The following is a 72,089-nucleotide window of genomic DNA, read 5'->3' as shown; positions in this document are numbered from 1 at the left end:
TCCAACCAGGATTATAGGTTTTGGAGTATGGGTCATGGTTCTGCCTAGGTGGATTTCCAATGTAGTTGGCTTGTTCCTGATCACCCTCTGCTTCTTCATTCACTCCTTCTTGAGCTGCTGTTGAGGCGGTGATTACTGCTACTTGATTCCTCTCCATCTTCTTGGTAAGGTCAGCCAGCTGCTTGGTGATCATCTTATTTTGAGCTAGCAGTGCATCCACGTTGTTCAGCTCCATCACTCCTCTAGTGTTGCCTCTTTCAGAAGCATAGAAGTAGTCATTCTCAGCTACAGTCTCAATGACATCTATGGCTTCTTCAATGGTCTTTTTCTTGTTCAGAGATCCCCCGGATGAGTGGTCTACTGCCTTCTTTGATTCATAAGAAAGACCTTCATAGAAAATATATAACTGCACCCATTCATTGAACATATCTGGCGGGCACCTTCTTGTCAAGTCTTTAAATCTCTCCCATGCTTCGTAGAGAGTCTCACCATCCTGTTTTCTGAAAGTTTGAACTTCAGCTCTCAACCTGTTGATTCTTTGAGGAGGATAGAATCTCGCTAAGAACTTGTTCACCACATCTTCCCAGGTTGTTAAGCTCTCCTTCGGGAAGGATTCCAGCCATTTAGATGCCTTGTCCTTGAGTGAGAAAGGGAATAGAAGCAGTCTGTAGGTGTCAGGATGAACACCATTAGACTTCACAGTATCACATATCCTCAGGAAGGTGGTTAGATGTTGATTGGGATCTTCTTGAACACTTACTCCGAATGAACAGTTGTTCTGAACAAGGGTGATGAGCTGTGGTTTAGTTCAAAGTTGTTGGCATGTATGGTTGGCTTTTGGATGCTACTTCTACAGTTTCCTAGGTTTGGATTGATGTAAGATTCCAGAACTCTTCTCTCTTGCCCAGCATGATGCACTGGGCCTTCTCCGATTCATGATGGTTTTCCATATTCTCATCCATGTCTGGTTCAAAATACTCCTCCTCTTCCTCAGCACTAACGACTCTCTTTCCTCTTGCTTCCCTCCTCAATCTAAGGAAGGTCCTCTCAGGTTCAGAATCAAAGGAAGTTGAAGCCCTGCTTCTTCTACCTGTCATACAACCCACAAGTCACAAGCAAAAAAGATAGATGTAGACAGTATTCTCTGCAGAAATACTTTTAGTGTGAGTGATGCAATATATCAAATAGTTAGTGGGTCAGTGAACTAAATAGTAAAAAAATGCAGATAACACCAAAAACGGGTAAGGGGTAAAAGGAAGAAAATAACTAAGACTGAAAATAAATTACTCAAATGAAATTAAATCAAACAAAAGAAAAAAATGCTCAATCTAGTTATCCACCAATTTAATCATTGTTGATGCAAAATCAATCCCCGGCAACGGCGCCATAAACTTGATGCACGGAAACTTGTCTCTCAACAGATTTCCCTCGGCAAGTATACCGAATTGTCGTCAAGTAAAAACTCACAATAGAGTGAGGTCGAATCCCACAGGGATTGATTGGTCAAGCAACTTTAATTGGAGGAATATTCTAGTTGAGCTAAGCAGAATTTGATTTGAGAATTACAGGAAATTAAATGGCGGGAAAATAAATGGCAGAAAATGTAAATGCTGGAAATAAAGAGCTGAATATAAATGACGGAAAGTAAATTGCAGAATCATAAATGGGGAATGGGGAATTTAGCATGAAAGTAAATGGCAGAAAGTAAAGAAAATGGGTAAGATTAGAAATGGGGGATTCATTGGGCTTAGGAGATGTTGCATTCTCCGGATTAAGTTCATTTTCATCTCTTCCTCAATCAATGCATTCATTGATCTCCTTGGCAATCTTAAGAGATTGAATTCCAATTCCTTGGTAATTCAATCTCTCAAATCTTGATCAATAGCCAATTCCTTGGTCTAATTGCTCATGAGAAGAGATGAAGTATGGTCACTGATTGTACCACATGTATTTCCAAATCAAAGTATTGGGAGAATTATATGTCACCATATCCGCCCAACTCCCAATTTGGTCTAACATGAGAAAGCATTTCTAACATGATCCCTTCATTCCTCTTCTAAGGTTCCGAAGAGATCCAAGTATGAATAGCTTCTTTTCCAAGACAACTACCCAATTGGATGAAGATTGAAAGCTTTCTAGTAAAATCAAGAGAAAAGAAAGAAGAAGAATAATGAAAACTATTATTGATCCATCAAATTACAACAGAGATCCCTAACCCAATGAAAGGGGTTTAGTTGTTCATGGCTCTGGGAATGGAAAACAAAGATGGAGAATGCATTCTGAAAGTAAAACTAGAATTTACAGAGAAAGTAAAATTATACAGAGAGTAGTTCTCTCAATCCAAAAGCCTTTCTCTAGTTAAAAATTACTCCTATTTATACTACTCTTCTGATCTTCTAGTTGGCCCTTCAAGTCTTGGATATGGGCCTTTGGATCTTGAGTTGAGGCAGTTATCATCTTTAGTGGGCTCAGCTTCACTTGCAGAGAAAATGTGCAGTAGGCATGGACTTTAGCTTAGGGCGTTAGTGGTGTTAAAGAACGTTAGTGACAATCACCTTTTTCACTAACATTCCTAACCCAAAACGGTCCACGTTAACTTCAACGTTAGTGGCACTAACGTGACCACTAACGTTGCCACTTGGCCCTTTGCAAACGTTACTGGGGTTTACCTTTCCCAATAACGTTGAGAGTACCCCTTTCTCCTTACGTTAGAGTTCACGTTAGTATAGTTAACGTGACCTTTAACGTAGGCTTGCCAAATCTTCGAGAACGTTAGTGACACCTACCTTTTTCACTAACGCTCCAAAATGCCCCTTTCCCACGTTAGTGCCTCACGTTAATTACATTAACGTGACCACTAACGTGGTGTTGATTGCCATCTCCAACGTTAGTGACAAAGGTGAGTGTTACTAACGTTGGCTCATCATCCCTTTCCTCCACGTTAGCTTCCACGTTAATGTAGTTAACGTGGTAACTAACGTGGCTCATAGTGGCTTAGTCCAACGTTAGTGACAAAGGTGAATGTCACTAACGTTGGCGATTCCTTGCTCCTTCCACGTTAGAGTTCACGTTAACTAAGTTAACGTGGCTCTTAAGTTAGCCAATATGGGCTTAGTCCAACGTTAGTGACAAAGGTGAGTATCACTAACGTTGGCATTATCTTCCTCTTCCACATTAGGGTTCACGTTAACTGAGTTAACGTGACTCTTAACGTGGCCAATTGCCCTTTTGGAGCGTTAGTGGCACTCACTTTTACCACTAACGCTTGGAGCTTCCTTTTCCACCACGTTAACTACCACGTTAATGTAGTTAACGTGGTAATTAACGTGGGCTATGATGGCTTCGAAGACGTTATTGGCAATCACTTTTCTCATTAATGTTGCAAGCTAGCTCCCATTCCACGTTAGTGGTCACATTAGTTAGACTAACGTGGCTACTAACGTGGCTACTAACGTTGGTTTTCCTTGTTTCCTTTATCCTAAAATCAAGCAAATAAAGTGCATCACAGCTCTAATCCAAGTTATGAGTCATGCATCATCCAATTTGTATTAAATTCATGCATAATTCTCATGAAATCATATAAAATTCACAATGTTTGCTTCAATCAAGATGTAAGTGAAATTCTACCCAAAACTTGCTTATTTCCTAAGAAAATGCATGAAACTACCCTAAAACAGTAAAGAAAAGGTTAGTGAAACTGGCTGAAATGCCCTGGCATCACTTGTATGCATTGAAAATTGTCTTAGAGAATAACAGAGTCACATTCGCAACGTTTGAAGATTAATTGGAGGCAATTGAAACTTCATAAATTAAATTGAGGCTCACATGTAAGTTTAAGAACCAAGTTGAGTATTATCTTAAAGTTCATTACAATTAAGAGTTCAGTTACTAAGTTGACACTTGGCACTGGGTTTATATGTTTGTATTTATAAAAGATTTAATTTTCATGCATTCTTAGTATAAAAGAATTTTATACAAATAATTAATCGAATGTTATTGCATTAGTAAAAATAACTTATCTTTAAAAAAGTTTAATACAAATAATTAATCATCTTTATCCTAAGAAGGTGACGCTAAAATTCAAAGCTGGTACAAAGTATGTTGCCAAGAAATAATCAAAGAAATTTACTCAATAGAGATTTCAGATTATGCACTGGTTTCTTCGTTTTTGGCCTCCACGGATGCATGTTTCTAGAGTAATATGTTTTGTTCTGAATTTTTCCTCCTTTAGTTATGTCAAGGTCAATATGTTCAAGCAATAATGGAACACCTTCAAGATACAAGGTATTTCAGCTCACTACAATATTTTTGAGCTATTGCAACATATGATGTAAACAACATTTGAAAAATATTGTTTAAAATAGTAAAAAACAACACTTAAAATTTATTGCAAAAAAATAAGATTATTACAACTCTTTGTTAATAAGTGTTCTCTTTGATCAATTTAAAAAATATATAAAAAATATTGCTTTAGTAAATTAAAAAAACAACATTTATAATATTCATATATTACACTTTATAAGGGTTACTTTTAAATATATAATAAACTTCTGGTGGTAAACGTTGCTTAAATCTTTTTAATCAAAATTTTAATTCCCTCCAAATATTTTAATAGAACTTTCTTTCCCTCCAAAACCAAAAACAGCAAAGGAAACACAAGTGATGACCGGAATTCACTCCCTATAAAAATGAATCCGTTCTTTGGCAAGCGCACCAAATATCGTCAAGTAATAACCCACTAGGAGTGGGGTAGAATCCCATAGAGATTAACGGATTAAGGCAAATAATAGTTAATTGATTACCCTAGTTAAACGATTCAATTTTGAGAGATAAGCAACAAGAAAAGTAAATGACAAGAAAGTAAAGGAAAGCAATAAAGTGCAAAAAAGTAAATGGCAAGGAAAGTAAAGTACAAGAAAGTAAAGTGCTGGAAATATAAAGTGCAGAAAATGTAAATAACCATAAAGTAAATAAAAGAAAGAAAGATAAAATAAATATTGGAATCAAGAGATATTGCATCCTCCAGATTAATTGACTGCATCTCATCTTCAATCATGCAACTCATTGACCTCTTGGCAATCATGATTGATTGAGCCCCAATTTCTTGGTGACTCAATCTTTCAAATCTTTATCAATAGCCAATTCCTTAGTCTAATTGCTCATGAGAAGAGATGAAGCTTGTTCCCTGATTATACCAGACATTTTCTTAGACCCAAATAATGGAGATATTTCATGTCATCGTATCCCTTCCAAAACCCAAATCTATTCAAGTGTGAGAAAGAAGTTCAAGCACGATTTTATGTTTCCTCTTCTAAGGTTCCCATAAAACCCAATTACCTTTTTCACCTCTAGTTGTAACGTCCACCCTAAAGTGTTATATATCGTTAGAAAGCTCTTGATGTTAGCTTTCCAATGCTACCAAAAACAGATCATTTGGACCTCGACAACTCAAGTTATGTTCCTTTGAAGATGAAGAGGTCAGGCTGGTAACTCTGCAGTGACGTATTTTTCTCCTTGTGTTTTTGGGGTCAATATCTTTCTAAATTCCAGTGACCATAATACAGTTTTATATATGGTTGGAATACCCTGGATGTCTACCTTTTAATGGAACTAGAATCACCTCATTTGGAGTTGTGTAGCTCAAGATAACTTCATTTGAATGAGAGCGGTTCAGGCTGGCATATGTCTCGGCGTGCCACGCCCAATGCTTGGCGTGCCACGCCCATAGTGGGGATCAAAATCACTCCTCTGCAACTTAAGCCTGGCATGCCACACCCAAAACACCAAGTGGCACGCCCTCTTTGAGATCTAGGCTTCACAAACTTAGTGTGCTACGACCATAGCACCAAGTGGCCCGCCCATGTTAGAACTGCATTCTTTCAAGCTTGGCGTGCCACGCCTGGAACCCAAGTGGCACACCCAAGTCACAATTAAGGTTGGCACGCCATGCCTTCAACATCAAGTGGCACGCCCATGTTGAACTCTTCAATATCCCTTGTTGGAATATTGGCCTGGCGTGCCACGCCTAGAGCACCAAGTGGCACGCCCATTGTTGAGAGTTGGTTCAAAAGCTTGGCGTGCCACACCCAGAGCTTCAAGTGGCACGCCCAGCTTCACACGCCTAGCTTTATTTGTTATTTCCTTCCCCTTTTGTTGCTTTTTTTCACCTAAAATTCAGCACAAACCTAAAGCAATGTACCATAATATATATCATTTGGTTCATGAAATTGCATTGATTTAATGAGATTATGCTCTTTTTAAGTCCCTTTTAGATAAGAAAAAGAGGTCGATGATTCAACTCATCACAATACCAAACTTAAACTTTGCTTGTCCTCAAGCAAACAAAGAATCATGCAATAGATTTTGGCAAACCAAGGTGAGAAGAGTAGCAATTTTTATGTTCATGGTTGGCTAGTTTCTTATGCATGCTACAATCACAAAAGACATTCAAATGATTGACACTTCTATCTAGCTCATTTTATGAAATCTTTTTCTTTATGTTCCTTCCTTGAAACAAGCTTTTCATTCTTTTCTTAGCTTACGTTTTGGGTGCTTTGCACCATGTGTTGAAAGCTATGACTCTAAATACTTTGTTTTCAAGTATTACCACTTGATACATAAGCACCATAAGCATTTAATTAGTGGACTCTTTAAGCTCATTTGTTTCTTTTCGTTACTCTCTAATCATTGATGATCAGAGCCTTGATCTTTGAGGGAGTGCTTTTGCACTTGAGCCTAGCCTTGACTCTAAATATTTTGTTTTCAAACTTTTTGCTTGATACATAAACATCACAAGTAGTTAACAAATGAATTGTCATTGGTACTCAGAGCCTTCAGCTTTCTCATTCTTTCCCTTTTCTTTTCTTGCCTTATTTGCATTTGGTTCTTCAAGGTTTTCATGATTTCAAAAATTTCATAAAATGTCCAAGTTGAAAACTTCAATTAAATAAATTCAAATGCAATTGAGCAACAATAGTCATGCTAGCTTCCCAATATTCATAAGCTTAAGCTAACTTCTTCTTTAATTACCTTGTTTGTTTATGATCATGATTCTTAATTACTTTGAACTCACAAAACTCAAGATGGTAGTCATAATGTCATAGCACATGTTAAAATTCACCAATCAAGCTATGCTTATTCACAAGAAATAATCATACATGCATACAAAAAAATAGAAGACAATCATGCAATTTAAATGTACTGAAAACAAATAAGAGGAAAAAGGAATGTTACCACCTTGTAGTTCATCTTCATTGTTGTTGTCCTTTTCCTCTTATTCTTCCCCTTCCCACACCAAACTTAGAATAATTGCTTGTCCTCAAGCAACAAATAAAACAGTGGTGATGGGGTCTATGATAGGCCATGAATGTCTTAAATAATAGAATGTGAGAAATGCATGTGCTTAGGCAAGCCAAATTAAAGATACAATAAAAGCACAAGAGCTAAAAACAGAGACAATGTGATTGCATTAAAAAGAAAGGAAGAAAAATGTCTAATCTAGGTAATCAACTAACCGGTAGTTTGTTAATCAAAATTAATCCCCGGCAATGGCTCCATAAAACTTGATGACTGGAATCCACTCCCCATAAAAATGAATCCGTTCTTTGGCAAGCGCACCAAATATCGTCAAGTAATAACCCACTAGGAGTGGGGTAGAATCCCACAGAGATTAACAGATTAAGGCAAACAATAGTTAATTGATTATCCTAGTTAAACGATTCAATTTTGAGTGATAAGCAACAAGAAACAAGAAAGTAAAGGAAAGCAATAAAGTGCAAGAAAGTAAATGGCAAGGAAAGTAAAGTACAAGAAAGTAAAGTGCTGGAAATATAAAGTGCAGAAAATGTAAATAACTATAAAGTGAATAAAAGAAAGAAAGATAAAATAAACATTGGGGTCAAGAGATATTACATCCTCCAGATTAATTGACTTCATCTCATCTTCAATCATGCAACTCATTAACCTCTTGAAAATCATGATTGATTGAGCCTCAATTCCTTGGTGACTCAATCTCTCAAATCTTCATCAATAGCTAATTCCTTGGTCTAATTGCTCATGAGAAGAGATGAAGCTTGTTCCCTGATTATACCACACACTTTCCTAGACCCAAATAATGGAGAGATTTCATGTCACCGTATCTCTTCCAAAACCCAAATATATTCAAGTGTGAGAAAGAAATTCAAGTATAGTTTTTTGTTTCCTCTTCCAAGGTTCCCATAAAATCCAATTGCATTCAATCTATTTTCCAAGATAATTGAATGCTAGAATGAAAAACGAAATTCTTTCTAGTAAATCAAAGAGAGATGAATAGACGAAGAAGAAGAATAAAAATAATCAATCCATCAAATAGCAAAAGAGCTCTCTTTCCTGATGGAAAGAGTTAGTAATTCATAACTAAAATATTTACAAAGTAAGAAAGAAAAGGAAAGAGGAGAGAAATGTAGAGAGAAGGTCCGAAGACCCCTCTAAAATGTCTCTAGAATAATAGATGATCCCCATCATTCTATGAAACTAAGGCCTTTATATAGGCTCTCCTAAATTACAAACTTAAATGAAATTGAAAGTAAATTACAATGAAATGAAAATGAACTATTCTAGATGCTTCTTGTGGCCTTGATTGGTTGACAATTGTGGCTTGAATGAGGGTTGGAGTGGACTTGGTTGAAGGTTGGGAGTTACAGGGGGAAGTTGGCGTGTGGTTTCAAGTGCCACTCTCACTTGACTTTCCTCTTTGAATTGTGACCCATTTGACACGTTAAAAAGATGGAGTTGTTTGGGCCTCAAATTGAATGTCCACCATAAAGTATTATATATTTTTGGAAAGCTCTAGATGTTAGCTTTCCAACGCCGCTAAAATCAACTCATTCGGATCTTCGTAGCTCATGTTATTCCCATTTGAAGGTTGATAGGTTAGTTTGTCAAGTAGCCCGGCGTGCCACGCCCACTTCTTGGTATGCCACGCCCATATGTTATGAAACTGGCATGCCACGCCCACTCTTTGGCGTGCCACACCTTCAATGATGCACAAAATCTTCCTCTCCGGCCATTAGAACTGGCGTGCCATGCCCAGAACCTGGCGTGCCACGCCCATTATGAAAATAGAGCTGGCGTGCCACGCCTTCGATATCAAGTGGCACGCCCAGGTTTTGCAATGCTGAAATAATGGCCTTTTTCACCTCTAGTTTTAATGTCCACCCAAGAGTGTTATATTTTCTTGGAAAGCTCTTGATGTCAGCTTTCCAACGCTACCAAAAACAGATCATCTGGACCTCTACAACTCAAGTTATGTTCTTTTGAAGATGAAGAGGTTAGGCTGGTAACTCTGCAGTGACGTGTTTTTCTCCTTGTACTTTCGGGGTCAATATCTTTCTCAATTTCAGTGTCCATAATATAGTTTTATATATGGTTAGAAAGCCGTGGATGTCTACGTTCTAATGGCATTGGAATCACCTCATTTGTAGTTGTGTAGCTCAAGATATCTTCTTCATTTGAATGAGAGGAGGTCAGGCTGGCATATGCCCCGGCGTGCCACGCCCAATGCTTGGCGTGCCACGCCCATAATGGGGCTCAAAATTACTTCTCTGGAACTTAACCCTGGCGTGCCACGCCCATAGCACCAAGTGGCACACCCATGTTGGAACTGCATTCTTTCAAGCTTGGTGTGCCACACCTAGAACCCACGTGGCACGCCCAAGTCGCAATTAAGGTTAACGTGCCACGCCTTCGACATCAAGTGGCACGCCCATGTTGGAACTGCATTCTTTCAAGCTTGGGGTGCCACGCCTAGAACCTAAGTGGCACGCCCAAGTCACAATTAAGGTTGGCGTGCCACGCCTTCGACATCAAGTGGCACGCCCATGTTGAACTCTTCAATCTCCCTTGCTGGAATGTTGGCCTGGCGTGCCACGCCTAGAGCACCAAGTGGCACGCCCATTGTTGAGAGTTTGTTCAAAAGCTTGGCGTGCCACGCCCAGAGCTTCAAGTGGCACGCCCAGCTTCACACGCCCAGCTTTACTTGTTATTTCCTTCCCCTTTTGTTGCTCTTTTCACCTTAAATTCAGCACAAACCCATTTCAAAGCAATGTACCATAATATATATCATTTGGTTCATGAAATTGCATTGATTCAATGAGATTATGCTCTTTTTATAGCCCTTTTAGATAAGAAAAAGAGGTCGATGATTTAACTCATCACAACACCAAACTTAAACTTTGCTTGTCCTCAAGCAAACAAAGAATCATGCAATATATTTAGGCAAACCAAGGTGAGAAGAGTAGCAATTTTTATGTTCATGGTTGGCTAGTTTCTTATGCATGCTACAATCATAAAAGACATTCAAATGATTGATGCTTCTATCTAGCTCATTTTATGAAATCTTTTTCTTTATGTTCCTTCCTTGAAACAAGCTTTTCATTCTTTTCTTAGCTTACTTTTTGGGTGCTTTGCACCATGTGTTGAAAGCTATGATTCTAAATGCTTTGTTTTCAAGTATTACTACTTGATACATAAGCACCATAAGCATTTAATTAGAGGACTCTTTAAGCTCATTTGTTTCTGTTCTTTACTCTCTAATCATTGATGCTCAGAGCCTTGAACTTTGAGGGAGTGCTTTTGCACTTGAGCCTAGCCTTGACTCTAAATGTTTTGTTTTCAAGCTTTTTGCTTGATACATAAATACCACAAGTACTTAACAAATGAATTGTCATTGGTACTTAGAGCCTTCAGCTTTCTCATTCTTTTCCTTTTCTTTTCTTGCCTTATTTGCATTTGGTTCTTCAAGGTTTTCATGATTTCAAAAATTTCATAAAATGTCCTAGATAAAAACTTCAATTAAACAAATTTAAATACAATTGAGCAACAATAGTCATGCTAGCTTCCCAATACTTATAAGCTCATGCTAACTTCTTCTTTAATTACCTTGTTTGTTTATGATCATGATTCTTAATTACTTTGAACTCACAAAACTCAAGATGGTAGTCATAATGTCATAGAACATGTTACAATTCAGCAATCAAGCTATGCTTATTCACAACAAGTAATCACACATGCATACAAAAAAATAGAAGACAATCATGCAATTTAAATGTACTGGAAACAAATAAGAGGAAAAAGGAATGTTACCACCTTGTAGTTCATCATCATTGTTGTTGTCCTTTTCCTCTTATTCTTCCCCTTCTCACACCAAACTTAGAATGATTGCTTGTCCATAAGCAACAAATAAAACAGTGGTGATGTGGTCTATGATGGGCCATGAATGTCTTAAATAATAGAATGTGAGTAATGCATGTGCTTAGGCAAGCCAAATTAAAGATACAATAAAGGCACAAGAGCTAAAAGCAGAGACAATGTGATTTCATTAATAAATGGTGTGTGATAAACCCCGATTTTGTGGTTTATCTTGTGCTTATTTTGGGAGATTTTATCAATATTTCTCACACTTATTCGCAAGAAATGCATAGTTTTGTGTTCACTTCTCAATATTGCTCCATGATAAAAAACATGCTTAATTTGCCTTAAAATTACCATATTTTAATCCTCTTCTATTGCCATTCGATGCCGTGATGTATTTGTTGAGTAATTTCAGGAATTATAGGGTAGGAATGACTTAGAAGAGAGGGAGAAAGCATATGCAAAAAGTGAGGAACATGAAGAACTGAAATCTTGGGAGAAGCAGCATCGACGCGCCCGCGCACTCCACGCGCACGCGTGGATGAGGTTGGCTGGAAGCGACACGCAAGGATAGATGTATCCACGCGGATCAGAAGATTCATATCGACGCGCACGCGCACTTGGCGCGCACGCGTGGATCGCAAACGCAATCGGCGTGCGCGCATGCATGGCGCGCACGCGTGGGAAGCTGCATGTGACCTCATTAAAGGAAATCGTGCCTGGCGATTTCTGAGGCTCATCAGGCCCAATTTCAAGCTCTTTCTGCATGGAAAAGACCCAAGGATGCTAGGGGAAAAGGGGGGGGATCAATCATTTTTACACTAAGACACAATTTTAGAGTTTTTTTGGTTCTTTGGTTATTCTAGAGAGAGAAACCCTTGTTCCTCTCTAGATCTAGTTTTAATTTGATCTTCCCTTGTTGGATTGTGAATTGAATCTTGTTAATTACTAGTTTTAATTGTTCAATTTGAATTCCTTGTTACAATTTTGCTTATATCTAGTGATAGTTTTATGAATCCTTGTTAATTGTCATTTTATACCCATTTCATGAATGTTGTGAATCTTGACTTGTTGATGTTACATTGATGATTTCTATGTTTAGCTTTGTTGTTTGGATGATTGTATGTTGATAATTGTTAGTGGGTACTTGTAGATTTCAATTTAATTGCTATTTGAACATGTCTTTTGTTAATGCTTACCATGTATTTTATGAATTGTTTACTTTGATTATGGAGTAGTCTTCTTTACTCTTGGCCTAGGTCAAGGGAATTGGGTAAACTTGAGTCATTGGGTCTAATGGATTTGATGATTTTGGAGCCCTTGGTGGTCAATTTGATACTCATTGACGCCAACCCACTACTAATCTAATTAGTAGGTAGGTTGGGACTTATGGGTTGATGTGATCAAAGCCATTTGACGTACTTCATGTCTAGGGTAGATATTACATACTTAAGACTTTTGGAAGTAGACTTAATGAGCTTGGTTCCTCATAATTGTCAAGATATGGTTGTTAGACAAGGATGGTGACCCCAATTCCCATGCCTAGCCAAGAGTTGCTTTTATTATTCATATTTGAAAACCAAATTTCTCAACTATTTGCCTTAGTTACAGTTACTTGTTTGGTTCATAATAGAATTAAGTGGAATGTTACTTGTTCATTGGAATTGCTCATGTTTTGCTTAGTTAATTGAATTGATTTGTTGCAATTTAAGATTACTTGCTTGTTAAGATTTCCATTTATTTTCATGCTCATAACTCACAACCCCGGATTTCTAATCAATGTTGAAGCACATGTTTGCCCATTCCTTGTGAGACGACCCGAGGTTTGAATACTTCGGTTATTTCTATTCGGGTTGAACTTGTTACAACCAAATCCCTCTTCTAAATTTGACACCCGAGGATTGTTGTTGGTAGAGCTATACTTGCAACGCGATCTTATTGAAAAAAAATCTTTACCAATACACCCTTGGGGGAATTCGGTCAGTGTGCATGGTACATAGCATGAAAGATAAAGATAAGTGGCAACACAAAACTTAGTGTGACACTTTCATTTTAGAATGATATAAGTACCTAGTGAAGATTGAAAATTAAATTGTTGTAAGGCAACACCAAACTTAGAATGCAATCATATGTCAAGTTATTGAAAGTAAACTAAGTAAAGAAAGAAAATGTTACCTACGGTTGGGTTGCCTCCCAACAAGCGCTCTTTTAATGTCATTAGCTTGACATGTTGTTCTCAATTTTCTTCCTCTTCTTCCAATTGATTAATAGAAATGACCTCAGAGGAGCAGAGGAGAAGCTTGATGCCCCCTGTTTTGAGTGCCTCCCAGCAAGCTTTCTTTTGTTGTTAGCTTGAGTGAACTTGCTTGTTGGAGTAGGGTGATAAACCGCTATTTTACAGTGTATCTTGTGCTTAATTTAGTGAATTTTATCCATTATTCTCACACTTATTCATTGAATTCGCATGTTTACATTTTCCTTCCTAATTTTGTGCTATGATTGAAAACATGCTTCTTTGACCCTAAATTTGCTAATTTTAATCCTCTCTTATTACCATTCGATGCCTTGATATGTGTGTTAAGTGATTTTAAGTTTTATAGGGCAGGAATGGCTTAGAGGATGGAAAGGAAGCATGCAAAAGTGGAAGGGATACAAGAAATTCAAGGAATCGCTAAGCTGTCAACCCTGACCTCTTCGTACTAAATCGACCATAAATTGAGCTACAGAGGTCTAAATGAGGCAGTTCTAGTTGTGATGGAAAGCTAACATCTGGCACCTCAAAATGATATGCAATTTGCCATAGTTGCCATGTAGTTAGGTGACGCGCACACGTGGATCACGCGTACGCGTGACCTTGCGAAAGTTCAGCGACGCGTATGCGTAGACGACGCATACGCGTAACATAGCCATGTACTGGACATATCAGGAATCACTAGGGGCGATTTCTAGGCTGTTTTTGGCCCAGTTCTAAGCCCGAAAGAACAGAATAGAAGCTACAGAGTGGGGAAATCACTGATAGGACTTCCAGTTATCAATCCTTGCTAGGGCTTTTTCTTAATTGTTAGTTTATTTCTGTGTCATTTAAATTCCTTGTTCAACATTTAAAAACCCAAAAAGATACTTTTCCATAACCAATAATAACTACACTTCCCTGAAATTCCTTGAGAGACGACCCAAGGTTTATATACTTCGGTTTATTTTTATTGGGTTTGTTTTAGTGACAAACAAATTAAATTTGATTCAGGTTTAATTGTCAGTTTAGATCTATACTTGCAACGCGACTACTTTTGTGAAATTCTTTACCGACGATTTTTCCCCCATCATAGGGCTTGGATTGTTCTTTGACCTTTTCTTCTTCATGGATATTCTCCTTCTTTTCCTGGTCACCATCCTTTGTTTAGTGCTTTTGTTGATTGTCTTCACTTCTTTGATCTCAAGAGTTAGGTGTTGTGTGATGATTGGAGTGTCTTCTTCATCAAGAGCTTCTTGAATTGGTGGTTCAATGAACTCACCCTTTATGCAACTCTCTGTTTCAGTGGAGTGTGAACTCCCTTGATTGACTTCCTCCTTTTCTTCTGCATGATTTTGTGTTGCTTCCTTTACGAGTGAGTTTGCATGTTCTTTTGTCACCTTTAGTAGCCTCTGTGGGTATGGAGCCTTGGGCTTATATACTCTTATAACCTCCTCCTTCTTCCTAGGAATCTCACTTGGTATGGGTGCCTTTTTTTTTTGTGTTTCCAATTCCTCCTTTGCACCTATCATTTGGTCTAAATGCATTCCAATGTTTTTGAGAGAGGTTTCTTGTTCTCTAAAAGAATTCCTAGACTATTGGGTGAACTCCTCTATTCTTTCCATACTCTTCCCTCCCTCAATAATGCTTTCCATATCCTTCAAAGATTTTTCAACCATAGATACAAGTTTTGAGAGTCTTTGGTCAAATGTTACCTCAAGAGATAGAGGTTGAGAATGATTTTGTGGATATGTGGGTGTTGTGTTGAAGTCATTGTGAGGAGTATGGAAGGAGTTTTGTGAGTTGTGAAATGAATTTTGTGAATTTTGAAATGAGTTTTGTGTATAGTGAAATGAGTTTTATGGTTGATGAATTGAATTGTATGGATTTTGGAAGGAATTGTGTTGAGGCAAACTCAAGTGGTGAAGAATTTTGATATGAAAAACTAGAAGGTGAGGTTGGATAATTAAGATGTGATGGCTCTTGATGAATGGGGTATGAATGAGTGAAATCTCTTTGGTTTTGATCTTTCCAGCCACAACATGAGTAGTGATTACACTCATAAAAATATGGACCATTTTGTGGCCCTGGAAAGTACCCCATTTCATGTTCTTGATACTCCCACCCACCATGAGTATAATAACGTGGATTACTTTGTGGTGGTGGAAAATTTCCCATGAAATTTGATTGATCATTTTGTCTCATTCCTTGGTGATATTCCCAGCCACCATTAGGATAATGACTTGAATCATTTTGTGGTGGTGGGCAATATCTCATATGATATGATTGATTCAAATGTGAGGTAAACTCCATTTAAATTTTGTAAAACACAAACACCAAGAAAAATTGAAATTCCTTATATCAGAGATAATGAGTCCTTATTGAGGTAATACCACAAACACCTTAGTAGCAAGAGAAAATTAAAAGAAATTAAATGACAAAATAGAAAAATGTCTAATCTAGGTAATCACTACAACAAATATGGCCTTTAGCAATGCCAAATTTTGCAACAGCTTAAAACCGTTCTCTTAGATAGTTTTAGACAACGGTTTTTTCTAGTGTTATTGTTGAATTCAATTTTTCCTTATTTTATAGCAACAAATTAAAATCGTTCTCTTTGACTATTTTAAAGAACGGTTTTATAACCGTTACCATGATTTATTTTTAAGCAACGGTTTTTTTGTTGTTTAAAGAATTGGACAAAACGCATTAAAACCGTTGCTGAAATGCAACACTTTAAAATCGTTCTATTAGATGGTCTTACGCAATGATTTTTACAGTGGTGCTGTTGAAGTTCATTTTTTTATTACGCTATAGTAACAAAATAAAACCGTTCTCTTTGACTATTTTAAAGAACGATTTTACAACCATTACAACAATTGTTTATGAAACAACCATTATGTAATATTATTTAAATAATTATACAAATTAAACAATACCAATAAAAATAATTTCAGATAATTATATAAATTTAAACTATTTTTCTATAAATACTGAATTTATAAAATACTCAAAACCTATTGTTATAAATAAATAACAAATATTATTTTTAAAAATAAAATTAAAATAAATTTATAATAAATATTATATATTATTATAAATATATAAAAAATATTATATTTTGAAAATATAAAGTTAAAATAAATTTATAATAAATATTATTTATTTTTATTATAAATAAATAACAAATATTAACATAAAAAAATAAAATTAAAACAATTTTAGAATAAATATATTATATATCTATTATATTGTTTATTAATTATTTGTCACTAATAGCATAGCAAATAAGCTAAGAACCTTCAGAATCAGAAACGCGCGCTCGTCCTTTTCTACTCTTCGAAACCAAAGGGCGAAGAACGCTCTTCCTCCCTCCACCGTACCATCAAACCTAACCCACGCCTTAAGAATCCGAGACGTTATTGAACCGTAGCTCACCAAGAAGCCAGAAATCACACCATCATCGCAAGTCACCAGGAAGCCCTAAATCGCAACTCACTATCGTCGCACATTATCATCGCTGCGTCCTTCCCGAAATTGTCACTGCCTCCTCCTTCCCGGTGTCGCTGAGTCTCTCCTCTCCGCGGCGTCGCTGCTTATCCCCTCTTTGTGGCTTCAGTGCTTCTCCGTTCTCCGCGGCGTCCTTGCGTCTTCTACTTCGCTGCTTCTCCCCTGTTCTGCTTCATTGGGTTGTGCTTCGCTGCTTCTGCTTTGCTGCTGCTGCTTCACTGCATCGGCGATTTAAGGGTTGTCATCTGTGGTAAGTGTTTTTCTTATCTAATTTGCTGTTACTTATTTAGGGATTTATTGGCTGTTGGGACTTGGGTATTTTTGTTGGATTTAAGAAGAAGAAAGGAAAGTGGTAATGTTTGTGAACATGATCAAGATGAGTGTTGAATGTTGACTGAGTTTCTGTTCTGGTTTGAATTCGGACTGCATAATTGTGAACTAAGAATTTTATTTTTTATCCTTTTCTACTTCCCTGGTATATTCCATTTATTAAAGTTGCAGCAATTCCTTGTTCATAGTTTAGTTAAAACTCAACAAGCTAGCACTGTGTAAGCACTTATTTTACATTAGCTTTTAAAAATTCATATGCAGGTATGGGGATAACACTCATTTAAAATGAGGTACACAAATAGCAGACCTATTTTTTTATCGCACTTGATGATTTTCATAATAATTCAAGTAAGTTAATAAGTTAATTCAACGTTATTAGCAATCTTCCATTCCGTTTGGAATATTCTAAATTTGTCTTATACACATGTACGATATAATAATAATAATTCATTAATAATTTATAAGTGAAGAATATAGTATGAAAATAAAGTCCTTTTCTTTGTTAGGGAATTGTAAACAAAGACTGAACAATGAGGCATAAGTTTCTGGAAACAGTGGGTTCTTAAGAGGAATTATAAATATAAATGTGAATGAAGCGAAGAAGAAAATGCAATGGGTAATGAGTGTGTTACTTTGCACAATTGGGCAACAAAATAGGATTTGCAACATAGCAATGTATAAAGCTGAATACGCTATTGCTGAGTTGTTTTCCTCTATTGAGTCTTTAATTAGAACTGTCTTCTCTTGATTTGGTAATTATCCTTTTGCCCGCTTTTGTAAAATATTTTATTTCTTCCTTTAACTTACTCACTTTTTAGTTCTTCCTCTTATCTCAAAAATCGGTGGAGGAATCTACTAAACAAACTGCCTAAATTCACACACATTTTATGATTTTTTGATAATACTTGTCTCTTGTTATGTAGAAATTGTCTGCGTAGAATAAGAAAAATAGGGCACAACAGAAATTTAGGCATCGAAAGGGACCAATAAATTTTGCAAGAATACGTGCAAGATTGGTACAATTTTTAATTCTTTGTGAATTTGTATGTGTATGTGTGGTGTGCCTTTTAACTCTATATAAATGCTATTTGAATTGGACTTATAGGCTGCTTTTAAGGAAAATAATGAACCACCTACTCAAGCAGAAATGCTTGTTGAGACTCGCCAAAGCACAAAGGGAAAATCATTGGATGAAGACACTCTGGATGTTATTGTAAGTATTAGGAGTTAATTTGGTTAAAATAGGTTATGGATTTCTTGTGTCTTGGCAATTTGTCCATCACTTGTGGTTACTTTTATGCTTGCGTTGAGTTAAAAAATCTTGACATTATTCTTAATCTCTATTATTTGTTTCGTTGTTGTCAAATGATATATGCTTTTAGTCTAATTGTGTATTTACTCTTATTTTATTACTATTATTTTTTTTCACATTAATATAGGCACACTTGCAAACTAAGAATAAAAAGTCTAAAGAATCAGCAATTAGAGCTTTCCAATCCATATTTGGGAAAGAGAAGGCAGGGAGAGTGCGATGTCACAAAAGAGTTACCACACCAACTTTGTTGAAGAAAAATGAAGACATTGCCACCCTTAAGCAGCAACATGCAACTGAGAAAGCAACATTAGAGAATAAGGTTGATGTTATGCAAAAAGAAGTAGATGAACTAAAATCGCTTGTTAAGATGATGCTGCAACAAAAAAGCTCAGGAGTGGACCTTGACATGTTAGCCGCTCAATTAGGAAGCACTTTAGGCAATCCGAACAATGATGCACATGAAGAGGTATTATTTGTTGTTAAAGTTTCTATATGTTATCATATCTTAAATAATGGTTGATTTTGATGATGTTGATTCAATTGTTTTGTGTATCTAAATAGAAGAATGTTATGATATATATGCTTGTTCTCTCTCTCTCTCAAACATTTTTATTTAACATTATTAGTATTAAAGATGTGTAGTTTTATATTTGATTTTTTTTTGTTTACAGGAAAACTATGTTAAAGGGGAAATCGAACTTGATTAAGGTCAAATTTTTAAAAGCAAATGTTACAGAGTACAAGTCATGAACATGTGGACATGATGACTATTTGCTACTTAGCTATTTCAACTCTCTTTTGTTATTATATTTTTTGCAAACTTAGATGATATTGTGGATCTTACAACAATTTTTATAAGTTAAATTTGATGGGAAATGTTCAATTATTTTTGTTTAGTGACTTGATTCAAATACTTTAGATTATTTATTGACACTAAATAATTTTAAAAAACTGAAATTAATTTCATTTATGAGAAAACTATTGTAAATAAAAAATTATATATTACAAAAAAATCATTGTTAATAGTTACAAAAGACAACAGTGTTAAAACGGTTGTCAAAGATGACTACATAATAAAACCGTTGCCAAAACATGACTCCAACGGTAATGCTTTAAAATCGTTGTCTTAGATGACTATAAAATGGCAATGGTATTAAAACCGTTGCCGAAAAACGACATCAACGGTAACGCTTTAAAACCATTGTCCTAGATGGCTATAAACTGGCAATGGTTTTAAAACCGTTGCCGAAACCTGGCACCAACGGTAACGGTTTAAAATCGTCGGCTATGTGAATAATAAAACCACAACAGTTTAAAATCGTTGCCTATCCAGTTACGGTATTAAACTGTTGTCATATTAATAGGAACGGTTCTAAACCGTTGCTTATCGAGTAACGGATCAAAATCGTTGCTTAAAATTTTCTGTCAAAACCGTTGTCTATGCCACTAACTGTGGCAACGGTTTTTCTGTTACTGCTGCCTTAGGTAAAAAACTGTTGCTTTTGAGCATTGATAACGGCCGCATATACCACAGGTCAAAAACCGTTGCCAAAGCGTTGCCTAAAGTTTTGGGAACGGTTTTTCAATCTACGGCAACGATTTTTGACCGTTGCAAAAAGCCTTATTTATTGTAGTGCAACTAACCGGTAGTTTGTTAATCACAATTAATCCCCGGCAACGGTGCCATAAAACTTGATGACCGGAATTCACTCCCCATAAAAATGAATCCATTCTTTGGCAAACGCACCAAATATCGTCAAGTAATAACCCACTAGGAGTGGGATCGAATCCCACAGAGATTAACGGATTAAGGCAAACAATAGTTAATTGATTATCCTAGTTAGACGATTCAATTTTGAGTGATAAGCAACAAGAAAATTAAATGACAAGAAAGTAAAGGAAAGCAATAAAGTGCAAGAAAGTAAATGGCAAGGAAAGAAAAGTACAAGAAAGTAAAGTGCTGGAAATATAAAGTGCAGAAAATGTAAATAACCATAAAGTGAATAAAAGAAAGAAAGATAAAATAAACATTGGGATCAAGAGATATTACATCTTCTAGATTAACCTCATCTTCAATCATGCAACTCATTAACCTCTTGGAAATCATGATTGATTGAGGCCCAATTCCTTGGTGATTCAATCTCTCAAATCTTTATCAATAGCCAATTCCTTGGTCTAATTGCTCATGAGAAGAGATGAAGCTTGTTCCCTGATTATACCACACACTTTCCTAGACCCAAATAATGGAGAGATTTCAAGTCACTGTATCCCTTCCAAAACCCAAATATATTCAAGTGTGAGAAAGAAGTTCAAGCATGGTTTTATGTTTCCTCTTCCAAGGTTCCCAAAAAACCCAATTGCATTCAATCTCTTTTCCAAGATAATTGAATGCTAGAATGAAGAATGAAATTCTTTCTAGTAAATAGCAATAGAGCTCTCTTTCCCAATGGAAAGAGTTAGTAATTCATAACTAAAATGTTTACAAAGTAAGAAAGAAAAGGAAATAGGAGAGAAATGTGGAGATAAGGTCCGAAGACCCCTCTAAAATGTCTCCAGAATAATAGATGATCCCCCTCTTTCTATGAAACTAAGGCCTTTATATAGGCTCTCCTAAATTACAAACTTAAATGAAATTGAAAGCAAATTACAATGAAATGAAAATAAACTATTCTAGATGCTTCTTGTGGCCTTGATTGGTTGACAATTATGGCTTGAATGAGGGTTGGAGTGGACTTAGTTGAAGGTTGGGGGCTGCAGGGAGAAGTTGGCGTGTGGTTTCAAGTTCCACTCCCACTTGACTTTGCTCTTTGGATTGTGACCCATTTGACACGCTGAAACGATGAAGTTGTTTGGGCTACAATTCGAATGTCCACTATAAAGTATTATATATTATTGGAAAGCCCTGGATGTTAGCTTTCCAACACCGCTAAAATCAACTCATCTGGACCTCTGTAGCTCAAGTTATGCCCATTGAAGGTGGATAGGTTAGTCTATCAAGTAGCCCGGCGTGCCACGCCCACTTCTTGGCATGTCACGCCCATATGTTATGAAACTGTCGTGCCACGCCTTCAATGATGCACAAGATCTTCCTCTCCAGCCATTAAAACTGGCGTTTCACACCCAGAACCTGGCGTGCCACACCCATTATGAAAATAAAGCTGGCGTGCCACGCCTTCGATATTAAGTGGCACGCCTAGGTTTTGGAATGCTGAAATAATGGTCTTTTTCACCTCTAGTTTTAACGTCCACCCTAGAGTGTTATATATCATTGGAAAGCTCTTGATGTCAGCTTTCTAACGCTACCAAAATCAGATCATTTAAACCTCTACAACGCAAGTTATGTTCCTTTGAAGATGAAGAGGTCAGGTTGGTAACTCTGCAGTGACGTGTTTTTCTCCTTGTGATTTCGGGGTCAATATCTTCCTAAATTCTAGTGTCCATAGTACAGTTTCATATATGGTGGGAAAGCTCTGGATGTCTACCTTCTAATGGCACTAGAATCACCTCATTTGGAGTTGTGTAGCTCAAGATATCTTCATTTGAATGAGAGGAGGTCAGGCTGGCATATGCCTCGGCATGCCACGCCCATAGTGGAGCTCAAAATCACGCCTCTGGAACTTAAGCCTAGCGTGCCACACCTAAAACACCAAGTGGCACGCCCTCTTTGAGATCTAGGCTACACAAACTTGGCGTGCCACGCCCATAGCACCAAGTGGCACGCCCATGTTGGAACTGCATTCTTTCAAGCTTGGTGTGTCACGCCTGGAACCCAAGTGGCACGCCCAAATCACAATTAAGGTTGGCGTGCCACGCCTTCAACATCAAGTGGTACGTCCATGTTAAACTCTTCAATCTCCCTTGCTATAATGTTGGCCTGGCGTGCCACACCTAGAGAACCAAGTGGCACGCCCATTGTTGAGAGTTGGTTTAAAAGCTTGGTGTGCCACGCGCAGAGCTTCAAGTGGCACGCCCAGCTTCACACGCCCAACTTTATTTGTTATTTCCTTCCCCTTTTATTGCTCTTTTCACCTAAAATTCAGCACAAACCCATTTCAAAGTAATGTACCATAATATATATCATTTGGTTCATGAAATTGCATTGATTCAATGAGATTATGTTCTTTTTATGGCCCTTTTAGATAGGAAAAAGAGGTCAATGATTCAACTCATCAACAAGCAATAATTGATTTATCACCTTCCTTACTAACATGAATTCAAGTATAGTTAGAAACAAAACTAAATTCCTACCATTTTAGAATCAAAATCCTAACCCCAACCCTAGCTCAATTTTCCCAATTTCACGACATTGACTCGCGTTCTGTATTTCTCTCTCTCGCCATCATGGTGTTCTTCACTGCTCTGCTCGTGTCGTGTTCTGCTCATGCGTTCTGCTCTGTGCTGCTCTGCTCGTGTCATGTGCTTCTTCTCTTATCGTGTTCTACTCTGCTCCGCCATGTTCGATCTTTAGCTCGCGTCATTCTGAAACATTCGCTTTGCTCCACCGTGGTGTCGTTCATATCTTCCTCTCAAGTCTCTCAGTGTTCATACCCTGGGTCGAGCTATGTGACCCGGGATGACTGAAGACAAGAGCAACCGACCTCTTAAGGTTGGACTGTCACCGACCTCTCCTTAAAGAGTTCGGCTAAATCCCCATGGAGGCCCAAGTAGGCCCAGACGAAGGAGCGCAGCCCATTCTAAAGGCGGCTAAGCCCTAAAAGATAAAATCAGATGACTTCACTCAAAGATAAGATAAGATAACGAACTTATCTTATCTAGAAAGGTCAGCTCACACCACTATAAATACAATGGAGCACCCAGGTATAACTCATACTTTAATTCTACATAAAAAACCTGCCTAAAGCACGTGCTAACTTAAGCATCGGAGTCTCTTGCAGGTACCGCCACCCACCGGTGATTAAGGATCAGCGGCACCACCAGATCCAACAAGTCGGACATGACAGCTCCGGCCACAACAACAGATCTCATCCGAGATCGACCTTCAGTTTCAGGTAACCCTTGGAACATTGGCGCCATTGCCGGGGAACCTGGAATTCATCCCATCGTCATGGCGGACAACTTTGACAATGATCACAACTCCGGTTTGGAAGAAAGAACCCCGCTTAAAAATACGGATGCCACATCAAAAGTTGTGCCTCAGACTAAGGGAGACAAGAAATCTCCAAACACCAAAATCTTAGATTCCCTCCGTGAACAGCAGAATCGCCTCAAACAGCTCGAACTGGAGTCCGAACATCAACGGGAAGCTGAGAGAGACCTCTGGAGGGAAACGAGACGTCGCCGAGAGCTAGAGGACAAACTCACAAAGCTCGAGGCAGATCTCAAAACCAAAACTACTCATTCCAGTCATGAAGATAACTCCCACAAGGATCAAGATCCATTCACTAAAGAGATCATGAAAACTAAAGTCCCAAAGGACTTTAAAGCTCCTAACATGACCCCATATGATAGTACATCTGATCCAAGTCATCATCTCAGCAATTTTAGAAGCAGGATATATCTCACAGACGCCTCAGATGCAATTCGATGGAAAGCTTTCCTGACTACCTAACAAAAACAGCAATAAAGTGGTTCGACAGTTTGCCTTCGAGATCAACGACCTAGCCGAAAAGTTTCTCGCCGGGTTCTCCATCCAGAAGGACAAGACCAAATACGCCCCAAGCTTATTAGGAACTAAACAAGGAGATTGGGAAAGCCTCCACAGCTACATGGAAAGGTTCAACAAAGCATGTCTCGACATACAAAGCCTCCCAACAGAAGCGGCCATCATGGGGCTCATTAACGGCCTGGGAGAGGGACCTTTTAGCCACTCAATATCCAAAAAACATCCAACATCCCTGAACGAGATACAATAACGGGCAAAAAAGTATATCAATATGGAGGAGAATTCTCGATTAGGAGAAAGATCAAAATTTGGATTCTCCTACCCACCTCGAGATAAGGATAAAGAGTCCAGAAAAAAGGAGGATCAGCCTGCTGCGAAACCCCGAAAGTACCACAACTACGCTTCGCTTCGAGTGTCACTTGTGGATGTGTACAGAGAGATATGCAACACTGAAAAGATCCTGCCCCCTCGAACGATTAAACATAAAATAAGAGGAGGAAAGCGGACAGAGTATTGTGAATATCACCAAATCTATGGGCATTCTACCAACGATTGCTTTGATCTAAAGAATGATATTGAAAAACTTGCAAAAGAAGGGAGACTAGATCAGTTTCTAGCTAATAAAATAGACGAAAAAAAAGAAGGGATGAAGAGGTCGGACGAGTCGAACGCCCACCTCACACTTCTAAAAGACATGTTCATATGATAAATGGGAATTCACAGGAGGTGGGATCTCTAAGTCGTCACGCAAGAGACACCTCAAAGAGGTGTACCATGTTGGAGGAGGAGACAGGTCGGTCGACCTCCCCAATATCACCTTCACCCAAGAAGACGCCGTGGGCATCATCCCAATGCATGATGATCCCATGGTCATTACCATAATACTGGCCAACGCCAACCTCCACGGAACACTAATTGACCAGGGAAGTTCCACGAACATCTTGTTCAAATCCGCCTTCGACAAGCTCGGCCTACAAGAAAAAGAGCTCAGAGCCATCCGAATAGCTTGTTCAGACTGGGAGACACCCCGATTCAACCACTAGGATACATCTCCCTGCATACAACCTTTGGGAAACGAACTCGGTCTAGGACGTTGAGTATAGACTATATTGTAGTCGACGTGAGCTCGACCTACAACGCGCTAATAGGTCGGACAACGTTAAACCAGGTAGCCGTCGTGGTCTCCACTCCACACCTATGCATGAAGTTCCCCACTCTGGAAGGGATCGCTACCATAAAAGGAGACCAGAAACTCACGCAACATTGTTACAACGAAAGTCTGAACCTTAAAGGAGACCCCAGAGGGAAAGAAACCAACACTATAGAACTCGGGGGAATCCGAGCCCGTGAAGAACTGCATCCTCAGCCAGAAGGTGAGACTCAAGACGTTCAAATTGGAGACGATCCAAGCAAAACAACAAATATAGGAGCAAATCTGAGAGAAGACTTAAAGGAACTGCTAATAAAGCTCCTAAAAGACAATTCTGACCTCTTTTCATGGAAGGTCACTGACATGCCTGGTACCGATCCCGGACTAATATGCCACAAGTTAGCCGTATACCCAGGGTCTCGGTCAGTACAGCAAAAGCGTAGAAAGCTCGGTCTGGAAAGGACACAGGCTGTAGAGGAGCAGGTACAGGCCTTGCTGGAGGTAGGGTTCATAAGGGAAGTAAAATACCCACTATGGCTAGCCAATGTGGTGTTGGTCAAAAAGTCAAATGGGAAGTGGCGGATGTGCACCGATTACACCGACCTCAACAAAGCCTGCCCAAAGGATCCCTACCCACTCCCGAACATCGACACACTAGTCGATGCTTTGTCAGGTGGTGCACAAAATTGTGATCTCAATGGCACCAAAAACTTGGTACGCAAAATCATAATCTCAATTCTTCTTCACAACTTCACACAACTAACCAGCAAGTGCACTGAGTCGTCCAAGTAATAAACCATACGTGAGTAAGGGTCGATCCTACGGAGATTGTCGGCTTGAAGCAAGCTATGGTCATCCTTGTAAATCTCAGTCAGGCGGATTCAAATGGTTATGGGATTTTGATAATTAAAATATAAATAAAATATAGAATAGGATGGAGATACTTATGTAATTCATTGTGAGAATTTCAGAGAAGCGTATGGAGATGCTTTGTTCCTTCTGAATCTCTGCTTTCCCACTCTCTTCATTCAATCATTCATACTCCTTTCCATGGCAAGTTGTATGTTGGGCATCATTGTCGTCAATGGCTACCTCCCATCCTCTCAGTGAAAATGGTCCAAATACGCTGTCATCGCACGGCTAATCATCTGTCGGTTCTCACTCATGTTGGAATAGGATCCGTTGATCCTTTTGCGTCTGTCACTACACCCAACACTCGTGAGTTTGAAGCTCGTCACAGTCATCCCATCCTGGATCCTACTCGGAATACCACAGACAAGGTTTAATGTCAATAGCTTTATAGTGAGCTCTCATGGAGCCTCACAGATAATCAGAGCAGGGTTGGGGCCTCTCAACACCAAACTTAGAGTTTAGTTGTGGCCTCCCAACACCAAACTTAGAGTTTGGTTGTGGCCTCCCAACACCAAAACTTAGAGTTTAAATGTGGGGGTTTTGTTTGAATCTGTATTGAGAGAAGCTTTTCATGCTTCCTCTCCATGGTTACAAAAGGAGAACCTTGAGTCTTGAATACAAGGTAGTCCTCATTCAACTGAAGGGCCAACTCTCATCTATCAACATCAATCACAGCTTTTGCTGTGGCTAGGAAGGGTCTGTGATGCATCATGCAATTCTAATTTTTATTTACTTGAATATAAAGCTTGCATGTAGTTAAATTAATTCACATTCTCAAGGAGTCATGTATATATATATATAGCCAAGCCTTAGATAGTGATAAAGTGCCTTTACAATTGAGATGGGAGAGAGAAACATTTTAAAAACTTGCAAGACAATTAATAATTTAAGTAGAGATATATGTTAATGAGCTATTGAACCCTCACTGGATTTTGTGTTTACTCTCTAACCACTAAGTGTTTATTGGGTTAATCACTCTATTCTTCTTTTTATTCTTTCTTTCTATAACTTTGGTCTTCATCTAACCAATCAACAATCATAGAATATAGTCATACCAAAAATCATGAGGTCTTAAGTAAGGTTGCAATGGGGCCAAGGTAAAGGTAAGGGTATATGTATAAGGCTAAGTGAGCTAATAAGTGAATCCTTAATTAGTCTAAGATCTCACCTAACATACATACTTTCTAAAGCAAAGCTGCTTTACCTATTTTCCCATATTTTTCCACTTTTGATGTTACATGCTCATGCCTTAATGTTTATTTTTATCCCATGTGCATTGCTTTATTGGCATTTGGGGAATCCTTTGGTGTCCCCTTTATTCAAATATTGAAAAATAATAAATTTTTTTAATGCACATGGTAATTTAATTTCTTTAACTTCACATGAGCATGTTTCCCAAAAATTCTTATTTTGAAACATCTTCATTCTTTTTCAACCTTCTACCCTTTGTTTCTATCATCCATGTTCCCAATAGGTTTTCCCACATTTAAACTATACATAATTTCCTATCATAAGCTAACCAAGGATTCAACTTGGGATTTTATTTTATTTTATTTTATTTTATTTTTGCTTAAGGCTAGTAATGTTGCTAATAGAATAAAAGGAGATTTAAAGGCTAGTAGGGTATTTTGGGATAAGTGAGCTAAAATCAAATAATGGCCTCAATCACTCTCTTCGTATGTATCTACATCCTATAATCGGACATATAGATTAAAACAAAGTAAAGAACACCAGAATATAAAAGAAGGGCGGAACACACAGGAATAAAAATTATGGTTTGAATGTAACCATACAATTAAGCTCAAAACTCACAGGCTATGTGTTCTCTAGCTCAAAAATCATTTATCAATTATATATGTCATGCAGGTTTAGTTAAAAATTCCTATTATTCTCAATGTAAAACTTAAGGTGGCTTTAAAGTTCTAGTGTTTCTCCTTGATGAAATGTTGTTTAATTAACTAACATGTAATGCTATATATACAAGGTGTGGGTTGTTTTGATTCTGTTAAAGTCTCTAGTTTACTTCCTTTTTCTTTTCAATCTATTCCGAGTTATCTTATGATAAAAAGGGTAAACTATACTAATCAATCCACAATTTCTATAACTAATAAGTTAGAATTGCAACTAAACTAAGTGGATAAAATATGAACTAAAAAATGCAAAATGCAGAAATAGAGTATAAATACATGAAAATAGCAATGTATAAGTACTGCAAAGTAGAAATAAAAAGAAAAATACAGAAAAATAGCAAAATAAATAAAAAGAGTATGCAGTGGTTCACCAAAAAAAGAACGCCAGAGATGGCGACCTCCCCACACTTAAAATGTAGCATCGTCCCTGATGCTCAGTCATGCAGGGTGTGAAGGGGTGTCATCACTGGAAGGATGTGTGGCAAGGGTCTCTGTGGTGGCGGTCTGAGCATCCGACTGCTGTAGAGGAGGGGCTGTCTGAATAGGGATCTCAGGGTCTGCAGCCTGGATCTGATGCGGGGTCTCCTGCTGGTGTGCTGCCTGCTGGGTGCCTGCCTGCGCTGCCTCTTGCTGTGGATGAGTCGCAGCCTCGGGCGCATCCGCCTCCTCCTCAGATGCCTTGGATGGTGTGTCAGGCTCGGGGGAGATGTCGCCGGAGCGTATCATCAGCTTCAGGTGCTCATAGCGTCGCTTGTTGCGACGCTCCATCGGGTCAAGCCGTCAAATTAGGCGGTGCGCTAGATGATAGATGGGCTCTAGGGCAGGTGGAGGTGCAGTGGTGGTGGAAGGTGTAGCTGTAGAGGAGGAGGGGCCGGCAGATGGTGTGGCAATATCACCAGGAGCATTGAGGAATGGAGGTCTGTAGCCCAAGGCCAGAAAGTTCCTGCTGTGCGGGATAATCTTCTTGCATTCTGCAGCAGGTGGCCTCTCATCAGCATCCTCCCAAGGCACGTCAGCTCGACGGCCTAGCTGTGTGATCAAATATGGAAAGGGAAGAGTGCCTCAGACGTGGACCCTGGCCATGTAGAACCGGATAAAGCGTGGCAGGTACAGGTCCTTACCCTCCATCACACACCATAGGAGGGTGATCATAGCGGCAGGTATATCTGTCTCGTGAATACTCGGCATAATGAAGTTGCTAAGTATCTGATGCCACAGCCGAGCCTCATCATTCAAGTATGCTCGCTTGATTCCCTTGGGCATGGTGGTGTTCTGACCCATAATCCAAGGAACGGTCGGGTCAAGGGCTATCCGGGCCTTGACTGCATCCCAATCAAACTTCAGAAAGCGCATGTCTTCCTCAGCTTTCTGATAACCATCTGGCTGATCAGATTTAGGCAGAAGCTTCAGAACATCTTCAATTGCCTCTTCAGTGACCAGAATGTGCTTCCCCCTAAGGTTCACTGCATCTAGGAAAGTCTTGAAGTAATTGCAGCAGAATTTCCTTACCCAAGATGCATTGACTTCAGACAGGTTTCTCTCCAGAAAGAACCAGCCTCTTTATTTGATCTGATCAGAGGTGTATTGCTGGAGTTCTTCTGGGATCTTCAGAGTTCTCTCCAGGTATAGGTTCCTGGAGTTTGCAAACACCGGATACTTCAGCTCACAGTATCGGTTTGCAAACTTCACTGGGTCATTAGCAGGGAGCAGCTGGTCGGCCTTCTCTTGCGGGGTGAAGTTTTTCTCCCGCCAGGAGGCATCATGCATGAGATCTATGATAGACATAGATGATTCTCCTCTTTTACGTTTGCCAGTGGTAGCCTTTCCTTTTCCCTTTCTCTGGGAATCTGACATCCTGAAAAATAGAAAACCAGGATATAATAAAAATAGGAAAACAAATAGGCAAATAGTCAAAAGAAACACAAAGTGGCAAAGGAGAATTAGAATGAGGTAAATGAGTTAAGTAAATGTGCATTAAGGATTGTATAGGAGTTAAAAATTCGAAAGGAAAAATTCACAATCCAAAATGTAATAGAAGGCATGTTAAGTAGGAAAAATTATCAGTATGCCATGGTTAGAGGGTTAAAAGAAAGTGAAAAACCAAAAAAAAAAAGATTTTAAAAGGTTAGTTTGGTTAGAATTGAAAAAGACTATAGGAAGTTAATATTAGTGAGTTAGTAAAAAGTGGGTTAAAGTAAGTGGCATAGGGATAAGTTTCTAAGTAACAAGCATTCACAGTTAGAAGCGAGAAGTAACTCATATCCAAACAAGGAAAACAGTTTGATGATGATTCAAATAGATATAGAGAAAGCAAAAATCGAAATCAAACATGAAAAACGCAATTCTATGAACCAAGAAATTAAAAAGGATAAGAAAGCATGCCCTGTCAATCATGAATTGGTTTGGTTAAAGCAGAGGAAAGCAGAATTCAAAACGCCAAAACCAAAACATGGATGAAAACATTTTACAGAAATTTGGGCAGCATTCCGGCTAAAATTGGATTGTCCCAGAAAATAAACAGCAATCAAATAGTTCATATGAATTAAAATTAAAGCTTGCAATTACATATAAGGAATATAAACATGAAAATTCAGTGTAAAGAGCAGCATGAAACAAGAAATCACAGCATATGAACATTACAAACATCACAGCAACAGTAGAATTGCAAATTTGATAAAACAGAAACATGAACAGTGCAAGTAAACATGCCTAAATCCACTAACCACATCCTAGGCTACCTAACAACCTAAAATCCACTACAACATGCATATCTAACTAGCCTAAACATGAACATAAACAGAAAATAATGAAATAACGACTAAGGATAGAAGGGTGACGTTCATCGGAACCTGGTAGGCCGAAGAAGGAGAGTGGTCAGAAAGGTGGCTGGGGGTGGTGGTGACGGCGTCTGGCGCGGCGACTGGCGGTGGTGGGCACGGCTGTTCGGGGTAGGGGAAAGAAGGGATGGGTAATGGGATAGGGGGGTAAGAGGGTAAGAGGGGAAGGGAGGGGTAGGTGTGTGTGTGGCAGATGGGGGGGGCGCGGTTGGGACGGGCGGCGGCGGTGGGTGGTGGTTGCGAAGGGGGCAGTGGCGGAGAGGGGGGAAAGAAGAAGAAAGAAGAAGAAAGAAGGGGGAGGGGGAAGGGGGGTCGGTGGCGGCGACGTCTGGAAGGTCGGCGGGGTCTGGGGGTGGCGGTGATGGTGGCTGGATGGTGGTGGTTGGATTGGAGGGGAAGAGAGGGAGGAGAGGGTTTCAGGGGGAAGGGCGCGACTGATAGGGTTCGCGTGGTTGGGGGGTTATAAATTTGAATCCACGTGGCCGCGTGGGGCACGCGGTCGCGTGGCTAGAGCGAAATGGGGGGTGACGCGATCGCGTGGGTGACGCGATCGCATGGAGGGCAAAAAAGATTGAATGAAGCGATCGCCTGGCGCATGCAATCGCGTCGCTAGGATTTGTGCTAAACGCACGAATCCAGCATCGTTTCAGTGCAACTCTTTGTCTCCTTTGGGGTGTTCGTGCAATCCATGCGACGCGGTCGCGTCGCTCACGCGGTCGCGTGGAATTGGTTGTGTGCAAGTGACGCGATCGCGTGGATCATTTGTGCGAAACGCACAATGGCCGCACGATTCCAGCCTAACTTTCTGGACGTTGGATCTTTACGCCGATCTCCAGGTCACGCGGCCGCGTGGGAAGTGTATTTTCGCCATTTGACGCGATCGCATGGATGATGCGGTCGCGTCGCGCACCCTTTTTTTTATACAGTATGCAGAATGCAATGATTAATATGAATGCGATGCAAAATTCCAGGTTCAATATTATAAAATAAATAAAACTTGAAAACAAACAAAACGGAATAAAAATTGAAAAATGAATGATCATAGCATGGTGGGTTGTCTCCCACCTAGCACTTTTAGTTAAAGTCCTTAAGTTGGACATTGGAGGGGCTTCCTGTTATGGCGACTTATGTTTAAATTCATCCAAAAATCTCCACCAATGCTTGGAATGCCAATAGCCTCCGGGGTCCCAAACTAGGCATGTAAATCTCCTGAGCAGCTTCAAACAAATTTTTAGGCTCCCATAATGACGATTGTCGGAATAGATTCCAGGATCCCAAACTTTGCTTTTAAATCCGCCTCCGTCTTGATCTATATTTTTCCATCGGGGCGGTTTAGAAAGTAGATTCTCACCATGGTGACTAAACGTTTTCCGAGATCCATTCAATTGAACATGATACCAATCCGTGCACTTCAAGTTGAAGCGTGAAACCTTGTTGAACCCTGTGCACCAGCTCTGAGAACGAGCCATTTCCCTCTTACTCTTAAAGCCGCAGAGAGCTCTAAGCTGGCCATCTGTTTCAAGCAAACCGTATTCAAGTGAAAAAGTAAAGTTAAAGGTTAAGGATTGTACCCACTTGAAGCTTGTATTGGGTGGTAACGGCCTTGGGGTAGGTGTTTTCGGTGGTTCTGTAAGTTCTACTCCCTTGTGCTCTTCTGTGAATTCCTTCACTTCTTTGCAAGGTTCTTCAAATGCATCTGTGTCCTGGTCAAAGTCTTCTGTGTCTTCCTCATCACTCGAGTCATAGATTGGAGGTTGAGAGAAATCTACCTCTGCATCATCTTCGTATTCATTTGGGGAAGATTCTTCGATCTGAGAGAATTCACTTGCGGATGCAAGTTCATTACTAAGAGAACTTGACTTGTGACTATCATCATCAAGGGAATTTGTGTCCTGGGTTATTCCGTCTAGTTCTTCATAAACGACTTGCCTTGGGGATTGTGCACTATCCTCCTTAGAATCAACTGTAATGTCCTTGACGGAGTTCTCCTCAGCTCTGAATTCCCATGGAGGTTCAGCGTCTCCTAGATCTTCAACCAACTCTTCTTCTTGCGTAATGACAGCTTCTCCTACTTGTTCTAGTACGAATTCATTCTCTGTCTTGTCCACTGGAGTTTCTAGTATTTCTTTCATGCTACGCTCTTCGTTAGATTGTCCACATGGGGCTGTGGTTGGTCCTTGAATGTTTGAACGTCTAGAAGCTAATTGAATTATTGCTTGCTCCAGTTGTCGAATGGTTGTTTGAAGTTTATTTACTGTTTCCTTGAGGCAAACCTCCGATTCTCGGGGTGATGGATTTGGACATGATACATAGGAAAGTGGTGGTGCTTGGGAGTGATTGGATTGGAACTGGGGTAAATAGGGATCATGTGGTGGCGAATGGTGAAGAGAAGCTTGTGAGTGTGGTAGTTCGAGGTTATGTTGAGAGGATGGTCTATAAGCACGGGGTGGGGCTTGCTGGTAGTTACAAGGTTGTCCACCATATCTATCAGTTGGGTATGCATTGTGGAATGGTCGTTGTCCATGATATCTTGGAGGGTGTTGTTGCCTAAAGGGTTGATTAGATCCTCTTGGCTCCATCCATCCTTGATTGGTCGGATCTTGACGCATATTCCTGCTGTAACTTCTATTTCCTTCAACAAAGTTATAACCAAACTCAAAGCGAGAGGGGTGAGAGTTCATAGTAACAAATAAAATTAAAAAGGAAAAACAGAAATAAATAAACAAGTAAAAGAAAAATATTTACAATAACCAATAATAAGGCACACGTTAGCAGTTCCCCGGCAACGGCGCCATTGTGAAGAACTGAAGATTGATGGTTTAGAAGTTATAGTAAATACTCGTTGCAAGTATAGTTACTAAACCAAGCAATCAACCTTTCTTGCAAACGTTTTGGTTGTCACAAGTAACAAACCCCTTAAAAATTGATAACCGAAGTATTCAAACCTCGGGTCGTCTTCTCAAGGAACTGCAGGGAAGTATGTTCTTATTATTGGTTATGGAGATTGTAAATTAGGGGTCTCAAGAATGAGGAACAAATATGGCAAATAATTTAAATGGAAATTAAAAATAAATAAATAACTGTAAAATAAACTTTTGGCAAGGTATGAGAAATTGAAAGTCCAAATTAGTTACCCTTCTCAACAATAAGGAAGATTAAATCTTAATTCCACTTAGTTAACCTTTGTTAAAGCAAAGGAAAGTCAAGGGATTTATTAGTTTGACCTTCGAATCCTATTTAATTCCTAAGAAAAGATTGCAATTATTGAGAGTCAATTCAATTAGCAAAGATAACAGTTATCAATTATGTTGAGCTAAGATAACTCCTGAGTTACTGATTTCTTAACCAAGACCAAAAGGGAAAAAGGTAAATTTGCTGGAATAAAAATGTCTTCAGATTGAAAGCAATGGTGACATAAATAAAAGAAAGCAATAATAAATTGAAATACCTCAAATAACATTAATTCAAATAATCTGGAACATAGAAGAATTCATAATTTAATTGGCAAAAGTAAATAATCGACTAAAGTAATGGGATGAACAAAAGTGAAAGGGAAGCTTAAAGTAAAGGAACATTAAACCTGGGATCGAGAGTCACTCCTAAAACTAAGAGAAATCCTAAATCCTAAGAGAGAGAGGAGAGAACCTCTCTCAAAACTAAATCTAAATCATGAGAACTAACTAAATTGGCGAGCTCTCCTTGAATGGATGCATTCCCACACTTTATAATCTCTAATCTATGCCTTCTGGACTTGAATTTGGGCCAAAAAGGGCTTCAGAAATCGCTGGGAGCATTTTCTGCAATTTCTGGTGCGTGGCCTCTGTCACGCGTCCGCGTGGGTCACGCGGTCGCGTCATTCGGAGCATTTCTTGTCACGCGGTCGTGTCAGTCATGCGGCCGTGTCATATGTGTTTTGCTTAAGGTGCGCGGTCGCGTCAGTCATGCGGCCGCGTCGCTCTTGATTCGCACTTGGCATGCGTCCGCGTCGCCCATGCGATCACGTGGATGCCAGTTTCTTTAGAAACTCCGTTTTGTGCTTTCCTTCCATCTTTGTATGTTTCCTTTTTCATCCTTTAAGTCATTCCTGCCTTAGAAGATCTGAAACTACTCAACACACTAATCACGGTATCGAATGTAAATAAAGGTAATTAAAATAATTAATTTTAAAGCATAGGAAACATGTTTTTCACATACATCACATAATAAGGAAGGGAAAGTAAAACCATGCAATTAATATGAATAAGTGGGTGTAGGATCGAATAAATCACTCAAATTAAGCACAAAATATATCATAAAATATGGGTTTACCAGTCTGCCAAGGATGATGGATTCATCTTCATCCTTCCCAGTGTCTAGGATTATGAAATTAGCAGGGATGTAAAGGCCTCAACCTTTACTAGCACGTCCTCTACTAGTCCATAAGCCTGCTTCATTGATTTGTCTGCCATCTCTAGTGAGATTCTTGCAGCTTGTACCTCAAAGATTCCCAGTTTCTCCATTACAGAGAGTGGCATGAGGTTTATCCCTGACCCCAGGTCACACAGAGCCTTCTCAAAGGTCATGGTGCCTATGGTACAAGGTATGAAGAATTTTCTGGGATCCGGTTTCTTCTGAGGTAATGTCTGCCTCATTAATACACTCAGTTCATTGGTGAACAAGGGGGGTTCATCTTCCCAAGTCTCATTACCAAACAACTTGGCATTCAGCTTCATGATTTCTCATAGATACTTAGCAACTTGCTCTTCAGTGATGTCTTCATCCTCTTCAGAGGAAGAGTATTCATCAGAGCTCATGAATGGCAGAAGAAAGTTCAATGGAATCTCTATGGTCTCTCTGTATGAGCCTCAGATTCCTTTGGTTCCTCAAAGGGAAACTCCTTTCTGTCCAGAGGACGTCCCATGAGGCTTTTCTCACTGGGACTCACGTCCTCCTCACTCTCTCCAGGTTCGGCCATATTGGTCATGGTTATGGCCTTGCACTCTCTCTTGGGGTTTTCTTCTGTATTGCTTAGGAGAGTATTGGGAGGAGTTTCAGTAATCTTCTTACTCAGCTGACCCACCTGTGCCTCCAAATTTCTAATGGAGGACCTTGTTTCATTCATGAAACTTAGTATGGTCTTGGATAGATCAGAGACCATGGTTGCCAGGCCAGAATGGTTCTATTTAGAATTCTCTGTCTATTGCTGAGAAGATGATGGAAAAGGCTTGCTATTGCTAAACCTATTTCTTCCACCATTATTATTGAAGCCTTGTTGAGGCTTCTGTTGGTCCTTCCATGAAAAATTTGGATGATTTCTCTATGAAGGATTATAGGTGTTTCCATAGGGTTCTCCCATGTAATTCACCTCTGCCATTGCAGGATTCTCAGGATCATAAGCTTCTTCTTCAGAAGATGCTTCTTTAGTACTGTTGGATGCAGCTTACAATCCATTCAGAATCTGAGAAATCATATTGACTTGCTGAGTCAATATTTTGTTCTGAGCCAATATGGCATTCAGAGTATCAATTTCAAGAACTCCCTTCTTCTGAGGTGTCCCATTGTTCACAGGATTCCTCTCAGAGGTGTACATAAACTGGTTATTTGCAACCATTTCAATGAGTTCCTGAGCTTCTGCAGGGATTTTCAGATGAAGAGATTCTCCTGCAGAATGGTCCAATGACATTTTTGACAACTCAGACAGACCATCATAGAATATACATATGATGCTCCATTCTGGAAGCATGTCAGTAGGACACCTTTTGATCAGTTTCTTATATCTTTTCCAAGCTTCATAGAAGGATTCTCCTTCCTTCTGTCTGAAGGTTTGGATTTCCACTCTAAGCTTGCTCATCTTTTGAGGTCGAAAGAATTTGGCCAGAAAAGCATTGACCAGCTTATCCCAAGAGTTCAGGCTATCCTTAGGTTGTGAATCCAACCATGTTCTAGCTCTGTCTCTTACAGCAAAAGGGAAAAGCATAAGCCTATAAACCTCGGGATCAACTCCATTGGTCTTGACAGTGTCACAGATTTGCAAGAATTCAGCTAAAAACTGATGAGGATCTTCCATTGGAAGTCCATGAAACTTACAATTCTGCTGCATTAGAGAAACCAATTGAGGCTTAAGCTCAAAATTGTTTGCTTCAATTGCAGGAAGTGAGATGCTTCTTCCATAGAAGTTAGAAGAGGGTGCAATAAAGTCACCAAGCATCTTCATTGCATCTCCACCATTGTTATTAGGTTCGGCCATGTCTCCCTCTTTTTCGAAAATTTCTGTCAGGTTCTCTCTAGAGAGCTGTGCTTTAGCTTCCCTTAGCTTCCTCTTCAGAGTCCTTTCAGGTTCAGGATCAGCTTCAACAACAATATTCTTATCCTTGTTCCTGCTCATATAAAAAAGAAGAGAACAGAAAAGAAAATATGGAATCCTCTATGTCACATTATAGAGATTCTTTATGTGAGTATAAGAAGAGAAGAATAGAAGAAGGAGAAGAGAAAAATTCGAACACAGAGAAGAAGATGGGGTTCGAATTTTGGGTGGGAGATAAGTGTTAGTAGATAAAGAAATAGAACGAGATGTGAGAGGGGGAGAGAATTCGAATTGAATTTAAAATAAAAGGAAAATGTTTTTGTTTTTATTTCAAATATTAGTTAGAATTCGAAAATTAAAAAGAGAAATAAAATTAAAATTAAAATTTGAAACAATTAGTTAATTAAAAAGAATTAAAAAAAAGGGTGAGGAGTTTTTGAAAATTAGAGAGAGAAAATTAGTTAGGTAGTTTTGAAAAAGATAAGAATCAAACAAAAAGATGAGATTAATTGAAAAAGATTTGAAAATCAATTTTGAAAAGATAAGAAGTTAGAAAAGATTTTGAAGTTGATTTTGAAAAAGATGTGATTTGAAATTTATTTTGAAAAAAAGATTTGAAAGGAAATTAAAAATATTTGATTTTTGAAAAATTAAAGTTGATTACTTGACTAACAAGAAACTAAAATATATTATTCTAAAATTTAAATATTGAACCTTTCTTAATAGGCAAGTAACAAACTTTAAAATTATTGAATCAATCACATTAATTGTTAGTAATGAATTTGAAATTATGAAATGAAATTAAGAAAAGATTTTGAAAATCATTTTTTAAAAAGTTTTCGAAAATATTAATAAAAAAGATGAGAAAGATTTGATTTTTGAAAAGGTTTTGAAAAGATAAGATTTTTAAATTGAAAATTTGACTTGACTCATAAGAAACAACTAAATTTTTAAAATTTTTTACTAAGTCAACTCAAATTTTTGAAATTTATGAGTGAAAAAAAAGGGAAAGATATTTTTTAATTTTTGAATTTTTTAATAAGGAGAGAGAAAAACATAAAAATGATGCAAAACATGAAAATTTAAGATCGAAATAAGAAATGCATGCAAGAACACTTTGAATGTCAAGATGAACACCAAGAATTTATTTTTAAAAAAATTTTTAAGAAAAGAAAGACATGCAAGACACCAAACTTAGAAATTTTTAACGTTGAGACACTAATAAATTGAAAATGCATATGAAAAACAAGGAAAGACACAACATAAAATTGCAAAGATCAAACAAAGAAGATCATCAAGAACAACTTGAAGATCGTGAAGAATAGTTCCATGCAGGTGTTCTTCGAAAATTTAAAGAAAAGTTAAAAGGATGCAATTGACACTAACTTACAATTTGACACTAGACTCAAACAAAAAACACAAAATTATTATTTTTTTTTTTGGTTTTATGATTTTATTAAATTTTTTTTTTGGATTTTCGAAAATTAATTAGGAAAAAAAATAAAGAAATTCAAAATTTCTAATAAGAATTCCAGGAATCATGCAATGTTCGTCTAAAACTCCGGTCCAGGAATTAGACATGGCTTACTAGCCAGCCAAGCTTTCAGTGAAAGCTTCGGTCCAAAACACTAGACATGGCCAATGGCCAGCCAAGCTTCAGCATACAAATCAGACATACAACAGCTGATTAGATGAGAGTCCAAGGGCTCTTGCCATGATAAGTGGAAGCCTCAGTCCAAAAATTAGACATGGATTAACAACCAGCCAGGCTTCAACATATCATGATGAAACTCTAGAATTCACTCTTAAAAATTCTGAACTCATAGAATAATTTATTTTTTTGAAAATTTTTCGAAAACAAAAATAATAAAAACAAAAAGCTTAAAATTAGAATAAAATTACCTAATCTGAGCAACAAGATGAACCGTCAGTTGTCCAAACTCGAACAATCCCCGGCAACGGTGCCAAAAACTTGGTGCACGAAATTGTGATCTCAATGGTTCCAAAAACTTAGTACACACAATCATAATCTCAATTCTTCTTCACAAATTCGCACAACTAACCAGCAAGTGCACTGGGTTGTCCAAGTAATAAACCTTACGTGAGTAAGGGTCGATCCCACGGAGATTGTCGGCTTGAAGCAAGCTATGGTCATCCTTGTAAATCTCAGTCAAGCGGATTCAAATGGTTATGGGATTTTGATAATTAAAATATAAATAAAATATAGAATAGGATGGAGATACTTATGTAATTCATTGGTGAGAATTTCAGATAAGCGTATGGAGATGCTTTGTTCTTTTTGAATCTCTGCTTTCCCACTGCCTTCATTCAATCATTCATACTCCTTTCCATGGCAAGCTGTATGTTGGGCATCACCGTCGTCAATGGCTACCTCCAGTCCTCTCAGTGAAAATGGTCCAAATGCGCTATCACCGCACGGCTAATCATCTGTGTCATGTTGAAATAGGATCCGTTGATCCTTTTGCGTCTGTCACTATGCCAAGCACTTGTGAGTTTGAAGCTCGTCACAGTCATCCCATCCCGGATCCTACTCAGAATACCACAGACAAGGTTTAGACTTTTCGGATCTCAAGAATGGCCGCCAATAATTCTAGTTTATACCACGAAGACTCTGATTTGAACCAGGAGCCCAAGAGATAAACACTCAAGCTATTGCAGATAGAACGGAAGTGGTTGTCAGGCACGCGTTCATAGGCGAGAATGATGATGAGTGTCCGATGACAAGTCATCTTAGCCTAGTTTCACTAGTCTTTTTCTTTCGTTTTCATTAGAATTATGCACTTTCTTGAGCTACAAGCAAGCCAATTAGGTAGATTTTCATGTTTCCCTTGATTGAATCAACCATGTATGAATTCATGCTATTTCATGAGGTTTTATGCTAAAATTGTTGCATATTATGATAGAATGAATATCTCATGATTATGAGCATAGCTTTGATGAGTTTGGTTGATTAATTATAGGTGAAGAAAGCTTGGAGAAAGGTTGAAGTAAGAAGGAATAGCTAGGAGTAAAGAGAAGACAATGGAATAAGTGAAATTGAACCAGGAAGCAAAAAGCTGGACCTAAAGTTAGCATCAAACTTTTTCACAAACTTTTGGTTGAAAAGTTAGCCCCAACGTTAGCCCCCTAACTTGGAGGCTAACGTTGGAACTTGAAAATCACTCCCTGGGTATCAAAAGTTTGCGCCAACGTTAGCCCCCTAACTTTGAGGCTAACGTTGGCACATGAAATTCTCCCCTGGGCACCAAAAGTTTGCGCCAACGTTAGCCTCCTAACTTTGAGGCTAACGTTGGCACATGAAATTCTCCCCTGGGCACCAAAAGTTTGCGCCAACGTTAGCCCCCTAACTTTGAGGCTAACGTTGGCTCATGAACAACACAAGGAGGAGCAAAAGTTTGCGCCAACGTTAGCCCCCTAACTTGGTGGCTAACGTTGGCGCCACAATCACACAAGGCAAGGCCAACGTTAGGGTCAAAGTTAGACCCCTAACGTTGGCACCAACGTTCATATCAGCAAATTTTGTGGGCTGCTATGAAAAGTTGGAGCAAAAGTTAGGCCCCTAACGTTTGCTCAAACTTTTGGTCCAACTTTTGCAAAACTCAAACCCGGTTCAATTGGTTCACTTTGGTTCTTCTCCAAACTTCAAGAGCAATAAACCAAGGCCTCTTTCAACCCAATTCCACCAAGAGCAAAGGCCCAACTCAAGGCTTGAAGATCATTTGAAGAAAGTGTATAAATAGGATAGAATTCAAGTTCTTCGGGGAGCTTTCTTTTGGAATTTTCATAATAGTTTTCGAAGAGCTTTTTCCGGAAGAGTTTTTCTTTTGAATTTTCATAGCTTTTGGCATAGAGTGATCTTTAATTTCTTTGTTTTCATTGCTTTCAATTTCAATTACACTTGTCTTGGATCTTGGATTGGAGAATTGAAGAAATTCTGTTTCAATCTCAATCTTTGATATCTCTGTTTCTTTACTGTTAATTGAATTTCATTTCCGGTTAATTGCTCTTCATCTATTCTCTTTGCAATTTACAATTCCCTTGCAATTGTTTTTATTGGATCTAGGAAGGCATTGAGATCTAGACTTAGTTTTCTAGTCTCTGGGTCCTGAGATCCAAATCTCCAATTTACATTCTGTTTCTTGCTTTCCATGTTCATTTACTTTTCTGCTATAAGATCCGATCCAATCCCAATTCCCTTTTACTCTTCTGTTTGATGCAATTTAACTTTTCCTTGTTTAATTTCTGCAAATCCACGTCCCAATCCCCTTTACGTTTCAAGCAATTTACATTCCTTGCACTTTAAGATTCCGCAATTTACATTTCTTGCACTCTAAGTTTCTGCCATTTAATTTCTTGTTCCTTAAGATTTAGCAATTTAATTTCCTGCTCTCTTTACTTTCATGCAATTTACATTCTGCAAATCACAAATCACCCAACCAACACTCGATTCGCTTGACTAAATCAACCACTAAACTAAAATTGCTCAATCCTTCAATCCCTGTGGGATCGACCTCACTCCCGTGAGTTTTTATTACTTGATGCGACCCGGTACACTTGCCGGTTAGATTTGTGTGTTTTGGGAGAAATTTATTTTTCACCAAAATACTCATCAAGTTTTTGGCGCCGTTGCCGGGGATTGATTAGATTGACAATGATTAAGTGAGGTGGTGATCTAGATCAAGCAGTTTTTCTTTAATTTTTGACTGACACACTAAGTGTTTGAATTTTTGTCTGAGCTAATTGAAACCTCACTTTAGCAATAGAGTGAAGTTTTCTTGGTTTATCTTGCTGAATATGATTCTCATAGCTTGATAAATAAACGAGAGAAGTGATTTTTACGTTCATTAATCTCTCAAGTTTACCAACTGTTTGACACATGGTGTCAACTAATCCTCTGACTACATTCTGGCATGAGAATATCCAATTTTCATTTGATTTGTTTGTGATTGTGCAGGTCATGGAGGAAAGGAATCCTACAGCAAGAGGAGAAAAACTGAGGCATTATGATTTCCAGCCTCCATAATCAAAGAGCAAGATGTCAAGCTAGTGACAATAAAAGAGCGCTTGTTGGGAGGCAACCCAACCCGAGGTAGTTTTCTGTTCATAACTATTTTAATAAAAAGGTTAACTAATTTTATCTATAATGCAAGAAGCTAAGTTTGGTGTTGCACACCAAAACAATCTAAGGGAGAATGAAGGATTCTAAGTTTGGTGTTCCACCAAAATCTCATCATAAAACACACTCTCACCTTCTGCATAATGCTGGCCTCAAGCATGTTGGATAAACTAGTTAACTATTCTGCTGTTTCCTAGTTTTCAATTTTATTGCTTTTGAAAAAGAAGAAAAAGAGTTTCACACATGGTTAATCTAATGCATTGGCAAGGTACTAAGTTTGGTGTTCCCACACCAAAGTAAGTACAAAAGCCCACAAATAAATCATGCAAGCTAACCATTTTTCAAGTGCTTGGGGAACCAGCAACTTTCAATATCATTGCAGAATGTCATACAAGCTTTTGGAGGTTTGAACATCATCAAAAAGGAGAAAGATGAACATGAAGGTCAGCAACAATGATGATGAGAAAAAGGAAAGCAATTGAACTCCAACAGGTTGTATTGTTAAGTGATTGTTCTACATCAAATATTGCTGTGATTTAAAGTTGGATTGTACCCTTAATTGCCCTGCCTGCATGCATAGTATAATTTCTTTCTTTATAATTCAATAAGCAAGATGTTTGATCATTCACAACATTTTCATCTTCAAAACTTGTCTGCACTCAATTTCCAAGAAATGCATCACATGAAAGTTCTTTGAAAAGAAGGATTGAGGAATTAAACAATTTTGAGGCAAGCGAAAGATTAGGAGAAGTGGTGGTTCTAGTTGTATGATTTTGTATTGAGGTTGCATGCTTGTGAAAACTTGCATGGGAGCTCATAGGCGGGACATGAAGTTCAAAGAAGTATTGTGGAGATTCTCAAAAACTTATTGATCCGAGAAGCAGCAAAGAAAACAAAAGAAAGAAAAGAAAATACAAAAGCAAAAAGAATATGGCCCAAGGCTCTGAGCATCAATTACTAGGCAGAAAAAAAAAAGAAAGAAGAAACAAAACTCAAAGAGTTGTTAGCCTAGTAAATGCTTGTGGTTGAGATGTGTCAAGGAAAGAGGCTTGAGCAAGTAAATCCTTAGGGGTGCTTCAACACCTAATACCTTAAAACCAACTGGTTTAGGAGTATTGATTGAAAGCTTATCTAAAGAGCCGCTTTGAGACATGATACTTAGAGTCGAGGCCAAAGCACAGAAACTATAAGCTGCTTCAAGGTGATTACATATAAAGAGATCTCCATGATACCATTTGGATGAAAATCCTAAGACCTACGACTCCCAATATGTAAGGACTAGTGAGCACTGAAGCCCTTGCATGAGCACATGATTTAGAGTTCACCCCACTGTACCTGATCACTTCACTCACTGGACTTTACAAGTTATTCTTCAATTCATCTTAATTGAAAGAACTTTGGAGCATAAATTTATTTCTTGCTTGGGGACAAGCAAGTTTTAAGTTTGGTGTTGTGATGACAAGTCATCTTAGCCTAGTTTCACTAGTCTTTTTCTTTCGTTTTCATTAGAATTATGCACTTTCTTGAGCTACAAGCAAGCCAATTAGGTAGATTTTTATGTTTCCCTTGATTGAATCAACCATGTATGAATTCATGCTATTTCATGAGGTTTTATGCTAAAATTGTTGCATATTATGATAGAATGAATATCTCATGATTATGAGCATAGCTTTGATGAGTTTGGTTGATTAATTATAGGTAAAGAAAGCTTGGAGAAAGGTTGAAGTAAGAAGGAATAGCTAGCAGTAAAGAGAAGACAATGGAATAAGTGAAATTGAACCAGGAAGCAAAAAGCTGGACCTAAAGTTAGCATCAAACTTTTGCACAAACTTTTGGTTGAAAAGTTAGCCCCAACGTTAGCCCCCTAACTTGGAGGCTAACGTTGGAACTTGAAAATCACTCCCTGGGTATCAAAAGTTTGCGCCAACGTTAGCCCCCTAACTTTGAGGCTAACGTTGGCACATGAAATTCTCCCCTGGGCACCAAAAGTTTGTGCCAACGTTAGCCCCCTAACTTTGAGGCTAACGTTGGCACATGAAATTCTCCCCTGGGCACCAAAAGTTTGCGCCAACGTTAGCCCCCTAACTTTGAGGCTAACGTTGGCTCATGAACAACACAAGGGGGAGCAAAAGTTTGCGCCAACGTTAGCCCCCTAACTTGGTGGCTAACGTTGGCGCCACAAGCACACATGGCAAGGCCAACGTTCATATCAGCAAATTTTGTGGGCTGCTATGAAAAGTTGGAGCAAAAGTTAGACCCCTAACTTTTGCTCAAACTTTTGGTCCAACTTTTGCAAAACTCAAACCCGGTTCAATTGGTTCACTTTGGTTCTTCTCCAAACTTCAAGAGCAATAAACCAATGCCTCTTTCAACCTAATTCCACCAAGAGCAAAGGCCCAACTCAAGGCTTGAAGATCATTTGAAGAAAGTGTATAAATAGGATAGAATTCAAGTTCTTCGGGGAGCTTTCTTTTGGAATTTTCATAATAGTTTTCGAAGAGCTTTTTCCGGAAGAGTTTTTCTTTTGAATTTTCATAGCTTTTGGCATAGAGTGATCTTTAATTTCTTTGTTTTCATTGCTTTCAATTTCAATTACACTTTTCTTGGATCTTGGATTGGAGAATTGAAGAAATTCTGTTTCAATCTCAATCTTGGATCTCTCTGTTTCTTTACTGTTAATTGAATTTTATTTCCGGTTAATTGCTCTTCATCTATTCTCTTTGCAATTTACAATTCCCTTGCAATTGTTTTTATTGGATCTAGGAAGGCATTGAGATCTAGACTTAGTTTTCTAGTCTCTGGGTCCTGAGATCCAAATCTCCAATTTACATTCTGTTTCTTGCTTTCCATGTTCATTTACTTTTCTGCTATAAGATCCGATCCAATCCCAATTCCCTTTTACTCTTCTGTTTGATACAATTTAACTTTTCCTTGTTTAATTTCTGCAAATCCACGTCCCAATCCCCTTTACGTTTCAAGCAATTTACATTCCTTGCACTTTAAGATTTCGCAATTTACATTTCTTGCACTCTAAGTTTCTGCCATTTAATTTCTTGTTCCTTAAGATTTAGCAATTTAATTTCCTGCTCTCTTTACTTTCATGCAATTTACATTCTGCAAATCACAAATCACCCAACCAACACTCGATTCGCTTGACTAAATCAACCAATAAACTAAAATTGCTCAATCCTTCAATCCCTGTGGGATCGACCTCACTTCCGTGAGTTTTTATTACTTGATGCGACCCGGTACACTTGCCGGTTAGATTTGTGTGTTTTGGGAGAAATTTATTTTTCACCAAAATACTCATCAATGTCACGGATTATCACATTAATTAGGTTGAGGTACGAGTGAATATCTTGGAATAAGAATAAGCTTGAATTGAATAGAAAAATAATAGTACTTTGCATTAATTCATGAGGAACAGCAGAGCTCCACACCTTAATCTATGGGGTGTAGAAACTCCACCATTGAAATATACATAAGTGAAAGTGGTCCAGGCATGGCCGAATGGCCAGCCCCTAAACATCTACAATATGATCTCCAGATGTAAAATAAATCACTAAAAGTAGTTTTTATACTAGACTAGTAACTAGGGTTACAGAAAATAAGTAAATGATGTAGAAATCCACTTTCGGGCCCACTTGATGTGTGCTTAGGCTGAGCATTGAGCTTTCATGTGTAGAGACTCTTTTTGGAGTTAAACGCCAGGTTGTAGCCTGTTTTTGGCATTTAACTCCAGAATAGGGCAGGAAGTTGGCGTTTGAACGACAGTTTACATCGTCAAAACTCGCGCAAAGTATGAACTATTATATATTGCTGAAAATCCTTGGATGTCTACGTTCCAACTCAATTGAGAGCGTGCCAATTGGGTTTCTGTAGCTCCAGAAAATCCATTTCAAGTGCAGGGAGGTCAGAATCCAACAGCATCTGTAGTCCTTCTTCAGCCTCTGAATCAGATTTTTGCTCAAGTCCCTCAATTTCAGCCAGAAATTACCTGAAATCACAAAAAAACACACAAACTCATAGTAAAGTCCAGAAATGTGATTTTTATTTAAAAACTAATAAAAATATACTAAAAACTAACTAAATCATACTAAAAACTATGTAAAAACAATGCCGAAAAGCGTATAAATTATCCGCTCATCATCAGGCTATTAATACCTCTCCTTCATGGACGCTTACTCAGGATACAACCAAATCCCAATGTATCAACCCGACGAAGAGAAGACATCGTTCCTAACCCCAAAGGAAAACTATTGCTATATAGTTCTGCCCTTCGGACTCAAGAACGCAGGGGCTACTACCAAAGACTGATGAACAAAGTCTTTGCCGATCACATTGGAAAGCTAATGGAAGTTTATGTAGATGACATACTGGTAAAAACACAAATTGAGGAATCGTTGTTACCCGACCTCGCTAAAGTGTTCGACACCATAAGAGAGCATGGCATGCGACTTAACCCCGCAAAGTGCACCTTTGCGGTAGAAGCTGGCAAATTCCTGGGCTTCATGCTCACCCAAAGAGGAATCGAAGCAAACCCAGATAAGTGCCGGGCTATACTTCACATGAAAAGTCCGACCTCTGTCAAAGAGGTCCAGCAGCTTAACGGAAGACTAGCAGCTCTCTCTAGATTCCTAGCTGCATCAACCTTAAGATCTCTCCCCTTCTATGCAACATTAAGGAAGGGAAAGAGGTTCGAGTGGACCCCAGAATGCGAACAAGCCTTCCAAGATTTCAAGAAAATTCTAGGGCAACCACCTGTCCTTACTCGACCTCAAAAAGGTGAAGAGCTTATACTATACCTCGCTGTAGGGAGTCGGGCAATAGCCTCAGCGTTGGTCAGAGAGGACAAAAATGGGCAACAACCCATCTACTTCATCAGTAAGGCTCTACAAGCGGCTAAACTAAACTATCAAAAGATAGAAAAGTTTGCCTACGCCCTTATATTTACTTCCCGACGACTCAGACCATACTTTCAAGCTCACAACATCAGAGTACAGACCAACCAACCCATAAAGGGGATCTCACAGAAAACAGACTTAGCTGGAAGAATCCTACAATGGGCAGTCGAGTTGTCCGAATTCGACATCAATTATGAAGCCCGGACAGCTATTAAATCCCAGTACCTGGCCGACTTCATCGCAGAGTATACTGACACCCCAGGCACCCCCACAAAGTGGAGCCTTTATGTAGATGGCTCCTCAAACAAATCCGGAAGTGGCGCATGCATCATTTTAGAGAGCGATATGGGAACCCAAATCGAGCTATCCTTAAAGTTTGAATTTGCAGCCTCAAATAATCAAGCTGAATATGAAGCGGTACTAGCTGGTTTGAGGTTTACTAGGGAAGTTGGAGCTCAATGACTTACCATCTTCAGCGACTCCTAAGTAGTCACTTCGCAGATAGAAGAGAGCTATCAAGCTAAGGATCCCACTATGAGAAAGTACCTTGACAAAACCAAAGAACAGCTTAGACAATTTAAGCGATATGATGTCCGGCATATACCCCGAGAGCAGAATGCCCGGGCTGATGCACTCTCAAAACTAGCCAGCACCAAACCAGGGGGCAATAATAGAAGCCTCATCCAAGAAACTCTCTGAAATCCATCAACCTTGGAGGAAGAGAAGATCCTAGCCATCTCAGGACAGGATCAAGGATGGATGGCTCCCATAATTAACTACCTCAAGACAGAAACACTCCCAGCAGACAAAAAGGAGGCAAAGAGGCTAGTACGAGAAGCTCAGTAATACACCATAATACAAGACGTCCTGTATAAGAGAGGAATCTCCACACCCCTCCTAAAATACGTCCCAACCTCTGCTACAAAGGAAGTTCTCGAAGAAGTCCACAGTGGCACGTGCGGTAATCACCTCGGAGCACGAGCCCTTGCTAAAAAGTTACTCCGAGCTAGTTTCTACTGACCGACCTTACAAAGGGAAGCAACAGAGTTTGTCAAGACATGCCCACCCTTCCAGAAGCACGCCAACTTCCACATAGCTCCACCCGAGGAGCTCATCTGCGTTACTTCACCCTGGCCATTCGCAAAGTGGGAGCTCGACCTCCTTGGACCCTTTCCCCAGGGGTCTGGACAAGTCAAGTTCCTCATCGTAGGCATAGACTACTTCATAAAGTGGATTGAGGCAGAGCCAGTAGCTAGTGCCACAGCCCAAAGAAGTCGGAAATTTTTATACAGAAATATTATCACAAGATTTGGGGTTGCATGCTCCATTACCACAGATAATGGTACTCAATTCGCTGACACAGGCTTTAGGAATCTGGTAGCTGATCTAAAAATCAGGCACTAGTTCACCTCTGTAGAGCATCCACAAGCCAATGGACAAGCGAAAGCTGCCAACAAAGTCATACTGGCCAGGTTGAAACGGAGGTTACAGGATGCCAAGGGAGCTTGGGCTGAAGAGCTCCCGCAAGTTCTTTGGACATATCAGACAACACCACATTAAACTACTGGAGAATTGCGATTCCGACTTGCTTACGGAATAGAGGCAATGATCCCCGTAGAGATAGAAGAACGATCTCCTAGAATGATCCTCTATAATAAAGATACTAACTCCCAGGCTCAAAGGGAAGAGCTCGACCTACTTCCAGAAGTCCGAGTAAGAGTCCAAATTAAAGAGGAAGCCCTAAAGCGTCGAATGGCTCTGAGATATAATCGGAAGGTAGTCCAGCGAAGCTTCACCACTGATGTAAGGCAGAAGTCGGCCAATTAAGAATTCAATATAGAAATAGCGTTGTGAGTATAGTTCTTAACCAGCTGAAATTCACCCATCAATTTAGAAAGGTTGTCACAAAATTAGAATAAAAATACTGGGAGTATGAATCCCAGGTCGTCTCCCAACGAGTTAACAAAAGGGTGCTATCTTATTAATCAGGAGTTTTCCGAGAAATTTGAGAGTTGAATAACAGAAAATAATTAATTGTAAATTAAAAGAGAATTATATATTTTAATTAAAAAGTCTTGACTGGGGGAATGATTAATTGGAAGTTCTATCCTTGTAGGAATTCTCTCAAGTGTAGTATAAAGAGGTTGTTATTTTCACTTAGTTAACCCTTACCAAATAAAGGAAAGTCAAGTGATTGAGCTAACTCTTATTCGTAAATCCTAGTCCTCTCCCTTGAGAAGGTCTAGCGTTAGTAAATAGAGAATTAGCCAACAACTTCTAATTTAACTAATCACTTGAGCATTCCAACTCAAGTGTCTCCTTTTAATCAACCCCCATGTCAAGTTGGGAGTCTACTCCATCAACATGGATACCATATTCGTTGTTGGGAGTAGGGAATAGAAAAGAGACATGAAAATCAAATTAATTGGAAGCAATTAAACAAATAATAAAATTTAAATGGAAAAATACCGCTTGCATTAATAAATTCTAAAAACAATCCAATTGTAACTCTAAACAAGAATTAAGAATATGGAATAATAAGGGAATAAGAAAACAAACTAGAATGGTAACTTCAACGGAGGTAATGACTCTTCAATATCCAAAGAAAGAGCATAAAACTAAGAATGTGTGAATGTAAAAGAAAACCTAGAGGAAGAGTAATTTCTCTCTAGAATTAGATCTTAAAACTAAAACTATGCTAATGAGAATATCTGTTGAGTCTCTGCATATTCCCTGGCTCTAGTCTGTGTTTCTGGGCCGGAAACTGGGTCCAAACTTGGCCCAAAATCGCCCCCAAGCATTTTCTGTTATTTCTGCAGATCACGCATGTCACGCATACACGTCAGTTATGCATACGCGTCGCTAGTTGTCTTGGCGTGTCACGCGTACGCGTCATCCACGCACACGCGTCTTCTAGCAGAACTCCAATCCACGCATACGTGTCGGACACGCGCACGCGTCGCTGCAAATTTCTCCATGTTGCGCGCTAGTTATCTCCTTAGTTTCTTGTGTTCCTTCCATTTTTGCAAGCTTCCTCTCCATTCTCTAAGCCATTCCTGCCCTATAAAGCCTGAAACACTGAACACACAGATCACGGCATCGAATGGTATAAAGGAGAATTAAAATACACAAATTAAAGACTCTAGGAAGCAAGTTTTCAACCATAGAATAACACTAGGAAGGAATTGTAAAATCATGCAAATCATATGAATAAGTGGATAAGGACTTGATAAAAACCACTCAAATGAGCACAAGATAAACCATAAAATAGTGGTTTATCAATCTCCCGACACTTAAACATTAGCATGTCCTCATGCTTAGCTCAAGGAGATTAAAAGACTAAATAAGGGAAAGTAAGACTCATGAAATGCAACCTATGTATGAATGCAACTATATGCTAAGATGAATCCGCCTACTTGGTTAAAAGTAAATAAGTTCTTCAAGACAAATATAAATCAAATTCCACTAATTCAAATTATACAGTAAAGACAAGTAAACTTGTAAGAAGACAGCTCATGAAAGCAGGGAACATAGAATCAAGCATTGAACCATCATTGATGGTGTATGTACACTCTAATCTCTCAAGTGTCTAGGGTAATCCACTCTAGTCTTCTCTAGTCATGCTTTCTAAACTTTGTTCTTCAACTAACCAATCAACAAGCATTTAATGTACCAATGCAAACATCATGAGGTCTTTTCAAGGTTGTACTGGGGCCAAGGTAAAGGTGAGGGTATATATATGGCTAAGTGAGCTATAAATTAAATCCTTGATTAACCTAAGCTCTCACCTATACATACTCTATATTCTTCTTAAATCATGCCTAGCTACCCAAAATTTCCAGTTTTGCATTACATACTCATGCATCAACTCTTCTTTTAATTTTCATCACATATGCATTGATTTTTCATTAACTTAACATTGGGGTAATTTTGTCCCCTTATTTATTTATTTAATTATTGAATATTTTTAGATTTTTTTTGAAAGCATAAAAGTAAGCATAACATTATCAATGCACATGGATTTTTAATTTTTCTGGTCTCGCATGAGTAGGTACCCAAATTCCTAATATTTTATCAATTCAACACTTCCATATTAACCCATGTTCCCACTTTTCTTTCCCACACTTAATTGATACGCAATCTCTATCTTAAGCTAACCAAAGATTCAATTTGGGATAATTAATTATTTTTCTGCTTAAGGCTACTAATGTGGTAAAATATAGAACAAATGGGGATTAAAAGGCTCAAAGTGGCTAACAAAGGTAATTAAAAAAGGATAGGGTATTTGGGATAAGTGAGATAATAGAATAATGGCCTCAATCATATACATGCATATAAATACATTAAACATTGGACATATAGGATGGAACAACATGTAGATTACAATCTTAGAAAAGAAAATACCCAAGAATAAAATATTATGGTTAAATAATGTAACCATGTAATTATGCTCAAATCTCACAGGTTGTGTGTTCTTAGCTTAAAAACCATGTTCCAATTTTTAATCTTCAAACAAGTTTTAATTCAAAAGTTTTGATTTAAATTAGTGAAGTTTTCAAAAATAGGGTCTTAAAAAGAAACTTATTATTTTTCAACCAATTAGAACATGCATGCAAACACTTATTATTATGCAATCTATCCTATCGTAACAAAAGAAAAATAGCTTATTGGTGTTAAGAAAAAAAATAACCTCCGGAAGTCAGGTACTGACCGACCTCCCCACACTTAAAGCTTGGCATCGTCCTCGGTGCCATCAGTTAGAAACAAAAGGGTGCTGGTAGCATCATCTCCACTATCGGGATTGTCATGGCTCCCTGTGCTAGTAGATGAAGTGGAGTCTGGAGTGTCTGGTTCTTCTTCAGGTGGGTGGTTGCCAATAATTAGCTCCTTGAGGTATGTAAATTGGCGCTTGTTACGGCACTCCATTCGCTTTGCCTGCCGGTCAAGCCGGTCCAACCTCTCCAGTATTTGAAGGAGCAGTTGATTTGTTGAAGTTGCTTGTGATGTGGAAGGAGAAGGAATATCTCCTGCTGGGTTTACGGTCCGGCTGATAGTGGCTACTGGAGGTCTGATGTACTTCCCATTGGGGACAATCTGATCATCCTGCGGAAGTATGGTCTTGGTGTCCCCAGCTCTGTAGGAGACTCTGGCTGCCGAGACTAGATCTGAAACCAAGGCAGGAAAGGGTAGGTTGTCCGCAATCTGTACGTGTCCCATGGGGTCCTGGAGGTGTCTTGGTAAGTTGAGAGGCTGGTCTGTAAGGACACACCAGAGAAAAACAGCCATATCTGCAGTGAAGGAGGACTCGTGAGTTCTCGAAAAGACGTAATGGGACATAATCTTTGCCCACACTCGAGCCCCCAAGGTGAGTGCTGAAGCTAATATTCCCTTAGGTCGGGATAGATGGTATTCATAGATCCATCTGCTGCCAGGTTGTGCTATAACTCTGAGGACAGCGTCCCAGTCAAATTGGTATGTCTGGCGTTTGAAAGAGGCTTCTTGGAATATGTCCAATCCTTCTGCAGTAGGAAAAAGATCTAAAGCTCGCTGAATAGCCTCTTCAGTTATGGAGACTTGCTTCTGACGGACATAAACAGACTGTAGGGTTGGCATATGAAAATTGGAGTAGAATTTAACTACCCATGAGAGATTAACCTGCTGTGGCTGTTTTCATAAGAATCCCCATTATCTGTGCTCAATGCGGGGCTCAACAAACTCAACAATGTGGGTCGGGAGGATGAGTAGGTACTCATTGTTATAGTTCCGCTCAGTCAGGATGGGGAACATCTGCTCAAAGTAGCGGTTAGTGAACCACGCAGTGTTCTTTGCTGGAAAGGCTTTCTCTTTTTCATCGACCTTGATGATCCTCTTGACTCGCTTTGTTGAGGACTTTACTGATGTTGAAGATAGTTCCGTAGCTAGTGCTATTTTTGTTCCTTTTCTTGATGGTGGTTTGGGAGTAGCTTTCTCTTTACCTTTTTTGGTGGCCATCCTGAAAAAGGAAAAGGAAAAGGAAAGTAACATGTAAAGCTAAGGGTTAAAGCAAGGAAGGGATGGTACAAGTGATAATCAATGCCAAAGTAAAGAAGGATGTCGTTAACACATGGTCGCGACTACATGTGATAAGTTCATCAATGGGAATATAGCAAGTGCATGTTATGGCAAGTAGATGCAAGATGTTTATTAGCATGCCGGCAAAGGCATGAGTGACATATATCAAGCATCAATAACTTAAATGTATTATCACTCGTAACAAACTAGCCATCACGTTTATATTAACAATTATATTCAATTAATAAAATAATGAAAGGGTTTTATGAAAAGCAGGCATTAGAGTAGAAGGATAGAATAATTAAAAATGCACAATGTCATATGGGCTTTTTCATAAACACTTAGTGTGCATGGTAGATATGTTATTGAAAGTATTAAAGTTGAACATGCAGACAACCCAAAAATAATTATTGATAATTGTCAAACAACTCCTTAATAATCCACAAGCAATTATAGAAGAAAATAATCACCCAATTAGATTTCTAACACCAAGTAAAAAGGATGTAAAAAGAAAAAGAAAGACTAAGAAAACATAGATTATGAATTTAAAAAGAAAAAAGAAGAAGGGAATATAAATTAAAGTAATAATGGAAAAGGAAAAGGGGGAAGAAGAAAAGAAAAGAACCTTGATGATGGGGATGAAGAAGGAGGGGAGAAAGTAGTAGAAAGTAAGAAAGAATAAAGGAGAAAGAAGGAAGAAGAAAGAATGATAATAGAAAGATAATTAGGATTGTGGGGGTGGGAGATTTGAAATCAGGCGCTGAGGTGGATTAGATGTGTGTCGCTTGCGACACGTACGCGTGCTTCACGCGTTCACGTGGGTTGCGCTATTTTCAAGGGACGCGTACGCGTCCTTCACGCGTACGCGTTTCCTGAATTGTGCTATTGGCGCGAGAGCAGCCTCGCGCACGCACAACTTTCTGTTTTAATATGCACATTGCCAAAATTTAGGGCGACGCGTGCGCGTCAGGGACGCGCACGTGTGAATGGCTTGAATTGGAAAAACAACGCGTGCGTGTCCAGGACGCGTACGCGTGATAGGGCTTGTGCTTCCAGCACAATTCCAGCCCCACACCTTCATAACTTTCTGGCCAAACACATTTTTACGCCAATATGTAGGGTCACGCGTACGCGTGGGTGACGCGTACGCTTGAAAGGCTGATTTTGCAATTAATGCGGACGCGTCAGGGACGCGTACGCATGGGCGTGTTTGTGCCTAAAGCACGCCTCCAGCCATGCTCCCGTGTAACTCTCTGTTTCATTCTTCTTTGTTTTGCATGCACACATGACGTGTACACGTCAACGACGCTCGCACGTCGTGTGCTTCTTTTTTTTATACAGAATACAGATGCAAATGCAGACTATATGCAAAGATTATGAGAAGAGTCACTAAGAAAAATAAAGTAGAATAAAATATAATAAAACTAAGACTGAAACGGAACGATCATACCATGGTGGGTTGTCTCCCACCTAGCACTTTGCTTTTACGTCCTTAAGTTGGACGGTCTTCAAGCTCATTCTGCTTCTGTTGTTGGGTCCTCCACGAGGAAGACCTCTAGCTCTTTGTGTTCCTTCATCTTCTCACCATGATAAAGCCTTAGGTGGTGTCCATTGACCTTGATGCAATTGGAACTTGAAGGATGGCGCAGGTGGAAGACTCCATATGGCTCTGCTTTTTCCACCCTGTAGGGACCTTCCCATCTGGATCTCAGCTTTCCTAGCATGAGTCTCAGCCTGGAGTTGTAAAGGGGAACTAGATCTCCTGGTCTGAACTCTCTTCTTTTGATATGCTTGTCATGCACAGCCTTCATCTTCTCTTTGTATAATCTGGAGTTGTCATATGCTTTGAGTCGAAGGGTCTCTAGTTCTACCAGTTGTAGCTTCCTTTCAGCACCAGCTTTCTCAAAACTCATGTTGCACTCTCTCACAGCCCAGAAAGTGTTGCGTTCCACCTCTACTGGAAGGTGGCAAGCCTTTCCGTACACTAAGCGGAAGGGGCTCATCCCAATGTGTGTTTTGTATGCTGTCCGATATGCCCAGAGCGCATCAACAAGTCTGGTGCTCCAGTCCTTCCTATGAGGCTTTACTATCTTCTCCATAATATGCTTTATTTCTCTGTTAGATACCTCTGCTTGCCCATTGGTCTGGGGATGGTATGTTGTTGCCATTTTGTGAACTATCCCATGTTTCTTCAGTAATCCTGCTATCCTCCTGTTACAGAAGTGAGTGCCTTGATCACTCAAGATTGCTCATGGTGATCCAAAGTGAAAGATAATATGGTTTATAACAAAGGAAACAAAAGTGATAGCTTCATCAGTATGTGTAGGAATTGCTTCCACCCATTTAGAAATATAATCTACAACTAATAGTATATAAATGTAACCACTAGAGTTTGAAAATGGACCCATGAAGTCAATACCGCAAACATAAAAATTTCACAGAAAAGCATAATCTGTTGGAGCATCTCATCCCTCTTGGATATATTCCCAAATCTTTGGCATGGGGGACAGGATTTACAAAAGGTAGCAGCATCCTTAGAAAGAGTAGGCCACCAGAATCCATAGTCTAAAATTTTTTTAGCTGTTCTTTGAGGGCCAAAATGTCTTCCACTCTCAGAAGAGTGGCAGGGCTCTAAAATGGACTGGAATTCTGATTGGGACACACACCTTCTAATTACCTGGTCAGCACCATACGTCCATAAATATGGGTCATCCCATATATAGTATTTAGACTCGCTTTTCAGCTTGTCCCTTTGATGCTTAGTAAAATTAAGAGGGAAAGTATGGCTAACTAGATAATTAGCTACAGGTGCATACCAAGGAACTACTTCAGATACTGCGTGCAAGCTATCAAATGGAAAAGCATCATTGATAGGAGTGGAGTCATCCTTAATGTGCTCAAGGCGACTCAAGTGGTCTGCTACTAAATTCTGGTTACCACTCCTATCCTTAATTTCTAAATCAATTTCTTGCAGCAACAGTATCCAACGTATCAACCTTGGTTTGGACTCCTTTTTAGCTAATAAATATGTTAGAGCTGCATGGTCCGAGTACACTACCACCTTACTACCAAGTAAATAGGCTCGAAATTTATCCAGAGCAAAAACAATAGCTAGAAGCTCTTTTTCAGTGGTAGTGTAATTAGATTGAGCAGCGTCTAAGGTCTTAGACGCATAAGTAATTACGAAAGGATCCTTACCTTCGTGCTGGGCCAGCGCCGCTCCTACTGCATGGTTAGAGGCATCACACATAATCTCAAAAGGCTGGCTCCAGTCTGATCCTCTCACAATTGGAGCTTGAGTCAGGGCGATTTTCAGCTTATCAAATGCTTTCATGCAATCATCACTGAACTCGAACTTAATATCTTTCTGGAACAGCCTGGATAAAGGCAATGCTACCTTACTGAAGTCCTTGATAAATCTCCGGTAGAAAACTTGCATGACCAAGGAAGGAACGAACTTTCCTCACAGAGGAGGGGTAAAGTAAACTAGAAATGACATCTACCTTTGCTGGATCTACAGAAATACCAGTATTAGAGACAACATGTCCTAGAACAATCCCTTGTTTTACCATAAAGTGACATTTTTCAAAATTTAATACAAAGTTTGAACTAACACACCTGTCTAATACTCTAGCTAAACTATCCAAGCAAAGGCTAAAGGAATCACCATATATGCCAAAATCATCCATAAAAACTTCCATACAGCTCTCGATAAGATCTGAAAAGATACTCATCATGCATCTTTGGAAAGTAGCTGGTGCATTACATAAGCCAAAAGGCATCCTTTTGTATGCATACGTTCTAAAGGGACATGTAAAAGTAGTCTTCTCCTGGTCTTCAGGAGCTATATGAATTTGAAAATAGCCTGTATAACCATCTAAAAAGCAGTAATGGGATTTACCTGACAGGCGATCAAGCATCTGATAAATAAATGGCAAGGGGTAATGATCCTTGCGAGTAGCTTGGTTGAGACGTCTGTAATCAATGCAAACTCTTCATGAATTCTGCACTCTAGTTGTCAGGAGTTCTCCATGCTCATTCTTCACTGTTGTGACTCCAGACTTCTTGGGCACCACTTGCACTAGACTGACCCATTCACTATCTGAGATGGAGTAAATGATATCTGCTTCAAGTAGCCTGGTCACTTCTTTCTTGACAACTTCTAAGATGGTGGGATTCAATCTTCTTTGGGGTTGACAGACAGGTCTTGATCCCTCTTCTAAGAATATTCTGTGCTCACAAACTTGAGGGCTGATGCCTACTATATCCGCCAAGCTCCACCCGATTGCTTTCTTGTGTTTTCTCAGCACACTGAGTAGCTGCTCCTCCTGTTGGGAAGTGAGTTCCCTTGCAATGATAACTGGGAGCTTCTGATTATCCTCAGGGTAAGTATACTTGAGGTGGGGTGGAAGGGACTTTAATTCCACTATCTGCTCATGGCTGGGCTCTGGATCATCTGGAGTTAGTGATAATGGCAAAGTGTCCTCATTGTGTTTAGAGGGTGTCCCCACACTTGGACCTTACATGTGCCTCTCTTCTACTTCTTCTTGGTGAACTGCAGCTACAGTTTCATCAATGATGTCGCACTGGAAGATGGAATGATCTTCCGGAGGGTGCTTCACAGATTCGTTCAAATTAAAACTCACTGTTCTGCCATCTATCTCAAAGGAGTAAGTTCCTGAGATGGCATCCAGCTTGAACTTTGAAGTCTTCAGGAATGGCCTTCCAAGCAGGATTGATGATGGTCTTCCTGAGTCATTAGGGGGCATTTCCATGATATAGAAGTTAATGGGAAATGTGAGCCCCTTAATGCTCATAAGCACGTCTTCAGCAATTCCAACCACTGTAATAATGCTTTTATCTTCTAACACAAAATAAGCTGCCGACCTTTTTAAGGGAAGGAGCCTCAAAGCATCGTATATAGACAAAGGCATAATACTTACGCACGCTCCTAAATCACACATGCAGTCAGAAAATATTACACCCCCAATGGTACAGTTAACCATGCATGGACCTGGATCACTACATTTTTCAGGTATACCTCCCATTAAAGTAGATATAGAACTACCTAAAGAAATAATTTCTAATTCATTAATTTTATCTTTATGTATACATAAAACCTTCAGAAACTTTGCATATTTAGGTACTTGTTGAATAACATCAAAAAGGGGAACAGTTACCTCAACCTTTTTGAAGATTTCTACCATTTTGGGATCAAGTTCCATCTACTTTCTGGACTTCCGTGCAAGGTGTGGAAATGGAACAGGAATGGTGCCACTTGCAGCTTCTATGTCCTTTGGTGCTCCATTCCTTGGTTGTGCTTCTTCTTCTTCAACCATGTCTTGTACTTCCTCTTCCTCCTCAGCATCTTCCACTTCAACTATGTCTTCAACTGGGGTGTGTTCTTGTGGGCTTGGATCCTTTTGATTTCTCTCTTGAAATGTGGTTCTGGACCTCAAAGTTATGGCATTGATGCCACCCTTGGGTTGGGTAAGGGTTGAGAAGGAATTCCATTGGAGCTTGAAGGCTGATTATTGGAACTATTCATTGATCCAATCTGTGAGGCAAGAGCTTGTACAGCAGAGGTTGGACCGTTCAAGGTGGAGCTAAGTGTGTTCTCCATGGCCTTTTGTCTTTGCTCAATAGACTGAAGCATTTCGTCATGAGAAGAAGAAGACAGGTAAGTGATCTGAGGGGCCTGCTATTGGTTGTTCTGAGGTGCTTGGGACTTTATGCCAGGGCATTTTGACCAGTTTCACTGACCTTTTCTTTATGGTTTTAAGGTAGTTTCATGCATTTTCTTAGAAAATAAGCAAGTTTTGGGTAAATAATCACTTACATCTTGATTCAAGCAAACATTGTGAATTTTACATGATTTCATGACAATTATGCATGAATTAAAGGACAAATTGAATGATGCATGTCTCACAACTTGGATTAGAGCTTTGATGCACTTTATTGCTTGATTTCAGGACAAATGAAGCAAGGAAGAACCACGTTAGTAGCCATGTTAGTCTAGCTAACATGACCACTAACGTGGAATGAAGGCTAGCTTGCAACGTTAATGAGAAAAGTGATTGCCAATAACGCCTTTGTGAGCCATCATAGCCCACGTCAGTTGCCACGTTAACTATGTTAACGTGGAAACTAACGTGGAAGAGAAGTATAACTCCAACATTAGTGGTAAAAGTAAGTGCCACTAACGTTCCAAAAGGGGCAATTGGCCATGTTAAGAGCCACGTTAACTTAGTTAATGTGAGCTCTAACGTGGAAGAAGAAAATGATGCCAACGTTAGTGACACTCACCTTTTTCACTAACGTTGGACTAAGCCCATATTGGCTACGTTAAAAGCCACATTAACCTAGATAACGTGAACTCTAACGTGGAGGGAGCAAGAATCACCAACGTTAGTGACACTCACCTTTGTCACTAACGTTGGATTGAGCCACTATGAGCCACGTTAGTTGCCACGTTAATTACATTAACGTGGAAGCTAACGTGGAGAAGAGGGATGATGATCCAATGTTAGTGACACTCACCTTTGTCACTAACGTTGGAGATGGCTATCAACACCACGTTAGAAGTCACGTTAACCTAGTTAACGTGAACTCTAACGTGGGAAGTAGGGGCGTTCTGAAGCGTTAGTGATAAAGGTAAGTGTCACTAATGCTCTCGAAGATTTGGCAAGTCTACGTTAAAGGCCACGTTAACTATTCTAACATGAACTCTAACGTAGGGAGAAAGGGGTACTCTCAACGTTTTTGAAAAAGGTAAACCCCAGTAACGTTTGCGAAGGGCCAAGGGTCAACGTTAGTGGTCACGTTAGTGCCACTAACGTTGAAGTTAACGTGGACCACTTTGGGTTAGGAACGTTAGAGAAAAAGGTGATTGTCACTAACGTTCTCAACCCCACATTTTCACTTAACGTTAACACCACTAACGCCCTAAGATAAAGTCCCTGCCTACTTCACACTTTCTCTGCAAGTAAAGTTGAGCCCACTGAAGAAGATAACTGCTTCAACTCAAGATCCAAAGGCCCATATCCAAGACTTGAAGAGCCAACTAGAAGATGAGAAGAATAGTATAAATAGGGAGAGCTTTGAACTAGAAAGGAGCTTTTTGGCATTATTAGAATTACTCTCTGTATTTTACTTTCTCTGCACTTCTAGTTTAACTTTTAGAATGTACTCTTCATATTTGCTTTCCATTCCCAGAGCTATGAACAACTAAACCCATTTCATTGGGTTAGGGAGCTTTGTTGTAATTTGATGGATCAATAGTAGTTTTCATTATTCTTCTTCTTTCTTTTCTCTTGATTTTACTAGAAAGCTTTCAATCTTCATCCAATTGAGTAGTTATCTTGGAAAAGAAGCTATTCAGACTTGGATCTCTTCTGAACCTTGAAAAAGGGATAAAGAGATCATGCTAGAAATGTTTTCTCATGTTGGACCAAATTGGGGTTTGGGCGGATATAGTGACATATAATTCTACCAATACTTTGATTTGAAAATACATGTGGTATAATCAGTGACCACACTTCATCTCTTCTCATGAGCAATTAGACCAAGGAATTGGCTATTGATCTGATTTGAGAGATTGAATTACCAAGGAATTGGAATTCAATCACTTAAGATTGCCAAGGAGATCAATGAATGCATTGATTGAGGAAGAGATGAAAATGAACTTGATCCAGAGAATGCAACATCTCTTAAGCCCAATGAATTCCCCATTTCTAATCTTACCCATTCTCTTTACTTTATGCCATTTACTTTCATGCTAAACTTCCCTTCCCTATTTAAGATTCTGGAATTTACTTCCCGTCATTTATTTTCTGCTATTTACTTTCCTGCCATTTAATTTCATGCAATTCTCAACTCACTTTCTACTTAGCTCAACTAGAACATTCTTCCAATTAAAGTTGCTTGACCAATCAATCCCTGTGGGATTCGACCTCACTCTACTGTGAGTTTTTACTTGATGACAATTCGGTATACTTGCCGAGGGAGATTTGTTAAGGGACAAGTTTCTGTGTATCAAGTTTATGGCGCCATTGCCGGGGATTGATTTTGTATCAACAATGATTAAATTGGTGGATAACTAGATTGAGCATTTGTTTTTATTTTGTTTGATTTAAGTTCATTTGAGTAATTTACTTTCTGTTTAGCTATTTTCTTCCCTTTCCCCTACCCATTTTCTTAGTTGTTTACAATTCAGTCACTAACCCACTAACTGTTTGATATATTGCATCACTCATGCTAACAGCATTTCTGTAGAAATTACTGTCTGCACCTATCCTTCTTGCTTGTGCCTTGTTGGTTGTATGACAGGTAGAAGAAGCGGGGCTTCAACTTCCTTTGATTCTGAACCTGAGAGGACCTTCCTTAGATTAAGGAGGGAAGCAAGAGAAAAGAGAGTAGTTGGTACTGAGAAAGAGGAAGAGTACTTTTAACCAGACATGGATGAGAATATAGAAAACCATCATGAAAAAGAGGCTCATAACCATGGCAGAGAAGGTCCAGCACATCAGGCTGGGCAAGAGAGAAGAGTTCTGGGTTCTTACATCAACCCAAACCCAGGAAACTGTGGGAGTAGCATCCAAAGGCCAACCATACATGCCAACAACTTTGAACTAAAGCCACAGCTCATCACCCTTGTTCAGAACAATTGTTCATTCGGAGGAAGTGTCCAAGAAGACCCCAATCAATATCTAACCACCTTCCTGAGGATATGCGATACTGTGAAGTCTAATGGTATTCATCCTGACATCTATAGACTACTTCTGTTTCCCTTCTCACTTAAGGACAAAGCATCTAAATGGCTGGAATCTTTTCCAAAGGAGAGTTTAGCAACCTGGGAAGATGTGGTGAACAAGTTCTTGGCAAGATTCTATCCTCCTCAACGGATCAACAGGTTGAGAGCTGAGGTACAAACATTCAGGCAGCAGGATGGTGAGACTCTATATGAAGCATGGGAGAGGTTTAAAGACTTGACAAGAAGATGCCCGCTAGATATGTTCAATGAATGGGTGCAGTTGCATATTTTCTATGAAGGCCTTTCGTATGAATCAAAGAAGGCAGTAGACCACTCATCCGGGGGATCTCTGAACAAGAAGAAGACCATTGAAGAAGCCATAGATGTCATTGAGACTGTAGCAGAGAATGACTACTTCTATGCTTCTGAAAGAGGCAACACTAGAGGAGTGATGGAGCTGAACAATGTGGATGCACCGCTAGCTCAAAACAAGATGATTACCAAGCAATTAGCTGACCTCACCAAGAAGATGGAGAGGAATCAAGTAGCAGCAATCACCACTTCAGCAGCAACCCAAGAAGGAGTGAACGAAGAAGCAGAGGGTGATCAGGAACAAGCCAACTACATTGGGAATTCACCTAGGCAGAATCATGACCCATACTCCAAAACGTATAATCCTGGTTGGAGGAACCACCCAAACTTTGGATGGAGAAATCAACAAGACCAAGGCTAAGATCAGAGACGCCACAACCCCAACAATAATGCAACTCACCAACACTCCACACAGAGGTCATACCAACACCCACCCAACAACACTTCTCAACATCCATACCAAAGTCAAAATGGCCCTTCTCATCCTTCCAATCTCAACTCTCCATCATCGGAAGAAAGACTATCAATGATTGAGACTCTACTTGAAGGCATATGCAAGGAAATTCAAGATAACAAGGTGTTCAAAGAGGAGGTGCGAGCCAATATCAAGAATCAGGGAGACACCATTAGAGGCTGGAATTTCAAGTGGGATACCTATCTGAGAAGATTCCCAAACCTACTGATAGCTTCTCAAGTGACACAGAGAAAAATCTGAGAGGTGAAGCAAAGAAAGTCAGATGGGAAATGGTGCACAAATTGTGAATCACACTTTTCACAACTCGTACCACTGACCAGCAAGTGCACTGGGTCGTCCAAGTAATACCTCACGTGAGTAAGGGTCGAAACCCCCTGGAGATTGTTGGTTTAAACCAATCTATGGTTATCTTGTAAATCTTAGTCAGGAAGTCAATTATGTTTATCAGTTGAATTGCGAATAAGCAAGAGAGCATGGATTAAAGGTTACTTGTTATGCAGTAATGGAGAATATGTTGGGGTTTTGGAGATGCTTTGTCTTCTAAATCTCTGCTTTCCTCTGTCTTCTTGTTCACGCACGCACGTCCTCCTATGGCAAGCTGTATGTAGGGGATCACCGTCGTCAATGGCTACATCCCATCCTCTCAGTGAAGAATATGCTCACATGCTCTGTCACAGCACGGCTAATCATCTGTCGGTTCTCGATCATACTGGAATAGGATTCTTCATCCTTTTGCATCTGTCACTAACGCCCAACACTCGCGAGTTTGAAGCTCGTCACAGTCATTCGATCATTGAATCCTACTCGGAATACCACAGACAAGGTTTAGACTTTCCGGATTCTCATGAATGCCTCCATCAGTTCTAGCTTATACCACGGAGATTCTGATTAAGGAATCTAAGAGATACTCATTCAATCGGATATAGAATGGAGATGGTTGTCAGGCACACGTTCATAGTTTGAGGAAGGTGATGAATGTCACGGATCATCACCTTCATCACAGTTAAGCGCGAATGAACATCTTAGATAGGAACAAGCGTGTTTGAATGGAAAACAGAAATACTTGCATTAATTCATCGAGACACAGCAAAGTTCCTCACCCCCAACAATGGAGTTTAGAGACTCATGCCGTCAAAGAGTACAAAGTTCAGATCTAAAATGTCATCCGATCCAAAATAAGTCTCTAAAAGTTGTTTAAATACTAAACTAGTAGCCTAGGTTTACAAAAAGTGAGTAGACTATGACAGATGGTGCAGAGATCCACTTCTGGGGCCCACTTGGTGTGTGCTGGGGCTGAGAATTAAGCAATTCACGTGCATAAGGCCATTTTGGGCGTTCAACGCCAGGTTTGGATCCATTTCTGGCGTTGAACTCCAACTTTTAATCCTTTTCTGGCGCTGGACGCCAGAATTGGGCAGAGAACTGGCGTTGAACGCCAGTTTATGTCGTCTATCCTTGAGCAAAGTATGGACTATTATATATTTCTGGAAAGCCCTGGATGTCTAATTTCCAACGCAATTGGAACCATGCCATTTTGAGTTCTGTTTCTCCAGAAAATCCACTTTGAGTACAGGGAGGTCAGAATCCAACAGCATCAGCAGTCCTTTTTCAGCCTGAATCAAATTTTTGCTCAGCTCCCTTAATTTCAGCCAGAAAAATACCTGAAATTACAGAAAAACACACAACTCATAGTAAATTCCAGAAATATGAATTTTTCCTAAAAACTAATGAAAATAAACTAAAAACCAACTAAAACATACTAAAAGCTATATGAAATTAACCCCAAAAAGCGTATAAAATATCCGCTCATCACAACACCAAACTTAAACTGTTGCTTGTCCTCAAGCAACTAGACAAATAAAATAGAAGACTAATAGGTTGAGAAGCAATAATATCTCAGAGTTTTTGAGTGAAGCTCAGATTCTAATTAGATGAGCGGGACTAGTAGCTTTTTGCTTCCGAACAGTTTTGGCATCTCACTTTATCCATTGAAGCTCAGAGTGATTGGCATCTATAAGAACTTAGAATTCAGATAGTGTTATTGATTCTCCTATTTCAGTATGATGATTCTTGAACACAGCTATTTCATGAGTCTTGGCCATGGCCCTAAGCACTTTGTTTTTCAGTATTACTACTGGATACATAAATGCCACAGACACATAATTGGGTGAACCCTATGGATTGTGACTCAGCTTTGCTAAAGTCCCCAATTAGAGGTGTCCAGAGTTCTTAAGCACACTCTTCTTTCTGCTTTGGACCTTGACTTTAACCGCTCAGTCTCAAGTTTTCACTTGACACCTTCACGCCACAAGCACATGGTTAGGGACAGCTTGGTTTAGCCGCTTAGGCCAGGATTCTATTCCCTTAGGCCCTCCTATCCACTGATGCTCAAAGCCTTGGGATCCTTTTTATTACCCTTGCCTTTTGGTTTTAAGGGTTATTGGCTTTTTTCTCTTGCCTTTTGGTTTTAAGAGCTTTTGGCTTTTTCTGCTTGCTTTTTCTTTTTCTTTCTATATACTTTTTTTTTTCTGCAAGCTTTGTTTTTTGCTGCTTTTTCTTGCTTCAAGAATCATTTTTATGATTTTTCAGATTATCAATAACATGTCTCATGTTCATCATTCTTTCAAGAGCCAACATATTTAACAGTCTTAAGCAACAAATTCAAAAGACATATGCACTGTTCAAGCATTCATTCAGAAGACAGAAAGTATTGCCACCACATGTAACTAATTAGAATTTCTCTTATTAAAACTCGAAATTTTATTGCCTCTTATTCAAAAGATCTACTATTTTATTCATGTTTGCTGATGATGAGAAAAATAAACTATAGCTTAATTGGAGATAAGATGAAAATAGATACTAATTACTACTATATGACTCCTAAGGTGAACTTTTCTAATGACACTGTCACAGATTTAAAGCAGATATTGGAATTTAACAACCTTTATTCTGGGGGAACAGGGGTTCCTCTGATCCTTGGGGTGCTCGGTCCTGCAAGAGATAACTTCTGGCGCTTCAAGTCCCTTAAGTCACGCCCTTGCTCCTCTTGTTCTTTAAACATATAGGTAAGAATTTGACTGTGTTCCTTCTGTTCTTTTATTATTTGCTCCATAGCTTCCCGTATCTCGGTAACAGATGTCTCAAGATACTCCCAATATTCAGATTGAGGGATTTCTGGGAGAAATTCTTGCGTTTTCTTCTTGATGGGATCATCCTGTGCTTGTTGTTTTTCCATTGATGCCTTGGTGATTGGCTTCTCAACTGAGATGTACTCAGTTATTCCCATCCTTACTCCAGCGTCCTTACAGAGCAGAGAAATCACGTTTGGATAAGCCAACCTGGCTTCTTTAGAATTTTTGTTAGCAATTTTGTAGAGTTCAGCTAAGATCAGCTGATGAACTTCCACTTCTTTTCCCATCATGATGCAATGGATCATCATTGCTCGTTTAACTGTGACTTCAGAACGGTTGCTAGTAGGCAACAGAGAATGCCCAATGAAGTCCAGCCATCCTCTGGCGACTGGTTTGAGATCTTCTCTCTTGAGTTGATTTGGGACACCCTTTGTGTTGGTGGTCCATCTGGCTTCAGGGATACATATGTCCTCTAGAATCTTATCCAGGCCCTTGTCTATTCTCATCATTCTCCTGTTGAAGGAATCTGGATCATCTTTCAGCTGAGGTAGCTTTAAGATCTCTCTGATCTTGTCAGGGGTGGTATGAACAATCTTTCCTCTGACCATGGTCCGATATTCATAGAAGGCAGTTTCAGATAGTTTTTGCTTGTCAGTCTGCCACATATTAGCATAGAACTCCTGGATCATATTCCTTCCCACCTTCGTTTCAGGATTAGCTAGGACTTCCCAGTTCCTGATTTGAATTTGTTCCTGGATCTCCGGATATTCATCTTCTTTCAGATCGAATCTAACTTTCGGGATCACTGATCTCAGACCCATTATTTTATTATAATGGTCCGAATGTTCTTTAGATAAGAACTTCCCTTGATTCCAAAGTGGTTTTGGAATGCTCTCTTTCTTGCCTCTTGGAGTGGGTTGTTTTCCTTTGGGGGCCATGATCTTGGTGATCGCGGATAAACACACCAAACTTAGAAGTTTGCTTGTCCTCAAGCAAAAGAAAAGAAAGGAGAGGGATAGAAGGAGAGCTAGGTGCAATTGTTGATGGGAGAGGAGGGAGGCCGAACTCAAATTTATAAGGAGGGGAGGGTGGGTTTTCGAAAAAAAAAGAGATAAAGATATGATAAAAAGATTTATTTGGAAAAGATAAGATAGAAGATATGATAAGAGAAGATATAGTTTAAAATTGAGAGGATATGAAAGATTTTTGAGAAAGATAGATTTAATTTTTTTGAAAAAAGATAAAGTGGAGGTTTTGAAAAAGATATTGATGAGTTGAAAAAGATAGATTTGTAAAAAAAAAATTTTGAAAAGAGTTGGATTGAATTTGCAAAGATGCCTGGTGCTTATGGATTAAAATACATTTGATATTTTTAGTGGTAGGGTTTTTAGAAATTATGGAATTTAGAAATCAGGGTTCTTAACATGTTTAGGTAAGAAATCATGAATTGAAGTAGGAAAATCAAGGTTGGAATGAAAAATTTTGAATAAAAATGAGTTTTGTCTCCTCCCTGCCATCCTGGCGTTTGAACGCCCAAACACTGCCTGTTTTGGGTGTTCAGCGCTCAATTTCTGCTCTCCTGGGTGTTCAACGCCCAGCTGCTGCCATTACTGGCGTTCAACGCCCAGTGGGTGCCCATTTCTGGCGTTGAACGCGAAGATTGCTACCATTACTGGCGTTCAATACCCAGTGGGTGCCCATTTTGGGCGTTGAACGCCCAAAATACACTTTTACTGGCGTTTTCTTACCAGTGAGCTCTCTTTTTTTCTGTTTTGTGTGCCGAGGTCTTCTGTAAATGATTCCTCACTTTAGTGTCAGTGAAATTTATATAAACAAATAAAAATAAAAATAAAAATAGGGCAAAATGCTTAGAGGATTGTTGCCCCATGGCTGCGTTGCCTCCCAACAAGCGCTTCTTTATTGTCTTTAGCTGGACCTTGCTGAGCTTTTAATCTAGCTTTAGCCTTGAGCATTCTTGCTCAATGTTGCCTTCAAGATAATGCTTGATTCTCTGTCCATTAACTATGAACTTCTTATCAGAATCAATATCTTGAAGCTCCACATAACCATATGGTGATACACTTGTTATCACGTATGGTCCCCTCCACCGGGATTTCAGTTTCCCGGGGAATAACCTGAGTCTAGAGTTAAACAACAGGACCTTCTGTCCTGGTTCAAAGATTCTAGATGACAGCTTTCTGTCATGCCATTTTTTTTATTTTTCTTTATAAAGCTTGGCATTTTCGAAAGCTGTGAATCTGAATTCCTCTAGCTCATTTAGCTGGAGCAATCGTTTTTCTCCTACTAATTTGGCATCAAAGTTTAGGAATCTGGTTGCCCAGTAGGCCTTATATTCCAGTTCCACGGGCAGGTGACATGCCTTACCATAAACGAGTTGGTATAGAGAGGTCCCTATAGGGGTCTTGAATGCTGTCCTATAAGCCCACAGAGCATCATCCAAGCTCCGTGCCCAATCCTTTCTACGGGTATTTACTGTCCGTTCCTGGATTCTCTTTAATTCTCTATTAGAGACTTCAACTTACCCATTGGTTTGTGGATGATATGGAGTAGCCACCTTGTGGCGAATCCCATACCGAACCATGGCAGAGTAAAGATGTTTATTGCAGAAGTGAGTGCCCCCATCACTGATGAGTACTCTAAGGACACCAAACCTGCTAAAGATATGTTTCTGGAGGAACTTCAGCATTGTTTTAGTATCATTGGTGGGTGTGGCAATGGCCTCAACCCATTTTGATACATAGTCAACTACTACCAGAATATAAGTGTTTGAGTATGACGGTGGGAAAGGTCCCATGAAGTCAATTCCCCATACGTCAAACAACTCAATTTCCAAGATTCCCTGTTGAGGCATGGCGTAACCATGAGGCAGATTACCAGCTCTTTGGCAACTGTCACAGTTACGTACAAACTCTCAGGAATCTTTATAGAGTGTGGGCCAATAGAAGCCACATTGGAGGACCTTGGTGGCTGTTCGCTCACCTCTGAAATGGCCTCCATATTGAGATCCGTGGCAATGCCACAGGATCCTCTGTGCTTCTTCTCTAGGCACACACCTACGGATAATTTCGTCTGCACATCTCTTAAAGAGATAAGGTTCATCCCACAAGTAGTACTTTGCATCAGTAATTAATTTTTTTTTCTGTATCCTGTTGTACTCCTTGGGTATGAACCTTACAGCTTTATAGTTTGCAATATCGGCAAACCATGGTGTTTCCTGAATGGCAAACAAGTGCTCATCTGGAAACGTCTCAGAGATCTCAAGAGAGGGGAGGGACGTCCCTTCTACTGGCTCTATCCGTGATAGATGATCAGCCACTTGGTTCTCTGTCCCTTTTCTGTCTCTTATTTCTATATCAAACTCTTGCAGAAGCAACACCCATCTAATGAGCCTGGGTTTTGAATCCTGCTTTGTGAGTAGATATTTAAGAGCAGCATGATCAGTATACACAATCACTTTTGATCCCACTAAGTATAATCTGAACTTGTCAATGGCATAAACCACTGCAAGTAATTCTTTTTCTGTGGTTGTGTAGTTTTTTTGTGCATCATTTAGAACGTGACTAGCATAATAAATGACATGCAGAAGCTTGTCATGCCTCTGTCCCAATACTGCACCAATGGCGTGATCACTGGCATCACACATTAGCTCAAATGGTAACGTCCAATCTGGTGCAGAGATGACTGGTGCTGTGACCAGCTTAGCTTTCAGCGTTTCAAACGCCTGCAGGCACTCTGTGTTAAACACAAATGGCGTGTCAGCAGCTAGAAAATTGCTTAGAGGTTTTGTGATTTTTGAAAAATCCTTTATAAACCTCCTATAGAATCCTGCATGCCCCAGAAAGCTTCTGATTGCCTTAACATTGGCAGGTGGTGGTAATTTTTCAATTACCTCTATTTTTTCTTGATCCACCTCTATTCCCTTGTTTGAGATTTTATGCCCAAGAACAATTCCTTCAGTCACCATGAAGTGACACTTTTCCCAGTTTAAAACTAGGTTGGTCTCTTGGCATCTTTTCAGAACAAGTTTCAGGTGATCAAGACAGGAGCTGAATGAGTCTCCATATACTGAGAAGTCATCCATGAAGACTTCCAGAAATTTTTCCACCATATCAGAAAAAATAGAGAGCATGCATCTCTGGAAGGTTGCAGGCGCATTACATAGCCCAAATGGCATCCTTCTATAAGCAAACACTCCAGATGGACATGTGAATGCTGTTTTCTCTTGATCCTGGGGATCTACTGCAATCTGGTTATAGCCTGAGTAGCCATCCAAAAAGCAGTAATAATCATGACCTGCTAGTCTTTCTAGCATCTGGTCTATGAATGGTAAAGGAAAATGATCCTTTCTGGTGGCTGTATTGAGCCTTCTGTAGTCAATACACATGCGCCACCCTGTAACTGTTCTTGTAGGAACCAATTCATTTTTTTCATTATGAATCACTGTCATGCCTCCCTTTTTTGGGACGACTTGAACAGGGCTCACCCAGGGGCTATCAGAAATAGGATAAATAATCCCAGCCTTCAGTAATTTGGTGACCTCTTTCTGCACTACTTCTTTCATGGCTGGATTTAGCCGCCTCTGTGGTTGAACCACTGGTTTGGCATTATCCTCCAATAAGATTTTGTGCATGCATCTAGCTGGGCTTATGCCCTTAAGGTCACCTATGGACCACCCAAGAGCTGTCTTGTGTGTCCTTAGCACTTGAATAAGTGCTTCCTCTTCCTGTGAATTTAAAGCAGAGCTTATGATCACTGGAAAAGTATCACCTTCTCCCAGAAACGCATATTTCAAGGATGGTGGTAATGGCTTGAGCTCGGGTTTATGAGGTTTTTCCTTTTCCAGAAGAAATTTCAGAGGCTCTTTCATGTCCTCTGAGTCCTCCAAATCAGGCTGAACATCCTTAAAGATATGTTCCAACTCTGATTCGAGACTCTCAGCCATGTTGATCTCTTCTACCAAAGAGTCAATAAGATCAACTTTCATGCAGTCTGTTGATGTGTCTGGATGCTGCATGGCTTTGACAGCGTTCAACATGAACTCATCATCATTGACTCTCAGGGTTATTTCCCCCTGTTGGACGTCAATGAGGGATCGTCCAGTTGCTAGGAAGGGTCTTCCTAGAATGAGAGTAGCACTCTTGTGCTCCTCCATTTCCAGCACAACAAAGTCAGTGGGAAAGGCGAATGGCCCAACTCTGATAATCATGTCTTCAATCACGCCTGATGGGTATTTAGTGGAACCATCAGCAAGTTGGAGACATATCCAGGTTGGTTTAACTTCTTCAGTTAAGCCAAGCTTCCTGATAGTGGATGCAGGTATTAGGTTGATGCTTGCCCCAAGATCACATAAAGCTGTCTTGGTGCAATTACCTTCTAGTATGCATGGTATCAAAAAACTCCCAGGGTCTTTAAGCTTTTCAGGAAAGCTCTTCAGAATGACTGTACTGCATTCTTCAGTGAGGAGAACTCTTTTTGTTTCTCTCCAATCCTTTTTATGACTCAAGATCTCTTTCATGAACTTGGCATAAGAATGTATTTGCTCAAGTGCTTCTGCAAATGGAATCTTTATTTCAAGAGTCCTGAGATAATCTGTAAAGCGAGCAAATTGCTTATCCTGCTCCTCTTTCTGGAGTTTTTGAGGATAAGGTATCTTGGCTTTATATTCTTCAACCTTAGTTGCTGCAGGTTTATTACCTACAGAAGTGGTTGAAGAAGCCTTTTTAGAGGGGTTGTTATCAGCATTTGTGTGTGTCTGATCCCTCACTGGCAATTGAGTGCCAGAGTTAGAAGCTGGAGTGAAACTGGACGCCAACTCCTTGTCTGCTCCTGGCGTCTGAACACCAGAACTGTGCCCATTTTGGGCGTTCAGCGCCAGATCTTGCCCATTTTGGGCGTTCAACGCCAGATCCTTGCCCATTTCTGGTGTTGAACGCCAGTTTTGCCTTGTTTCTGGCGTTGAGCGCCAGTTTTGGGCACG

General features: G+C 39.4%; 1 protein-coding gene and 2 non-coding genes across 3 annotated transcripts; 2 read left to right on the top strand and 1 right to left on the bottom strand.

Moving 5' to 3' along the window:
- The first annotated feature begins 18,386 nt into the window (after window positions 1-18,386).
- On the top strand, window positions 18,387-19,261 carry LOC148581116 (uncharacterized). The gene is made up of 3 exons (XM_088501436.1): window positions 18,387-18,452; window positions 18,679-19,020; window positions 19,226-19,261. Exons 1-3 carry the CDS (start codon window positions 18,387-18,389, stop codon window positions 19,259-19,261), a joined length of 444 nt encoding a protein of 147 aa, XP_088357562.1.
- Window positions 19,262-36,702: 17,441 nt separating this feature from the next.
- On the top strand, window positions 36,703-36,810 carry LOC148581115 (small nucleolar RNA R71). Its single transcript, XR_015897952.1, has one exon. It is a non-coding gene; the product is annotated as a small nucleolar RNA R71 (small nucleolar RNA).
- A 25,460-nt stretch (window positions 36,811-62,270) lies between these two features.
- Window positions 62,271-62,377, bottom strand: LOC148581114 (small nucleolar RNA R71). Its single transcript, XR_015894348.1, has one exon. It is a non-coding gene; the product is annotated as a small nucleolar RNA R71 (small nucleolar RNA).
- Between the last annotated feature and the right edge of the window lie 9,712 nt (window positions 62,378-72,089).

This window comes from Arachis ipaensis, chromosome B10, assembly GCF_059453495.1.
Source record: "Arachis ipaensis isolate K30076 ecotype BB chromosome B10, ASM5945349v1, whole genome shotgun sequence".
Lineage (NCBI taxonomy): Eukaryota > Viridiplantae > Streptophyta > Magnoliopsida > Fabales > Fabaceae > Arachis > Arachis ipaensis.
The sequence above is the reverse complement of the archived record's forward strand: the minus strand, read 5'-3'. Positions and strand labels throughout refer to the sequence as shown.

Bases quoted from the DNA above. Each gene is read 5' to 3' on its own strand.
- LOC148581116 (XM_088501436.1), top strand. From the start codon at position 18,387: ATGCTTGTTGAGACTCGCCAAAGCACAAAGGGAAAATCATTGGATGAA. The intron at 18,453-18,678 runs GTAAGTATTAGG...ACATTAATATAG, and splicing joins AAGACACTCTGGATGTTATT to GCACACTTGCAAACTAAGAA. The intron at 19,021-19,225 runs GTATTATTTGTT...TTTTGTTTACAG, and splicing joins ACAATGATGCACATGAAGAG to GAAAACTATGTTAAAGGGGA.